At 43.1% G+C, this 71,368-nt stretch overlaps 3 protein-coding genes across 10 annotated transcripts; 1 reads left to right on the forward strand and 2 right to left on the reverse strand.

Moving 5' to 3' along the window:
- Positions 1-3,368: 3,368 nt before the first annotated feature.
- On the reverse strand, positions 3,369-36,343 carry NXPE3 (neurexophilin and PC-esterase domain family member 3). 6 transcript variants are annotated; one of them, XM_073306715.2, is made up of 8 exons: positions 36,228-36,343; positions 32,925-33,125; positions 31,734-31,953; positions 21,671-21,860; positions 21,100-21,229; positions 19,886-19,959; positions 7,854-8,060; positions 3,369-6,322 (listed from the first exon to the last, which is right to left on the reverse strand). In XM_073306715.2, the coding sequence occupies exons 3-8, from the start codon at positions 31,824-31,826 to the stop codon at positions 5,772-5,774; spliced, it is 1,245 nt and encodes a 414-aa protein (XP_073162816.1). In that variant the 5' UTR covers positions 31,827-31,953; positions 32,925-33,125; positions 36,228-36,343; the 3' UTR covers positions 3,369-5,771. The 6 variants fall into 6 exon arrangements, with proteins under 6 accessions (XP_073162816.1, XP_073162788.1, XP_073162778.1 ...); XM_073306687.2 differs by adding an exon at positions 34,323-34,593 and having other exon boundaries at positions 21,100-21,860; positions 32,925-33,059; XM_073306677.2 differs by adding an exon at positions 34,323-34,593 and having other exon boundaries at positions 21,100-21,860.
- A 6,952-nt stretch (positions 36,344-43,295) lies between these two features.
- On the reverse strand, positions 43,296-62,827 carry CEP97 (centrosomal protein 97). 3 transcript variants are annotated; one of them, XM_073306781.2, is made up of 12 exons: positions 62,212-62,827; positions 59,933-60,019; positions 59,238-59,380; positions 56,741-56,899; positions 56,183-56,284; positions 54,970-55,083; positions 53,713-53,879; positions 52,797-52,961; positions 52,386-52,519; positions 51,020-51,797; positions 49,251-49,326; positions 43,296-48,383 (listed from the first exon to the last, which is right to left on the reverse strand). In XM_073306781.2, exons 1-12 carry the CDS (start codon positions 62,261-62,263, stop codon positions 47,658-47,660), a joined length of 2,703 nt encoding a protein of 900 aa, XP_073162882.2. In that variant the 5' UTR covers positions 62,264-62,827; the 3' UTR covers positions 43,296-47,657. The 3 variants fall into 3 exon arrangements, with proteins under 3 accessions (XP_073162882.2, XP_073162861.2, XP_073162872.2); XM_073306760.2 differs by lacking the exon at positions 59,933-60,019 and having other exon boundaries at positions 43,297-48,383; XM_073306771.2 differs by lacking the exons at positions 59,933-60,019; positions 62,212-62,827 and adding an exon at positions 61,681-61,800 and having other exon boundaries at positions 43,297-48,383.
- RPL24 (ribosomal protein L24) lies at positions 62,494-68,855 on the forward strand. Its single transcript, XM_073306793.1, has 6 exons — positions 62,494-62,602; positions 62,731-62,806; positions 64,393-64,503; positions 67,181-67,317; positions 67,947-68,010; positions 68,722-68,855. Exons 1-6 carry the CDS (start codon positions 62,598-62,600, stop codon positions 68,800-68,802), a joined length of 474 nt encoding a protein of 157 aa, XP_073162894.1. The 5' UTR covers positions 62,494-62,597; the 3' UTR covers positions 68,803-68,855.
- Positions 68,856-71,368: the final 2,513 nt, after the last annotated feature.

A 71,368-nucleotide genomic window follows, 5' to 3' on the forward strand; every position in this document is an offset into this window, starting at 1 on the left:
GGGGTTGGATAGAGAGCAGGTGAGTTGGGGGGGGGTGGTCAGAGGGCAGGGAACAGGGGGGATGGATGGGGCAGGGGTCCCGGGGGGGCCAGTCAGGAAGGAGAGGAGGGGTTAGGAAGCAGGGGGCAGTCAGGAAACAGGGGGGGTTGGATAGGGCAGGAGTCCCGGGGCGGGGCCATCAGGGGGTGAAAAACAGGGGGGCAGGGGCTGGGCCACGCCTGGCTGTTTGGGGAGGCACAGCCTCCCCTAACCCTCCATACAATTTACGAAACCCGATGCAGCCCTCAGGCCAATAAGTTTGCCTGCCCCTGGTCTAGAATACTTAGCCCTGCCTTGGTGCAGGAGACTGGATTAGGTAACCTACTGATGTCTCTGAGTCCTACATTTCTGATTCTACTGATGAGGATGTCTTGGAAAGAGCCAAGATCACATGAGAAGCATGGTGTCTTGCTGGTACTGAGGGTGTCTTGGTGGTTGGCTTAGGTACAGAGGGTACTAAAGGAGTTGTAGGTACTGCCCCCTTAGAAGTGGAGTTCTTAGACTCCCTTGCTGCAGTGTTCTGTTTCTGGGGTACAGAGGGCCTTGGTACAGAAGCATGTCTGGTGCCCTTGTTCTTAGAGCAGCTCGGCTCCCTGGGCACCGGGTCAGTACCAATGGAGCCTGGAGCCTCAACTGTACCCATAGCAGGATGTGAGGTCTCCAATGCAGTCTTATTTTGAAGAGATGGAGACTTCTTGGAGGTAGATGGTTTATGAGGAGAACGAGTCCTCTTTCTATGAGTCATCTCTGAGGATCTTTCCCAAGTAGATCCAGGTGAGCATACTGAAGTTGATGGGGCCCTATGCTCCCTCAGAAACCATTGCCCAGGGGTGAGAGAATGGAGAGATGGAGAGAATGCTTCAACCAGATGGAGAGAATGCTTCATCGTTCAAAGACTATGTTGTATTTCTTAATTCTTTCCAGCCCTGCTTTTGAATGCCAAGCAGATGGAACACTTGAAATATATCTCCCCCCGCAACAAGCAGAAGATATCCTGGGAATACCCATCACTGACCAGGATAGCTTTCTGCCAAGAGAGGAAACTTTTGAAGCCTGGAGACCCTGGAACAACGGGGACCTTGAAAGGAAAGTGCTTCCGTAAGGGGAAAAGAGATTGTAAAACAAACTGTTTTATTTATTTTATAGAACAAAGACGAGGATAATTAAACTAAAAGAAAGGCCATAGAGAAGGAACTGAGAGCAGTTTGTCCATGCAGCTCTATACATAGATTCATAGACTTGGAGGTCAGAAGGGACTATCGTGATCATCTAGTCTGACCTCCCGCACCCACTCCTATAATGGACACACACCCCCACCCCCATCTCTGGCTGAGTTACTCAGATTTTCAAATCATGATTTAAAGACTTCAAAGTTACAGAGAATCCACCATTTACACTAGTTTAAACCTGCAAGTGACTCATGTCCCATGTTGCAGAGGAAGGTGAAAAACCTCCAGGGTCTCTGCCAAACTGACCTGGGGGGAAATTCCTTCCCGACCCCAAATATGGCGATCAGTTAGAGCTGAGCATGTGGGCAAATCCCATGAGCCAGACATCTAGAAAATAATTCTCTCTGTAGTAACTCAGAACCCTCTCCATCTAGTGTCCCATCTCCAGCCATTGGAGATACTGGTTGCTAGCAGTCACAGATCAGCTACATGCCACTGTAGGCAGTCTCATCATACCATCCCCTCCATAAATTTATCAAGTTCAGTTTTGCAGGGCACAAGGATGTGTAGGACGTGTGCACAGGTCAAACAGACACTGTTACTAAAAGTCTCCACTCAAAGGTACACAAGGTACAAGCACACCTGAAATGGTGTGCCCATAGGGTCATTACTTGACAAAGAACGAGAAAGTTTTCAGATTTTTCCCTTTTTCTTGGTCAAAAAATTTCAACTAGACTTTTTCACCACAGGTTCCAAAAAACAGCCTCAGCTGAAATAAGTGTGAGGAGACCAGCGTTCTAGAACCATTTGCCACTGACTCACTGTATGACCTTGAGCAGCAGCAAATAACTTAACGCCACTGTGCCTCCATCTCCTTGTCTGGAACTTGGGGGAAATGATTCTTACCCACCTTTTGTAAAGCATTTTGAAATCTTCAGCTGAAGACCACCATGAAAGTGCTAGGTATTTTTCATTAAAAATCCCTGTTATTTTTAGATATTTACAATCGGGATTACGGTTTAGGGTGTGGGAAACGGTATTAAAAAAAAAAACAGTGCCTGCCCCAAAGGGTTTACAATTTAAAGATGTAAATAGGTCAGGGATGAGAATAATACACACAAGCACAAGAATGGTGAAGAATTGTCTCAGCTATGTATTGTATTTTTTGTTCCGGTTATGGGCAGTCACATAGGGGAAGTCACAGCTTCTCACTTGGCTAGCCATTATCAGCAGGCTGGGTTTTGTTGGCATGACAGAGGTGAGTGTTAAGGGGCTGTAAGATAAGATTGTGGCCATTTAAAATTTTATCAGGAAGTTTATATAACCACTTCTCAAGCCTTAAAGCAGTTTATTTAGCTCATAACAACAGAAACCATGAAGTAATTGATTTAAAAATATTTTATTACTTATTGTTGTGATTCTGTAGATCAGGGGTGGCCAAACTACGGCCCGCAAGCCGGATCCGTGGCCAATGGGAGCTGTGGGGGAGGTACCTGGAGATGTGGCAAGGGCAGTGCATGGAGCCCTGTGCCCCCCCCTTCCCCAGGGGCTGTGCAGGGACGTGGGTCTGGCTGCTTCCCAGAGTGGCGCGGCGTGGGGCCAGGGCAGGCAGGGAGCCTGCCCCGGCCCCAGTGCATGCCGCTGCCACCCCGGCACCGCTTTAGGTAAGCAGCACTGCCGGGCTGGAGCCCGAACCCTTCTTGCACCCCACCCCCCAACTCCCTGCCTGCACCTCGCACCCCTCCTGCACCCCAACCCCCTGCCCTGAGCTCCCTGCTGCACTCCCGTACACCCCAACCCCCTGCCCTGAGCCCCCTGCCACACCCCGCACTGCTTCTGCACTCCAACCCCTGCGCCCTGAGCTCCCTCCTGCAGTCCCCACCTCTCCTACACCCCTGCCTTGAGCCCCCTCCTGCACTCCGCACCCCTCCTGCGCCTCAACCCCCTTCCCTGAGTCCCCTTATACCCCTCCTCTGCCCCAATCCCTTGCCCTGAGCCCGTTCCTGCACACTGCACCCCCTCCCACACCCCGCACCCCAACCCCCTGCTCCGGCCCTACATACAATTTCCCCACCCAGATGTGGCCCTCGGCCCAAAAAATTTGCCCACCACTGCTATAGCTACGTCAATATACAACAGGTGAGATCATTGACAACTATAGAGATGAAAACAGCATTGCAATTAAATTTTACTGATTTAGAAGTATAATGTGACCACTGTTAAAAATGTTGAACACTGGAAACTCCAGTTTATTTTTCCTTTCCTGTCAATCCCCATTCCCAAAGTAATGAAATATTGGTCCTTAACTTGAGTAAACTGGCAACTTTCTTATTTTAAAATTCATGACTTAAAAGAAGTTGGTCATAAATGTGATTGAAACCAATTTCAATTAGATTTTTAAAAAGCAAAAATACCCCTTGTGGCAGTCTTTCACCCCCTTTTGAAACTGCTAAAATAGGAACAATTGCATACTGGACCCATAAAGGGATTTAGTTTTTCAATTACTGTTGCTCCCAAACCAAAACTATCTGTGTCACCACAACATCTTGCAAAGGGGCAGATGCTCCTCTTTGCTGGTTTGCACATACTTATGTCTGATACAAGAGAAAAAACCACACCAACAAAGGCTCAAGTTAAGCTGCCATGGCGTAGGTCAGTTATCTGACAATTCAATGGTTATGGTACATATGTATACATTTGTGATAAATGAAGTGTGTGTGTGTGGGGGGGGGGTAGCTCCCTTTGATGGACACCCAGTCAGCCACTTGGCTGTAAAATTCCTCTTGGTAGCTGTTCTCTACTTGCTTAACTTGTAAAAGGTTAAAAAGTCCCCCAGGTAAAGGAAAGGGAGTGGGCACCTGACCAAAAGAGCCAATGGGAAGGCTAGAACTTTTAAAATTGGGGGGAAAAAAACTTAGGACTCTGCTCACACCTGTTGCACAGCGACAGGGGAGCAAGACTGTGGCAGAGAAACAGAAGGGCTACAAAGAGAGAAAGATGGCAATGCTCTGTTCCCACTGAAGTCAATGGTAGAATTTCCATTGGTTTCAATGGGAGCAGCCTTCTGAAGATCTCATTGTTAGTGTTTAATCTGGGAATTGAACTTCATCAAGCCAATAAATCAAAGTGTGACTTACACTGTAACCAGATCCAGTCAAAACAGAAAGTGCAATGTGCAAATCTATTAACCCTTTCTCTAAAAGGGCCACTCAGCAATACATTTTCAGCTTAACATTGGAAATTCAGGTGGGATTTACCAAATACACAGGGCAACACTGAAGGTATTTTGTACCCCATATAGCTGGCAGATTTGGCAGCTATGAAAATGGTGCAAAGAATGCCCAACATAAAAGTGGAAGAACAAAGATCAGTCAGAGCAAGAATTTATAGTGACGCTGTCAAGAGTTGTAGGCTCAAAATTTGACTCTCTCCCCCACCTTAGCCGTTTGTGAAGTCCATGTAATTGTGTGTGTTCCTACCCCTCAAAACAAATATATTCCTTAATATAAACAGAAGCCGGGTCCCATAAGCAGCAGTGAAGTACTAAAACAGAGTGAGCACATGACAGGAGAAAACATTTAGCTCACTGGTTTGAGCATTGGCCTGCTAAACTCAGGGTTGTGAGTTCAATCCTTGAGGGGGCCATTTAGGAATCTGGGGCAAAAATTGTGGATCGGTCCTGCTTTGAGCAGGGGGTTGGACTAGATGACCTCCTGAGGTCCCTTCCAACCCTGATATTCTATGATTCTATGATCTATGAACTGTAAATGTAAGGAAACATTCCAATGAGTTATTGCAAATTTGTTGTTGCTGCTGAAGAAGAAACTACCTACAACTGGTGCTGGCTATTTGTATTATTTAGAAGCCATTCTGTAAACATTGTGGATGATTGATTAACATGCTGGTTGATTAACATCAGTGCCGACACATCCAATAAATATTCTGATAATTCTGCAGGCTTTTTAGGTTGTGCTTCCTGGACTGATCTAGTGGTTTTAAGACATCCCCTTTAGATTCCTGATTAGGACTTTGGAAGAGGTATCCCCAGATTACTTCAATCAAAGAAGCACAATATGAAACGTCTTTGGTTGTTCCAAATACCCAATACAACCTTGGAACAACCAAAGAAAACGCTGTTCCCAAACAATCCTTCCCAGGTTTCACACAGTACTCTGGATAGTAAGAAAGGACTTTGGGAACTGAATCAGTGCTGTATGAATAATCATGCGGTGCAGACAGACAATTAATAAAGCTTATAATTTAAGTACTTCTGTAGTGAGTCTTGTAGTTTTGATTTAAGGAGCACCCTAGTAATCTGAGACAAATTACAAGGTTAAGAGGAACCATCCCTACAGGAAGATATAAAAGTGGTCAGAATTAGTCCATTCCTCCTCACAGTCATCTGTCTTCATGGCCAAGCAACTGAGATCACATATGGGAACAGGAACCATACAGTTTGCATGTAGCTTCATTTTATAGCTCTGACAGAGAATGACTTGGTTATGCTGCAGCAAAACATTATCTATCTATCTATCTCACGGGGCTCCTTCTCCACCAATTGTGCTACGTTTCTGAAGGACAAACGAAAGACAGGAATGCGTCTATCTGATTCTTAACAATGATGTCCTGTGGGTGCAAGTTGTGTGGCAAGTAATGGGCCAGAGACATCTCCCAGGCATCCACAAAGAACACAGCAATCCCTGAGAACATCTTCCTCATGACTGTGTCAAGCTGAAAGGAATACCAGTCACTGTTGAAGAGACTCACTTCTGGGCCAAGCTCCTGAACATTGGCTGTTCTGATGACCACTAGAGTTTTGGGGCTGCGATCGAGCAGCTGAATTATGGACCTGCGAATGTTCCTCAGTCTCCGGATGTACACCTCCACAGGGAAGGTGCTGAAGTGGGACCATACGGTGATGGCTATCACGGTGTTTCTTCCGCCTACAATGCCATTCAGCTCATTGGCAATGTAGCGTAGCTCGCTACTGAAGACAGTGGTAAAGCGAATGGGTGGCCCATGACAGCGGAACTTCAGCAGGACATTGTGCTTCAGGTCCACGGACAGGAAAGGACCTACGTTTTTAGGACTCCCAAGGTTAAATTCCACTAGATCTGAAACACAAGAAGAAGAAAGGTTTCCTCACTTGCCATCTTTTACTATCCATAAATAATTTGGACAGTATGAAAGTTCTGGTGCTAGAAAAGAGTGTTTGAATAGAATACTAAATGCAGTTAAAAAACACAGATGAATAAGCACCTGGTACACTTTCTGAACTCCGATGTTTTGTGACCTGAGCACCGAAACATATACCCACTAAGATTGGCATCTCTCTAAAGCTGAAATGCTATCAATGAAAAGCTATATCTTTGATTGACTTCAGATAAATTGTTTTTCCCCCACCACCTTACAAATAAAGGGATTTTCTGAGCAGATTCTTTCCATCATAAATACCCTGCCGTATAAAGTGCCAGCAGAAAGCCTTCTCTGCCAACTTTTAACCTCCATTTAATTTAATTATCACTTCAGGAGCTACGTCAACTGTATTAAAATGATTTCCACCCTTTATCTAAATAAAATTGATTCCTTTATGCAGTTATAATGGTTAATTCAATTACTGGCTGTTAAATTATGCCATCTAATAAGGAAGGTCAAAATTCTGAGTGAAATGAAAGAAGGAAGAGTCCAACACTGACCCACAATAATTGAAAAAGTTACATTACTGGGACATTGCAATTGCTACCATGTCTTATAGAAGCTACATCATGCCCCCTGGTGGTTGTATATTAACATGCTCGCTTATCTCAAAGTAATAGAAATGGTCTTGATAGATGTAAGCAGAACACACTCCATGGTGCCGGTTTTGAGGGTGTATTGCAGGAGTAGGCAAACTTTTTGGCCCGAGGGCCACATCCCCAAACAGCCTGGCCCCGCCCCTATCTGCCCCCTCCCACTTCCCGCCCCCTGCCTGCCCCGCTCAAAACCCCCGACCCATGCAACCACCCCTGCTCCTTGTCCCTTGACCGCCCCCTCCTGGGACCCCCACCCCTAACCACCCCATCTAACCCTTCCCGCTCCCTGTCCCCTGACTGCCTCCCCCCAGAACCTCTTCCCCATCCAACCACCCCCTGTTCTCCGTCCCCTGACCGCCCCCCCCCCAACCTCCGCCCCATCCAACCACCCCATCCCTTGACTGCCCCCCCGGTACCTCCTGCCCCTTATTCAAACCCCTGGCCCCCTTACCATGCCACTCAAAGCAACATAACTGGCTGTTGCACCGCCCGGCCGGAGCCAGACACGCTGCTGCGCTGCTCTGCATGACAGCGGGGGAGGGGCCGGGGGCTAGCCTCCTGGGCCAGAAGCTCCGGGGCTGGGCAGGCACATCTGGCCCGCAGGTCATAGTTTCTCCACCTCTGGTGTATTGCATATATATTTGTTCACTGGGATTTGGTCCCATATATTTCCAATCTTTACTAAGGAATTTGGATGACTCATCCTGTCAATGACTATTTATTGAAAATCCATTTGCCCTCCATCCCTCTTTATTTCTTCCATTATTTTGATATTAGGATATAAAATCACTATGGAGTGAGAGACGTAAAGACTTTTTGAAAGCAATCGGCACAAATCAAGAAAATAACCAACCTGGAACAAACGTGGTCAGATATTCAAACCACTGTCTTATTGTAGAATCTCCAAACAAGTGGACTACTTTTCCTTGTAAGCATTTGCTTATATCAGCTGTCTTGTTAAAATGACGGATCCAATGTGTTCTTGGCCTCCACTCGTCTTGGTAATAGTAACCCAAAGGGAAAATATCTGGGCCTTGAGATCTGTCCAGATTTGCTGATTCTGGAAGAAGAAAATGATTCCAAATTAATACACAATTATAAAAATAATCTCGATAATTTTCATGGAAGTATATCCAACCAAGCAAAAGCATCAACCCTTATCCTAACGCAAAGCAGCATGACAAAACAAACTGATTAAACACCCCAATCTAACACATTTTTTCCTCCTTCTACAACAAAAGACAGTTACAGACATCTCTACCAGCTTCACCAACAGTTAAGGTTACTTAAGCATACTTCACGTTAAAAGGCCCCATTGTAAATTTCTTGTAACTTTGCCCTCCTTTAATGGTTCAGAGTGAAACGTTCCATGCAAGCTGTTTGCCTGAGGCTGGATTTTTTTTTTTTTAATGTTTCAGCAAAAATGGTTCAGCTATTTCTGAGACCAAGAAGAATAGTTTCCCCCAGGTTTAAAAAAAAAAAAATCTTACAATCATTTAGTTGATAAGCTCTAGAATCTCCACGCCTTAGAGAAAGGAACTGAAATCTGGATGAGGGGAGGTTATCTTTGTCAGGGATGTGCCATGAAAAATCATCAGACCAAAATTGGCCAAGTTATAAGCCTTTGAAAAATCTCAAATTCGCACATGTGCAGTAGAGACTTGTTTGAGTTTGGCAGCTAAATTCTCCCAAGATACCATTCCTCGCTGAGCATGCCCCATCCCGGGGCTCCAGGGATGGAGCTGCAATTGCTCCTCCCAGCTGTTGGGGATTGCTGTGGTACCAAGCATCAGAACCGAGGGCAGGAACCTGTCTCTCCTGTGGTCTCAGAGGTCCACCTGCTGGCTCCCAGTTAGGCTGCTTCCTTCTCCATGCTAACTCAAAAACAAAGATGACGGGGAGACTGGGACAAGGAGCTGCTAGGATGGGCAAGGAGCGACAGATTGGAACTGGCTGGGCAAGGAGCCTGGGACTGGGGCAAGGAGAGACTGAAGGGAACAGGAGCAAACAGGGTCAAGGTTGGAGGGGGGGGAAAACAAGGGCAGAAAGGTCTGTGCCCATTACAGCACACTTCCCTCCAGAGTGGAATAGAACAAAAGATTCCCTTGTCTCACCATTTCTCCGCTGTTAGCAAACACCTGTGAAACCCACTGGGCAAAGTCTCTCTCTCTCATCCCCCTCTAGTGGCTGGCAGGGACACAGCTAAGGAGCAGGCCCAGATTACTGGCCAGCCACACCAAATTTGAGAGTATATGAGGTCTCAGATTGGATCACAAATTCATTCCAATTGCCTTTCACCTCAAAGCACCTTCATGGCTGGCCCATATAAAGGATGACAACCTAATATTGCTGTCAGTTACTCCATTAGCTTAAGTGGCAGAGGTCACTTCTGCAGTGGACAGAAGGTTCCAACCCTTGAGGACCCATGTGGGTGTCAATATTATGCCACATGATAGTACTGTTTTTTCAGTTTGTTTTTTCCAAAAAACTAGGAAGTTACATATAAAAACTGTTAAAACAACATTTAAGTTGCAAAGTCAAGCACTCAAAAGTTAGGAAATACCAAAGGTAAAGTTGCCCATGCGACCTTAAAGTTGCAAGGGCAATGTTAATTCAGCCCTCATGTATGCATGCATTATGTTGCAGTCTTTAATTACATGATCACATAGTATTCTTTCCACAGGACCCCTGCCTCAGTCCGCACACAAGATGAACTATACTTCCAGATGAATCAAGATTGTGTAGTGAAGGAAGATGTTGTCTATAGGATCCATCTCATATCTAGGCCCCTAGGTGTCACTGAATACTGACAAACATATAGGTGGAAACCAATCTGGTTTACCTGTGTGAGAGTGTGGGATGCTGCATGTATTGCAATTAATTGTAATATCTGCATGTTATAAAGTAACATTGAAATGTTGGCTCTAGAACTATAAAAATGTTTGCTAAGGCTTTGTCTACACCGAAACTTAGTCGGCAAAACTTTTGTTGTTCAGGTGTGCTAAAAAACACCCCCCCCCAAACAACAAAAGTGTTACTCATGAAAAGTGCTGGTGTGAACAGCACTTTGTCAGCAAGAGTGCTCTCCTGCCGACAAAGCTGCTGCCGCTTGTTGGGGATGGCATTTTGTCGTCGGCAGGAGAGCTCTCTCCTGCCGACAAATAGTAGCTACATTGCACGTCATTTAGCGGCATGGCTAGCAGCACAGTCCTGTCACTAAAAGCTGCATAGTGTAGACATAGCCTAAGACTGTAAAATTAGTCGGAGGAGGAGCATTACCAAATTTGAAATTCTAGTTCACCACAAGAGGAGTTATCTTCTCCCTGACAAAAGATGGTCTACAGACATCAGCCAAACATTGTGGACAAACGACTTTGCAGCTTGCTTCCCCACACCCCTGAAGAGGGTACATGCAACAAGCCCACATCCCATCACAGCTTGAATGCTAGAGGAAGGAAATAAAAATGCCTATTAAGGAGAAATTGTTATTCCTAAGCTGCTTGAATTCTGAGCGGTGAGGATTTCTAAGCTTAAGCAAGGAGTCCCCAAGTGTTTAGCTTGGGTTAGCCCAAAAGGACACAGAGTTTGCTTATGAGAGAAGTTTCTATTATCTTTTGAAATCTAAGATTAAGTCATTTGTGTGCGTAAATTTATGTGCTTTAATCTTGTAAATAACTCTTATATGCTTTTCCCTAGTAATAAGCCTTTGGTGAGTTTATTACAGGGGTGGCTACAAGTGTTGTCCTTGGCTTACAATCTAAATACAGATGAGCTTGGGTAAACGACTGGTCCTTTGGGACTAGGGGTATGTCTACACTATGGAATAAGGTCGAATTTATAGAAGTCGGTTTTTTAGAAATCGGTTTTATATATTCAAGTGTGTGTGTCCCCACAGAAAATGCTCTAAGTGCATTAAGTGCATTAACTCGGTGGAGTGCTTCCACAGTACCGAGGCTAGAGTCGACTTCCGGAGCGTTGCACTGTGGGTAGCTATCCCACAGTTCCCGCAGTCTCCGCTGCCCATTGGAATTCTGGGTTGAGATCCCAATGCCTGATGGGGCTAAAACATTGTCACGGGTAGTTCTGGGTACATATCGTCAGGCCCCCGTTCCCTCCCTCCCTCCCTCCGTGAAACCAAGGGCAGACAATCGTTTCGCGCCTTTTTTCCTGAGTTACCTGTGCAGACGCCATACCACGGCAAGCATGGAGCCCGCTCAGGTAACCGTCACTGTATGTCTCCTGGGTGCTGGCAGACGCGGTACGGCTTTGCTACACAGTAGCAGCAACCCCTTTCCTTGTGGCAGCAGACGGTACAGTACGACTGGTAGCCGTCATCGTCATGTCCGAGGTGCTCCTGGCCACGTCGGCGGGGAGCGCCTGGACAGACATGGGCGCAGGGACTTAATTTAGAGTGACTTAACCAGGTCATTCTCTTTAGTCCTGCAGTCAGTCCTATTGAACCATCTTATGGTGAGCAGGCAGGCGATACGGATTGCTAGCAGTTGTACTGTACCATCTTCTGCCGGGCAGGCAAGAGATGAGGATGGCTAGCAGTCGTACTGTACCATCTTCTGCCGAGCAGCCATGAGATGTGGATGGCATGCAGTCCTTCTGCACCGTCTGCTGCCAGCCAAAGATGTAAAAGATAGATGGAGTGGATCAAAACAAGAAATAGACCAGATTTGTTTTGTACTCATTTGCCTCCTCCCCTGTCTAGGGGACTCATTCCTCTAGGTCACACTGCAGTCACTCACAGAGAAGGTGCAGCGAGGTAAATCTAGCCATGTATCAATCAGAGGCCAGGCTAACCTCCTTGTTCCAATAAGAACAATAACTTAGGTGCACCATTTCTTATTGGAACCCTCCATGAAGTCCTACCTGAAATACTCCTTGATGTAAAGACACCCCCTTTGTTGATTTTAGCTCCCTGAAGCCAACCCTGTAAGCCATGTCGTCAGTCGCCCCTCCCTTCGTCAGAGCAACGGCAGACAATCGTTCCGCGCCTTTTTTCTGTGCGCCATACCAAGGCAAGCATGGAGGCCGCTCAGCTCACTTGGGCAATTAGGAGCACATTAAACACCACACGCATTATCCAGCAGTATATGCAGCACCAGAACCTGGCAAAGCGATACCGGGCGAGGAGGCGACGTCAGTGCGGTCACGTGAGTGATCAGGACATGGACACAGATTTCTCTGAAAGCATGGGCCCTGCCAATGCATGCATCATGGTGCTAATGGGGCAGGTTCATGCTGTGGAACGCCGATTCTGGGCTCGGGAAACAAGCACAGACTGGTGGGACCGCATAGTGTTGCAGGTCTGGGACGATTCCCAGTGGCTGCGAAACTTTCGCATGCGTAAGGGCACTTTCATGGAACTTTGTGACTTGCTTTCCTCTGCCCTGAGGCGCATGAATACCAAGATGAGAGCAGCCCTCACAGTTGAGAAGCGAGTGGCGATAGCCCTGTGGAAGCTTGCAATGCCAGACAGCTACCGGTCAGTTGGGAATCAATTTGGAGTGGGCAAATGTACTCTGGGGGCTGCTGTGATGCAAGTAGCCCACGCAACCAAAGATCTGCTGATATCAAGGGTAGTGACCCTGGGAAATGTGCAGGTCATAGTGGATGGCTTTGCTGCAATGGGATTCCCTAACTGTGGTGGGGCCATAGACGGAACCCATATCCCTATCTTGGCACCGGAGCACCAAGCCGCCGAGTACATAAACCGCAAGGGGTACTTTTCGATAGTGCTGCAAGCTCTGGTGGATCACAAGGGACGTTTCACCAACATCAACGTGGGATGGCCGGGAAAGGTACATGACGCTCGCATCTTCAGGAACTCTGGTCTGTTTCAAAAGCTGCAGGAAGGGACTTTATTCCCAGACCAGAAAATAACTGTTGGGGATGTTGAAATGCCTATATGTATCCTTGGGGACCCAGCCTACCCCTTAATGCCATGGCTCATGAAGCCGTACACAGGCAGCCTGGACAGTAGTCAGGAGCTGTTCAACTACAGGCTGAGCAAGTGCAGAATGGTGGTAGAATGTGCATTTGGATGTTTAAAGGCGCGCTGGCGCAGTTTACTGACTCGCTTAGACCTCAGCGAAACCAATATTCCCACTGTTATTACTGCTTGCTGTGTGCTCCACAATATCTGTGAGAGTAAGGGGGAAGACGTTTATGGCGGGGTGGGAGGTTGAGGCAAATCGCCTGGCTGCTGGTTACGCACAGCCAGACACCAGGGCGGTTAGAAGAGCACAGGAGGGCACGGTACGCATCAGAGAAGCTTTGAAAACCAGTTTCATGACTGGCCAGGCTACGGTGTGAAAGTTCTCTTTGTTTCTCCTTGATGAAACCCTCCGCCCCTTGGTTCACTCTACTTCCCTGTAAGCTAACCACCCGCCCCTCCTCCCTTCAATCACCGCTTGCAGAGGCAATAAAGTCATTGTTGCTTCACATTCATGCATTCTTTATTCATTCATCACACAAATAGGGGGATGACTACCAAGGTAGCCCAGGAGGGGTGGTGGAGAAGGGAAGGAAAATGCCACACAGCACTTTAAGCACAGCACTTTAAAAGTTTACAACTTCAAAATTTATTTAATTACAGCCTTCTTTTTTTGGGGCAATCCTCTGTGGTGGAGAGGCTGGTTGGCCGGAGGCTCCCCTACCACGTTCTTGGGCGTCTGGGTGTGGAGGCTATGGAACTTGGGGAGGAGGGCGGTAGGTTACAGAGGGGCTGCAGTAGCAGTCTGTGCTCCAGCTGCCTTTGCTGCAGCTCAACCATACACTGGAGCATACTGGTTTGGTCCTCCAGCAGCCTCAGCATTGAATCCTGCCTCCTCTCATCATGCTGCCGCCACATTTGAGCTTCAGCCCTCTCTTCAGCCCGCCACTTACTCTCTTCAGCCCGCCACCTCTCCTCCCGGTCATTTTGTGCTTTCCTGCACTCTGACATTATTTGCCTCCACGCATTCGTCTGTGCTCTGTCAGTGTGGGAGGACAGCATGAGCTTGGAGAACATCTCATCGCGAGTGCGTTTTTTTTTTTCTTTCTAAGCTTCACTAGCCTCTGGGAAGGAGAAGATCCTGTGATCATTGAAACACATGCAGCTGTTGGAGAAAAAAAAGGAACAGCGGTATTTAAAAAGATGCATTTTATAAAATAGTGGCTACAGTCTTTCAGGGTAAACCTTGCTGTTAACATTACATACATAGCACATGTGCTTTCGTTACAAGGTCGCATTTTGCCTCCCCCCACCGCGTGGCTACCCCCTCAACCTTCCCCCGTCCCTGTGGCTAACAGCGGGGAACATTTCTGTTTAGCCACAGGAAAACAGCCCAGCAGGAATGGCCTCCTCTGAGTGTCCCCTGAAGAAAAGCACTCTATTTCAACCAGGTGACCATGAATTATATCTCACTCTCCTGAGGATAACACAGAGAGATAAAGAACAGATGTTGTTTGAATGCCAGCAAACATACACTGTAATGCTTTGTTGTACAATGATTCCCGAGTACGTGTTACTGGCCTGGAGTGGTAAAGTGTCCTACCATGAAGGACGCAATAAGGCTGCCCTCCCCAGAAACCTTTTGCAAAGGCTTTAGGAGTACATCTAGGAGAACCGCGAATGCCAGGGCAAAGTAATCCTTTCACATGCTTGCTTTTAAACCATGTATAGTATTTTAAAAGGTACACTCACCAGAGGTCCCTTCGCCTGCTGGGTCCAGGAGGCAGCCTTGGGTGGGTTCGGGGGGTACTGGCTCCAGGTCCAGGGTGAGAAACAGTTCCTGGCTGTCGGGAAAACCAGTTTCTCCGCCTGCTTGCTGTGAGCTATCTACAACCTCATCATCATCATCATCGTCCCCAAAACCTGCTTCCGTATTGCCTCCATCTCCATTGAAGGAGTCAAACAACACGGCTGGGGTAGTGGTGGCTGAACCCCCTAAAATGGCATGCAGCTCATCATAGAAGTGGCATGTTTGGGGCTATGACCCGGAGCAGCCGTTCGCCTCTCTGGTTTTCTGGTAGGCTTGCCTCAGCTCCTTCAGTTTCACGCAGCACTGCTTCGGGTCCCTGTTATGGCCTCTGTCCTTCATGCCCTGGGAGATTTTGACAAAAGTTTTGGCATTTCGAAAACTGGAACCGAGTTCTGATAGCACGGATTCCTCTCCCCAAACAGTGATCAGATCCCGTACCTCCCGTTCGGTCCATGCTGGAGCTCTTTTGCGATTCTGGGACTCCATCATGGTCACCTGTGCTGATGAGCTCTGCATGGTCACCTGCAGCTTGCCACGCTGGCCAAACAGGAAATGAGATTTAAAAAGTTCGCGGTTCTTTTCCTGTCTACCTGGCCAGTGCATCTGAGTTGAGAGTGCTGTCCAGAGCGGTCAGAATGGAGCACTCTGGGATAGCTCCCGGAGGCCAATACCATCGAATTGTGTCCACAATACCCCAAATTCGAGCCGGCAAGGTCGATTTAAGCGCTAATCCTCTTGTCAGAGGTGGAGTAAGGAAATAGATTTTAAGAGCCCTTTAAGTCGAAATAAAGGGCTTCATTGTGTGGACGGGTGCAGGTTTACATCGATTTAACGCTGCTAAATTCGACCTAAAGTCCTAGTGTAGACCAGGGCTAGGAGTAACCAGATTACTGATTTGATTTTTGGTGTAAGCAACCATCAATCACAAAATTCCAGCTTGCCTGTGTGCCAAGATAGACGGTCTCACCTAAGTGATCGTTCTGGTTACAGTGTGTACGGTAACACGCATTGTTTTATGTTCTCTATGTATATAAATCTCCCCAATGTATTTTCCACTGAATGCATCCGATGAAGTGAGCTGTAGCTCACGAAAACTTATGCTCAAATAAATTGGTTAGTCTCTAAGGTGCCACAAGTACTCCTGTTCTTTTTGCAAATACAGACTAAAACGGCTGCTACTCTGAAACCATGGTAGGACTGTTATACTGCTTTAAGAAAAGGAGTACTTGTGGCACCTTAGAGACTAACCAATTTATTTGAGTATAAGCTTTCGTGAGCTACAGCTCACTTCATCAGATGCATTCAGTGGAAAATACAGTGGGGAGATTTATATACATAGAGAACATGAAACAATGGGTTTTACCATACAGACGGTAACGAGAGTGATCACTTAAGGTGTGAAATTACCAGCAGGAGAGCAGGGAGGGGAGAGGGGGAACCTTTTGTAGTGACAATCAAGGTGGGCCATTTCCAGCAGTTGACAAGAACGTCTGAGGGGTGGAGAGGGGGGGAATAAACATGGGGAAATAGTTTTACTTTGTGTAATGATCCATCCACTCCCAGTCTCTATTCAAGCCTAAGTTAATTGTATCCAGTTTGCAAATTAATTCCAATTCAGCAGACTCTCGTTGGAGTCTGTTTTTGAAGTTTTTTTGTTGAAGAATTGCAACCTTTAGGTCTGTAATCGAGTGACCAAAGAGATTGAAGTGTTCTCCGACTGGTTTTTGAATGTTATAATTCTTGACGTCTGATTTGTGTCCATTCATTCTTTTATATAGAGACTGTCCAGTTTGACCAATGTACATGGCAGAGGGGCATTGCTGGCACATGATGGCCTATATCTCATTGGTAGATGTGCAGGTGAATGAGCCTCTGATAGTGTGGCTGATGTGATTAGGCCCTATGATGGTGTCCCCTGAATAGGTATGTGGGCACAGTTGGCAACGGGCTTTGTTGCAAGGATAGGTTCCTGGGTTAGTGGTTTTGTTTTGTGGTGTGTGGTTGCTGGTGAGTATTTGCTTCAGGTTGGGGGGCTGTCTGTAAGCAAGTACTGGCCTGTCTCCCAAGATCTGTGAGAGTGATGGGTCGTCCTTCAGGATAGGTTGGATGATGCATTGGAGAGGTTTTAGTTGGTGGCTGAACTTTGTGACACTGTCCTCACCCATAACTATTTCACATTTGGGGACAATGTATACCCTCAAATCAGCAGCACTGCTATGGGTATCCGCATGGCCCCACAGTATGCCAACACTTTTATGGCTGACTTAGAACAACGCTTCCTCAGCTCTCGTCCCCTAATGCCCCTACTCTACTTGCGCTACATTGATGACTTCTTCATCATCTGGACCCATGGAAAAGAAGCCCTTGAGGAATTCCATCGTGATTTCAACAATTTCCATCCCACCATCAACCTCAGCCTGGACCAGTCCACACAAGAGATCCACTTCCTGGACACTACCGTGCTAATAAGCGATGGTCACATAAACACCACCCGATACCGGAAACCTACTGACTGCTATTCCTACCTACTTGCCTCCAGCTTTCATCCAGACAACACCACACGATCCATTGTCTACAGCCAAGCTCTATGATACAACCGCATTTGCTTCAACCCCTCAGACAGAGACAAACACCTACAAGATCTCCATCAAGAGTTCTTACAACTACAGTACCCACCTGCTGAAGTGAAGAAACAGATTGACAGAGCCAGAAGAGTACCCAGTAGTCACCTATTACAGGACAGGCCCAACAAAGAATATAACAGAAAGCCACTAGCCGTCACCTTCAGCCCCCAACTAAAACCTCTCCAACGCATCATCAAGGATCTACAACCTATCCTGAAGGACGACCCATCACTCTCACAGATCTTGGGAGACAGGCTAGTCCTTGCGTACAGACAGCCCCCCAACCTGAAGCAAATACTCACCAGCAACCACACACCACACAACAGAACCACTAACCCAGGAACCTATCCTTGCAACAAAGCCCGTTGCCAACTGTGCCCACATATCTATTCAGGGGACACCATCACAGGGCCTAATCACGAGCCACACTATCAGAGGCTCGTTCACCTGCACATCTACCAATGAGATATAGACCATCATGTGCCAGCAATGCCCCTCTGCCATGTACATTGGTCAAACCGGACAGTCTCTACGTAAAAGAATAAATGGACACAAATCAGACGTCAAGAATTATAACATTCAAAAACCAGTCGGAGAACACTTCAATCTCTTTGGTCACTCGATTACAGACCTAAAGGTTGCAATTCTTCAACAAAAAAACTTCAAAAACAGACTCCAACGAGAGTCTGCTGAATTGGAATTAATTTGCAAACTGGATACAATTAACTTAGGCTTGAATAGAGACTGGAAGTGGATGGGTCATTACACAAAGTAAAACTATTTCCCCATGTTTATTCCCCCTCTCTTCACCCCCTACTGTTCCTCTGACATTCTTGTCAACTGCTGGAAATGGCCCACCTTGATTATCTCTACAAAAGGTGTCCCATCCCGTCCCCCCCCCACCCCTCCCCGCTCTCCTGCTGGTAATGTCTCACCTTAAGTGATCACTCTCTTGTTACAGTGTGTATGGTAACACCCATTGTTTCATGTTCTCTATGTATATAAATCTCCCCACTGTATTTTCCACTGAATGCATCCGATGAAGTGAGCTGTAGCTCACAAAAGGTTATGCTCAAATAAATTTGTTGGTCTCTAAGGTGCCACAAGTACTCCTTTTCTTTTTGCGAATACAGACTAAAACGGCTGCTACTCTGAAACCTGTTGTTATACTGCTTGAGGAGTTCATACTTGTTAATGGGTTGGAGACATCTAATTATAGAACATACAACCAGACTGGGGGTTTTGCCCTGCTTCTTGACAGTCTGCCCTGAGGTTGGCACTCACAGTCGTGAGCCACTGTGGACAGCGTGACAATTCCTTCATTCATTGCAGAAGTTGGAAGATGCATAGCGAATGAAGCAAGGAATTGCAGGAAGAGAAGGATGGTCTCATGATTGAGTCAGTTTTATACTGCCCTGGAGGCTTCTAACCCTGCCTTTGCCACAGAGGTCCAATTTGATGCTCATCATATCACCTAAACCAAATTTTTCACAAGTGGTCACTAACTGTGTGTTCCTCATTTTCTAATGCCCAGCTTGAGACCCTGAGTCTGAGTATTTGCAACTGAAGTTAATGGGAGCTGTGCAGTGAACATATAACAGGGGTGGCCAAACCGCGGCTTGTGAGCCACATGCAGCTCTTTTACAGTTAGAGTGCAGCTCTCAGAGCCCTCCGCCCCCCCTTCCCCATTCTCTGCCCACCAGCCTGTTTGGAGGAGCTTCTGCCTGCAGGAAGGGAGATCTTGGGGCTTCCGCCCCACAGGAGGTGCCCCAGTCTGTCCTCCCCCACTAGACCTTATGAGCCCGTCTGTGACCCCCAGCAGCTCCACGCTGTCTGTCTCCATATCCCCTATCTCCTGACCTGGCCTGACAGGTGCTGTGAAGAAGGCACTGCAGGCTCTCTCTTTTCCCTAGCTGGCAGGACAGTGGATACTCTGTTCTCGTGCCATAGCACCCTCTGGTGGGCAAAAGGTGGAACTGCAGCAACTTTCTGGCAGAAGCTATTGGTGGGGGGGAGGAGGAGGAATGGATGGGGATTAAAATATGCGCAGCGCATTAAATATGCACATGCGCAGTGGTGCAGAATTCCCCCAGGAGTAACAAATCCTAATAAGAGAGAGTTTGTGACACGAAAGCTTATGCTCAAATAAATTTGTTAGTCTGTAAGGTGCCACAAGTACTCCTTTTCTTTTTGTGACAGAAGAGTGTACGATCAACTGATGACTCCATTCCTAGACGACGCCTCGTTAAACAAAAGCTCACAGTTGTAAGTTGTTTAGTTTCTATTTACATGGCAAGGATTTGTAAACCTGTTAATACTTCCTAAATAAATAGTTTTTTTAAAAAGAGCTTTACCATCTAATTGTATTCAATGCATAAATTTAAAAAAATATTTTTGCCAAATAGCTGGGAAAACAAAGTCTCCAGTATTATTTAATCATGCCTGTTTCCCTTTCTATTGATTTCACTATGATTTACAAAACAACGATATTTAAAAACACACTTTACCTGTAAATCCTAAGGGTTCCACAGTCACTGAATCAGGGCCACTGGGAAGTACTGGCACTTTGATATTCACATCACTTGAAGAACAGTAAGAAAAATATAAATGTAATAAAGCAATGCTGGATATTTCAAGTTCATTTTTAGCATCAGTTTCTCCTTACTTGTGTGTACACACTGCATGTGGGATACATTTTTTATTTCTAAGACGCAGCCTACTTTCTAAAGCTCCAATCAGTACGTATTAATCTCCTTGAGACAACTCTCTTAATCCCACTTAGCCAAAGATTTAACATTTTGGTAGTCCTAGGATATTAGATTTTACTTTATAAACCCATTTTTACTTGCACAAAGCCAGCAGGGTACATTACTTCTAGCAATCAGAAGTCTGTACAAGTCACTAGGGGAGCTACCTCATAGATTCCATGGAGTCCTTAAGCCATGATGGGCTTTTCCTGGCTGAGACCCACACATTCTTGTATTGGGAAGGCAGAGCCATAGATGCTACACAGTAACCTCCAGTTCTACTATAGGAATAATTCATAATTGAAGGCTATCATGCACCCATTTTCTGTCATTTCAGGCCATGGTGATTGAGAAGGAGTGAAGAGCACAGTAGGCAATCAATTTAGCAACAACATGCTGATTTTCTAAGAAAAAATTACTGTGACTGAAATCACCCTTGCATTCACACACTACTGAAATATTTTTTGTACAAAATATGCCTTGTGAGGTATATGAACACTAACAACACTGATCATCAATATTCTTATGTAATGTATGTACCAAATGCATATTAAGAGTTATGAACATAAACTGAAATTATGACTGAAATAAATGGACCAACAACAAAACAAAACAAAAAACAAACCCAACCACCATCACAGTGGCAGTAACACTCATCAGTGTCAGCAGACAAGCCTAGTACTGACTTCAGGGCACGGAGACTCCACTACCTCTCTCCTAGTTTCTTCAGTTTAAGACTGAAGCATGCAGGCTGAGCAGCATGAGGAAAACTTTCGCTGCTACTACTTAAGCAGTATCTGTTTCTGCAAATAAAGAGAAGATTTTGATCTCCAGAAATGTCAGTCCAGCACCTTTCATCAACATTACAACTAACTAGTTGCTTGATCTTGTCAACATAAAGACACAGATATAACTTAAGGGCCATTAAAAAAAAAAAAGTGTGTGGTTATGCATATATTTAGGAACATACATACGTTTGGAAAAAGAGACTCTCAGAAGGTGTCAGAAGGCCCTTTTGATATCCTCCCTTGGCATGGTTGATTCTGCTGGCACAGGACAGTTTTCTTGGCTTGTAGCAGAACCATGGCTCACCAGTGAAGAGGTCTGTGAAGTTACAGACAGGAAGCTCTCCAGGCAAACACACATTGCATACAGTGGTTTCTGAAGTACTACCAGACCTGAATAAGCTTTTAAAGAAGACTCTGTCTGGCCTTTCTTCCCGTAAGCGCTGCAGGACTTGTATCCCTTCACTGGGGTGGACCAGAGACACAGAGACTCTGACATCCCCTGGCCAAAGTAGAGTGAAAAAGACTTTGTAAAACCCATTCTGATCATCTACAACCCTTCCCGTTGCTCCAGCTTTCAGTAGCGGAGAGTGAATTCTTGCCTGTATGTAGTCTCCACCATACTGTTTTGGTTTGCCTTGAAAATCCTTCATGTGGACAAGCACCTCTAACTGATCTCCCACCTTGAAACGCACATGGGAATTCAAAATCACAAAACTGCTGTGGGCAGGATCAGTGCTTCTTATAAATGGGATTTTACCTAAAGGGGGGTTTGGCCACTGTATAGCAGCAAATAAGGATTCCTCCTCAGCTTGTTCTCTTTTTGACAAAGTTTGATGTTCATAATCACAGTAGTGCCTTCGGGTAGTTTTAGTTGTTGGCGATGAAGACTGCTGGTCACTGGTCTCTATTATCCAATTTAACCCCGAGACCGTGTTGTGATCCAAGTGCTGCAAAGGAAGAGGACTATTAGAAAATAGGCTATTAACATTACAAGTGTTTTGTCAGGATATAAAACCATAAAAACTGTGCTTTGTTTTGGATCGTGTAGGTGGTGATTAAATATCTTAGTTTCACAGGAACACAGAAGATGATTATATTCACCTTAGGATTTCTGAGAAACTAGGTGCCTGATTTTTCATTTGCACAAAGGCTCTGAAAATTAGGCCCAAAGATTTTATGGTTACATTTTGAACATCCATGCAGCAAAGTATCAGTAAGGTAATCATTATAAGGCTTCCTTTGCCTAAGAAATAAAGGTTATCTAACGTTTTATTTTAAAACTAAGGCACAACAGGCCAAATTTATCACCAACATGAAGCAAGGGAAGTTGGTTACATTACTCCAGAGACAAAACTGATCCTGCACATTGCATGCTTTTTAGACTGCCCACTGCCTTTGGCGATCATGCTGTATTTGTCTAGTCACCCCACATTACTTTTCATCATCCTTGTGTAAACATGCATCTCCTTGTTTAAAGTCAAGAATTAAAAGAAGTTACAGAAATTCAAAAAATGATTGAAAGACATGACTGAACACATGAACTGGTTAGTGGTTACACAAATAGAATAGTGAGTGACAAGCCCCAGAAAGCATTGATCAGGACAGACTATGATTTCACATGCTGCTAAAGCTCTAAATCAGTAAACACAACATTGTAGGGGAGAAAGTAGCAGAGATCAAGTGTTCCATCAGCAGGTAGTGATCCATCTATTGGGGATCGATTTATCGTGTCTCATCTAGATGCGATAAATCAATTCCCGAACACGCTCCCCATTGACTCCGGAACTCCAGCTTGTGAGAGGCGGAAGCGGAGTCGATGGGGGAGCGGTAGTGGTGGACTTGCTGCCATCCTCACGGCCAGGTAAGTCGACCTAAGATACTCCGACTTCAGCTACGCCAGTGTAGACCAGGGCCAAGGAAGTTGCTGGAATTTCAGCAAACTGAAAGTATTCCCAAAAATAAGTTTTAGGAAAAACAGTAAGACACCAGAGAATTCATGATGGCTTCTACTTGCCAAGTACACCCTCCAGCTTCAGACCTCAGTTCAAACATGCATCAAGTCAGGGTTGAGATATTTTCCTGTATGTGACAGAACCTCGCTAATTGATACACAAAATAGGGAAACCCTTCTTACTTCTTGGTGAAGGCTTAATGTGAGAGCTCTTTACCTTACTTACTAATGCCTCATCATCTTTACCAAGTATCTGAAGAAGTGGATTTTTTACCCACAAAAGCTTATGCCCAAATAAATCTGTTAGTCTTTAAAGTGCCACCAGACTCCTCGTTGTTTTTGTGGATACAGACTAACACGGCTACCCTTCTGATACTTTATAAAGTTTCAAAAAAATAGATCTACAGTATCCAAAAAGAGATAAGATACAATAGAAAGGCTTTTTTATTAAAACAAACCAAAGATTTTTGTTTGCTTGCCCAATAATTCACAAGATTCAGAAATACAGTGGATTTCCCAGTAATTGATGAGAATTAGTGAAGTTCTAATGTAACTCAATCCTCTACATGACATGGTAGCACAGGACATTATTTTGTATCTTTATTCATCCATTCCCAATATGTCTCCCCACACTATCATCATTTAAATTTTCAACTATTCCCAAGCAGGGATTGTGTCTTTATGCTCTTAGAGGTGCTTATGTGCTTCTGGGTACTAGATATTTTTAAGAATAAGAATGCATGGAATACACTTTAAGTCTATAGCAGAGGGTTTTTTTTTAGTCTCAATGTAGTGCTGGCGGTGTGCAGCCCTGGGAAGTCCTATACTTATCCACACAACAGGCATTATACAGGCATTGCAAGCTTCCTCACACTGCCCCACTAGCATGCCACAGTACTATCTTGGAGGGTACACTTTTCAAAGTCAGAAGACACCATGCCCTTTCAGTGTCTGGTCTCTGCCATGTTTACCAATAAATGTACCAAGCAGCGCAAAGCGAGTTAGTGTCAGATGGGACATCTTTTGTGATGTGGCCACTTTCCACTAACAGTTGGACTGAGATCAATTTTCACCCACACAATCAGAAAGCCATCGGATAGCAATGGCTTTTGGCTTCCACTGACCAAAGATGGATTCAAACAGGAAACACAGAGGTGAAATGTTCTATGTCCTATTGTCAGTGGTCTGGGAGACAGTTTTAAAAAGTTAATGACTTTCTGGATTGCCCTCATGTTTAATTTCAGGTGCTAAACTCTCCAAAAACTGGCCAACAATGACAGCACTGTGAAGGCAACAAAGTTGCTTCGCAGTTTCCATGAATAAATGACCCAAAGCTGCATCAAAAGCTGAGACATATGCTACTTGGAGGACGGATTAGCTGACCTCCTGTGGAGCCTCTGAGGAAGGGTTGGTGGGGAGGAATTACAGTGTGGGAGTAACCCTCTCATGTACAAATGAAAACCTGTAGTTGACTATCCAGGTAAGCACCCAATACAGGGCGGAATAGAAAAGTTTGAAAAAGATCCTTTTAAAATTTCAGTATGCTTCCAAGCAGATGAAACTTCAGCTCTGTTCTAATGCCCATAATCCTGTTTCAGTTATAATTCTTAGCACGTCTTAACATATCTGGATGTCTCATTGTTGCAAACCAGCATTCGTCACAACAACATTAAAAGCAACAAATCGCAATGGGGGGGGGAAAAGGTGTCCAAATGGTAGAGACCAATTCTGAACAAGTGTGGAGAAGAGTAAACTCCTTCCTTCAAGAGATTTTTATCCCCATAAAAATATAGAAGATACTATATGGAACAAAGCATGCCCAACCCAATAGCTTAGTCATCTTATTTTTATAGTATCATATCCTTTGTAGCTTGTGCTTACTCACTGCCGGCTTAGACAGGAACAAGTCATTTCTGACATCACAGCACATGGCTGATGCTATGTAAATAAGTTTTTCTAAATGTTGAAGACAATACTAAAAAGCTAACACCCTATAGAAAAAACAAACTTTCTAGAGCTGGTTGGCTGTCTTGGATGTTTGGGAACCGTCGGCTTGACCTAAGAACACACGAATGGCCCACTGGGTCAAACCAATGGTCTATGTAGCCCAGTATCCGGTCTTTTGACAGTGGCCAATGCCAGATGCTTCAGAACAGGGCAATATTGAGTGATCCATCCCGTTGTCTAGTCCCAGCTTCTGGCAGTCAGAGGTTTAGGGACACCTGGAGCATGGGGTTGCATCCCTGACTATTCGGGCTAATAACCAATGATAGACTTATCCTCCATGAACGTATCTAATATTTTTCTTAACCCAGTTATACTATTGACCTTCACAACATCACAAAGACTTGCCTAATTTGTAATGACAGATAAGGCAACTTCCTGGACTAACCTCACTGAATTAGGTTTAAGTCTCTTAGGAGTTCATTGTTTGAAGGACTGATCCTGCACTACAGCTCTTATTGAAGTTGGGAGTGATCTCCGGTAAGCTTATTAGCATGAAGGTAGGTTCTTCCATTGTTTTAATAGGTTTTCTCTGTAGCGCTTTTACCTTAATATAAATTTGCTTGCTTAGAAAGAGCTGTGTGGTAACATAACTGTGAGCAATAACTGTCTCTGAGAAGAAGGCAGAGCAGGACTGCTGAGGCAGTCTCACTTGCTGGGTAATTCACAGTGTAGGCAAGGAATAGCGTAGCCTGGAAAAATCCAGGTCTCGAAGGGGAAGAGACATTTCTCTGCCCAAGAGAGGTGATGGATGGGGTGTAGAAGCCTGGGAGCGGGTGCCTTTGCTGAAGCAGAAAGGGGGAATATGGACACAGCTGCCCTGAACAGTGATAAATGTTAAAAGCTAGGAGCAGGAAAATAAGTAGCAGCACTGTTTAAGACTCTGCACTGCAATATTATAGACCCAGACAACAGAATCTTTGTACTTTATTCTCATCCTTTCAGTAATTGTTATGTTTAATCATGCTTTATGTTTCACTTGGCACATCCAGGGCAGGGATTTGCACATACCTAAAGCAGCTACCACATTATTAGGTGTTACATAAAGAAATACTTGCTTCACTACGTTAGTCCTATTGGATGATTATTTCCCTATGCACAAACAAAACCAAAAAGTCTGCACAAGAAATTGTTGCCAAAGGATATGCGCACTTATTGAAAAGTAAAACACTTTTGGACAGAATCATATTAATAGCTTGGTGCAATATTTAACCCAAATGGTACAATGGCCCCAGCAGTATGGTAAAGATTCTGGCTTTGATTCTCCAGATCACTGGAAGTAGTTAGGTCAAGTACACATTTATCTCCAAATGGGCAAGACAAAACTCTGTTTTAATATCTCTCTCCATGAAATAGAAAACCTGATTCCACACCAAACATTCTGCTTATAGGGCTGAGGAAGCTATTTTGGATTTTTCAAAGGGATTTCAGCTCTGAATCACTGGAATGACAGCAGAACTCCTTAAGCTTAGGTATGGCCTCATTGCACAGTGTCATTTTAGCATCCCTAGAGAGAAATCCCAACCAGAAACACTGTGACCTGATCTACACATGGGGCTTTCAGCCCTGCCTACACTCTTGCTTATCTGCTAAGGTGGCTGTGTGACTATTCAGGTGACATTTCTATTGTAACAAAGAAGAGCTGCAGCACACAAGCACCGTCTGTACAGCCAACTGAGCCTCCTGTATGCCAACAATACTACATAAGGTATTTGTTAAGTTTTGCAGACACATGCTGGCATTAGTCAGCCTGAGGTAACAATCAGTGCACTATGCTTTAAAGCTGAGAATTCTGAACACAGAAGAAAGGCATGTTATCCTTGTTCACCAAGGACCACCATAAGCCTCTAGTGTGCAGTGTCCTGGATGCCTTACCTCACGGGTTTTAAGTCACTACTTTTAGACTTCAGGTTTGTTGGACACTTCTTTCAAAGAAACTCCAGTCTGACTCAAGAGTATATCAGTATCCCCAGGGAAAATTTTCCTCCTCTGCTGCAAAAGCTCTTCAAAGGCAGGCAACCTGAACTGACCACACTGAAGACTCAAATGCTTATTTTTTCCTCTCCTCACCACACCACAAAGTAGCAGCATTAGATGTCCCTAAAACAACCATTAGCTGAGTGGGGATAGCCATTCTCTTTCCCTGGCATTTGCACCAGCTATGAAAAAGGAATGTTAATGTAGTTATCTTGTTATGTTTTCAGCTCTGTCTCACTCCACATACCAATGAATCAGGTTTACCAAAAGGAATCAGTCGTCTCTCATCCCTGCAGAAGCATTCTGCCCCCCACTCCCTATTCTCCATAAAAATCTTTTTCAACAAGCTTAGGAAGGTTTGTTTCTAATTTATATAGAATGCCCAGGTGAACTTGACTTAATCGAGAACATATTGCAGAATCCCTGTGTCAAAACTTTCACAATCTAATTCATACAGATACAACACCTGGTCTAACAGATCAAATGACGGAGAAGCACAGATGGTCATTGAGGAAAGCAATATATAACAGGAAGGCATTACAAAAGGTGTTCTCATAAAACAGGGGTGGGCAAACTTTTTGGCTCGAGGGCCACATCAGGGTTGCAAAACGGTATGGAGGGCTGGGTAGGGAAAGCTGTGCCTCCCAAAACAGCCTGGCTCCAGCCCCCTATCCATCCCCTCCCACTTCCCGCCCCCCCTCCACCCCAACTGCCCCCCTCAGAACCCCTGACCCATCCAACCCGCCCTGCTCCTTGTCCCCTCACCGCCCTCTCCTGGGACCCCCCGATGCCCTCCCCAAATCTCTGCCCCATCCAACCGCTCCCTGTCCCCTGACTGCCCCCTGAAAGCCTGGGAGGTGGGTGGGTGCAAGGTGTGCTGCCCGCGCAGCAAGCTGAGACTGCGGTGGAGGGGCCGGGAGTTCAGGGGCCAGGCAGGACAGTCCCACAGGCTTTACCCACCTCTGTCATACACACACAGAAAATTGGGAGATATCCACACATAGTGGGGCACCCAAGGACATTCCTAACCAATCCTGAAGTGGCTCTGTTGGTCCACGTAACATTTGGTATGAAAATATTTGTTTGCTTTCTATAAACAAGTCACCTCTTTGATGCAACAACCTAATGCTCCACAGAAGACAGTTAAGAATATTCTTTCATTCTGTTTTATCTTCAAGAACCACACCACATCTGTTACTATAATGCAGCACTTAACCAATATGGATCTCAATATGGGAGCAGCTCAGCCTTAGTCTATCAAAACACTTAATGGGCAGCTCGAGGTCTTAACTGAAGCTAAAAAGCTAGCTGAAAGAGTTCAAAGAGAAGTGACATTTCTTAGCACTAGACTATTAAACAATAAGTGGTTTGCATCTGCATCCACATTTTAAACAGTAATCAGTAGGAAAGGAGACTTCCAGAATAAACTGCATTCTGACTACCTCTGATTCTCTAAAAGCTCTCTCAAACCAGATCTTTTCTGAGAGCATTATTCATTTGAAGAATATCAACATATAAACCTGTGCTAAACTGACTGTAGGGCTATGCCCCCCAAAAAGAAACAATGTTGCAGCAGATGCATTTAGAGAAGTCAAGGACAATAACAGAATCAGAACCTTTTGAATGTATCTGACATTGGAGTGATTTAATAGCAACATATAACTTGGCTGGGGAATGTGGGATTTATACAATGTGGTATATATATGAGAACATACCTCCCCCCAAAATGTATTTGTGAATTTGAATCCCCAAAAATAAGAGTCAGAGCATATATTTCTAGGACAAGTAATAAAAAATTAAATGTGTTGCCAGAGACAAGAATAGCCCAATATCCTACTGTAAATGAAAAATCGGTAAGAGATAGCAACAGGAAACGAAAAGAAGGAACAAAGACGGATCACCAGTTTTCACTACGAGCAAATGCCATAGGAAAGGTACTTGACGCTCCCGAGACAGTCTGCCTAACCCACTATGTTGTAAAAATCAGTTATGATGTCAAATTCCTATTTGGTAGATAACAGAACTAGTTGCGAAGATCAGCAAAGGAAACCTATGGTGTCCTACTCAATGTCAGACTGGGTACTAACTGTCCATTTAAAGATAATACTTGAATTAGATGTATTCAGCATTTAGAAACAGCTGTTAGTGTATCTCCCCAACAAGATTTGGCTTTAGCACAATCAACTGAAACTGTGTTAATTTCTAAGAGCCCTTCTTAAAGGTGTGTCACTGCACACAAATATGCAGTGCTTAGTAGAAGACAATGGAATCCACAGAATGAAAGCCGAAAGGCTTGCTCTTGATTTTTGCAGCCGTTTGTGGGGAAGTTGCCAAATGCAATCATCCAAATATCTATGAAAACAGGAAGACATCTGCCTTCTTGAGAGTCAAGATTAGGCTGCACAGTATCTAACTATGAAAGGCAGTGCAGCCTCCATGGCCAGAAACTTTAAATGTGTCTGCTCAGAGACAGCCTTAATATGTGCTGACTTTCAAAGCTGGAATATTTTAAAAACTTTTTATGATGCTGTTTTTATTCCCCATATGTAACAAAATGTGTCCCAATATTTGATGCTCAAAAGCATTCACCAAGCTGGCAAGCAACAAAATGTTTGCAACACAAAAATTCTGATGTAAAACAAAATGAACATATAACTTCAGAAATATAGCAAACATTTATTGCAAGATGCTGTTCAGTCTTCTTGAGAAGAGTACTACATATTCAACAGATTGAATAAAAGTTGAATAAGCATTTCCAATTATACCTGGCTAACAGTTATTTAATATAAAAATTTCATTTCTCTTAGGCGCCAGAATCCTAAATTTCAAATTGCTGGGAGATTAATATTTTCTATCCCTCACACACACACACAAACCCCTTTGTTGTAGCAGTTCTATTCTGTGAAATTAATATATCTAGATAGCTGTGTATGGAACAATGGAGGATGGGAGAAAGAGGGGATGAGATGGACTGAACTTGCTGGATATAACTGATAAACATTATTATGAAGCAATTCTGGATGAAAGGAGATTAGGATGTAAACAGAAGAGTAGACCAACCACTGTCCCATTGACCTCTAAGAGCTACCTTAAACAAGAACAAAGCAAAACACAAACTTTCACTGGTAATATGATTTTAGTATGAGCTACACAAGGACTTTTTGGGGCATCGGTCACACACACACACACACACAAAGACGTGGACAACACTCTGATAAGAGAGCGTTAGCACATGTAAAGCCAGAGAAAATGTATGTACAAGACCTATATATAACACATGAAGAATGAGCAGTGCAACAGGAAATGGACACATTATCGTTTAGTGGGGACCAATTTACACAGAAGGTCAAAGCGGAAGTACGGATACTACAGGAAGAGCTTAGTGGCAAAGTGATAAACAATAAGAGCTGGCAGATAGGAAAGCACCACAGCAGGAAGTTGATACATAAAGGTAATTCAGGTAGTATTGTAAACTAAACGAAATAATGTTAATTAAACCAGTTATTTAAAGTGTTATAGGTTAATGTGGTTTGAAAGTATAATTTGCCTCTTTTATTTAGTCCAAACACAGATTTGGGGAAGAGAAATTGTATATCAACTACAGTTAAGCCATAGTCAAAACATATTACTACTCCTCAGGGAATTCTGCACCAAAAATTTAAAAATACTGTGCCAAAAAAATAAAAATTATGCGCACAATATGTTAAAATTCTACAAATTTTATTGGTCAATAAATAAATGTGGCTCCAGCATAGCAGTGGGGAGCACAAGCCACCGGTTGCACTGAAGTGGGAGATCACCCTAAACCCCCACCTCCCCTGGTACAGGGACTCGACAGCGAGGCTGCAGCCAACCCTGACACAGTGCAAGGGCTGGGTCTCACCCAGAAACACCCCAGGATCCTGACCCTCTGCACCAGGCACACCAGGTGTTGGTGGGCAGGCTCAGCCCAGCAGGATCCAAGTGTGGAGGGGCTTAGTGTGGGGCAATCTGGGTGCAGGCAGCTCAGTGGGGGATCTGGATGCACAGGGGCTCATTGGGAGTTCCGGGTGCAGGGGCAATGGGACTCTTAAGGGGATCCAGGTGTAGGTGGCTGGGGCTCAGCGGGGCGGGGGGGTGTCTGGGTGTGAGGAGATGGGGTTCAGCGGGGGGGTTGGGTGCCGGGGGCTCAGTGGGGAGGTCTGGGTGCTGGGTGAGTGCGCTTGATGGGGTGGGGGTCCAGGTGCAGCTGGTTGGGCCTCAGTGGGGTGGGGGTCTGGGTGAAGGGGGGCTGATCGGGGGTCCAGATGTAGGCAGATAGGGCTTGTCAGGGTGAGGGTTTGATGCGTTAATGGGGAAACCCCAGCTCCTGCCAAGGGGACACCACATGCCGGGCTCCTGCTTCACCCCACGATTCCCCTATCCCGTTTTCTTCCCCATCTCATCGCTCTCCCGCACTGCCCCATGCTCCTCCTTTCACTCCCACATTCCCCTCCCCTATTCCACCCCCCCTTCCTTCCCCACTGCCTCATTTCCCCCACCCCCACAGCCAGCACTCACTGTTTAACAGAAAACAGGAAGGCTCCCAGCACACAAAACGGGAGCTCGACTGGCACTAGGACCCAGGAGGCGGCATTCAGCTGCAAAGTCAGTGGAGCGGAGATATGGCTCGCTTCTGTTTAGGGGGGCAATCCCTACCAAAAAACTGCACCCGTGATCTTTTCCCGTTCCCCACACAGTTTCCCTTTGCTTACCTGCTGTTTTCTGCAGGGAAGCACAGGAATTCTGCAGGGAGAAGTGGCGTTTTTTGCAGCATGCAGTCCCACAGAATTCTCCCCGGGCGGCATAAGCTAAACAGGAAGACTGTTACTCAACCTCTTCCACTGTTAAAGAAAACTGCTTGACTCACCTCAAACTGATGGAAGTTGTGTACCAACACCAGAACAGCCAGCACTGCTAGGCTCATGCAGAAAACCTGTAGTCTACAGAAACTGGGCCACATTGTCCACTCATGTCTTTCTCAACCATGTTAGTTGCTGTCATGATTTCCATATCCCACAGGCACCAATGTCATCGTGTTTCAGTATTACACAAGAGATTCAGTTGACTTCTACTTCATTAGTCTCTTCCTGTGAATGCATTTACAAGGATTTTACTAAGTCCCTAGACGTATTCGAGAGTGTTGGGTTTAACATTGAATTAGGAATGTCTAAACGCTGAACCAAGGAGAAAGGGAAAAATAGACTAGATAATATATTTTTATGGCACTATTATTTTACCTAGACAATACTCACAGTTACATTACTAAGTTACGCCCTTCAGTGTTTAGACTCACCATCTTACCATAAAATCAAACATGGCCACCTATACTTAATAGCATCACCCATGGAAGAGCGTTGCACGATCTCTTGCCTGTAACTAACAATAGAAATTGTACTCATAATGTAGGTTGACTCCACAGCCACAATCGATCCCAAAGGGGCCAAAATTTCAGCAGTGACTGGTGACTTAGGTTATCTCCATTTCTAGATGTCAAATCTGAGACACCTTCATAGGACCTGATTTGCACAGGGCAGGTGTTCAGCACTTTCTGAAAATCAGGCTCCTTTAAAGGTATCTCAGATTGGGGCACCAAATGATTACTAGTCTTCTTCAAATCCGGGACAGACTGACCAAGACAGACTGCTGCTCCAATCTTTCATCTATTTTCAAACAAAATTCCCCCCAACTCTGCCAGAGTCCAGGATCGGAACCTACATATTTCCCCATACAAACTATGCAAGTTAGTTTTTCCCCAAACATAAAGGCAACTATAAAAGCTGATAATTAGACAAGTGTCATCTGTATTAATCACAACTTCTTGTCTTAGCATTAACTGAAAATTTATGAAACAAAGTACACCATTTTTTTTTATGTTAAGCTGCACCATCTTTTAAGTTTCTATATGAGAGAGACAGTCTCCATTCACAGGGACATGAAAAAAGATAGAAAGATGTTTAAGGGGTGCACTGAAGATCAGGGAGGATTATTTTTATAACCAATTACTATGAATATTTCTTTTATAATAGTTCTTTTAAGGTTAAACAACATAGACACTTACCTTTTATGAAATGTAAAGAGCTTCCTCAATGTTGTTAGATTTTTTCAAAAATGTTATAGGGGCAGGGATTTATCCACAATTGTTGACAAAATGCTCACAGCCTGACGCATCCTCAGTTTTACATCATTCTTCCTCCTTTGGGGTTAATTTTGGGAGTCATTTTTGCATACAAGTTCACCATTCCTGTAGTGCAACTTGACACTTGAAAACAGAGAGTAGTCATTAAAAAAAGAGGAGTCAAAAGACATTAGCTTCTTAAAATAAAATATTCTCAGTGCAATTTGACTAGTATAAACAACCACAAAGTATCTCAATAGAGTTATATGATTAGATCAACTTTGATTGAGAAGTCAGACTATTTGTTAAAAATTTAAGTGAAGGATGCTTAAATTGAAGATTGCATGCTAAACTGGATAACAGCTGTACAGTTACGGTTTTTAAATAAGTCACTACATGCACACAGAATAAAAGATTCCTGATTATATCGGTAATATTCTGTAATAATAAAATAGAATGCACATGGAATTGCTTTACAAGCACTCCTATCCAGATTATACTTCAACTGCTTTCCAAAGAGATTACAGAGATCACACTATATTTTTGATTGATGAACTATGACTGCCAGGGCAAAGTATCCATTTAAAAAAAAGGATTTAATAAAGTTTTAATGACTGAACATACAAAAAGCTGCAGCTTTGTTAGAACTATCTTTACAGTAATCTGAAAAACCAGAGCTCAAGAGTCAACTGCAGTACAATACAATAATTGCACTGTTTTTACAGCAACAAGAAAATCTGGTTTGCATATTTAAATCAAATTACAGCACCTGCTCTCTGCACTCTGACATGCTTTCAGTGCAGTAACAAAAAGCAATTTAAATGGACATGGGCAAAAAAGACTCCAAGCTACACCCCATAATTTGTTTAAAAGTAAATATTGTGCAACATTCCTGAAGGATGCTTTCTATATATTTTCTAAACAAAACAAAGAGACACTTGATTGCTTTGATCCTGAAATCTTTTTTAAAAATACAAAGGTATAATACACATACTAGTATAATTGAAATGGCAGGCAAACACAAATGACAGTCATACAATAAATTGATAAGAGATTTATGATTCAATGTATTTATCATGCACCTTTGAGTGTATTCTTCCATCCCAACCATCTGAGAAACTTTAATGGACTGCTTTTAAAAAAAAAGAGTCTCCTAGAGAAATGTCCTCCCAACAAATTCTGACTAGACTCTTCTCCCCCCGACCCAAGTTATCGCCATTTGAGGTCCAATACAGTTAACGTTCAACCCTGGGCCAATGATGGCTTTTCTATGCATAAAGACATGCTTAAGGTCCCATGTCTTTTGCCATTAGAGGGATAGAAACAAATGCATTATTATACCATGGAAAAGAGGATATTTCCAACATTCTGATGGATGAAGAAGTACCCACTTCCAGTCGTTAAAGAGCCCACATTTTGGTTCCTTGCAATGAGCTTTTTTTCAGGGAAGCATGACAGCTTTCACAAATATGACTCAGCTAGTGTCTAATCTCATTTTATAAGGACACGGTCCATATGTGCAGTGGGTGTGAACTGGAAGAAGGAGCCACTGCTGCTACCAATTTAATTAGGGCTTCAAGATTTATCTTCTTTTTTATCCCACTCATCATTCCTGGAGCAAGCATATAAATTCATTGCTATAAGGATACACAGGCGGATTTGCGTACATCTTGTGTGCTGATAGGTTTCCTCATTTGCACACAGAATAAAACCCTTCAAGAGGCTGCAAGTAAATTTCAACATCTGCAGTAGCTGGAAGCACCTTGCAGAGGAAACTGGGATGAAACTGACAGGCACTCAAGTGCACCTGCTAAAACGCATAGGCTTATAAATGGCAAGTCTGAGCTGAGCAAGAGCTGAACTGCAGAAGTGGATACAGACCCAGACCCTAGACACACACTCCAACCTCACAGACCCAGTGCCAGGTTTACAATGGCATCAGTGGCTCTTTGGAGCCGGGCCCAGGCTCAGAAGGGGCCCCAGCCTACTCCACTTGCACTGTACCCCGAGACCCCGATCCTTCCCCTGCCTACCACTTGCTCCTCTCGGCCTGCCTGCTGGCAGAGGGCTCCTCTACTCCCCTGGCCCACCCCCATGCTCCTCACTGCCCCCTGGCAGGATCCCAGTGCACCTCTGGCTCCAGACCTGTGGGGCCCCACCTGTCTCCTCGGAGATGAACTGCCTGGGACTGGTGCAGAAGCCTGGCCAATCTCAGCCTGGGGAAGCTGGGGGGGGGGGGGGGGGGCTTGGCTGGGCTGGGCCCCTCCAGGCAAGTGCATCTTGAGGGAGCCCGGCCAGGGCAGGCCTTGGCCGGCTGATCACACCACTCCTGAAGGGACGGAGCAATTCCTGGCCCTGGGACCAGCCCTGGCTGCGCTGCCTGCTCAGCCCAGCAGACACAGTCACCTCCCAGTGGGGAAGGGGAATGCAGCCAGGAGGCAGGGCATGGGGTCTCGGGAGTGGGGGGGGGGGGGGTGCTGGGCTGTGAGGGGGCAAGGAAGATGTGTGTATTGGGGCAATATAGGGGTTCTGTGCTGGGCAGTTGTGGTGGGGCTGTAGGCAGGGGAGGTGTTGTGCAGGGTGCTGTACATTTCTGGGGGAGCACTGGACATAGTGGGTCCAGGGGGGCTCTAGTCATAGGAAGTCCAGGGGTGTTGGGCAGGGGGTCTGTGGCATGGGCCTGTCCCCCCGAGGGGAAGGGGCATGCTGGCATCACAGGGCCACTGTGCATCTGGCAACTGCCAGTTGGAAATAGTGCCCTCACACTGGGCTGGGCAGAGCGGGGCCGCCCTTGCCATGCCCCTTTGCCTTTGGCTGGCCCCTCGGTCTGGGGGCTGACCTCCCCGCACCATGCTCCACTGCCTCAATGGGGGCCCACAAATATGTTTGGCGCCAGGCCCACAAAAGGTTAATCTGGCCCTGCACAAACCCCACTCTCTCCAGCACCCTGGTACCTCATCATGCACCCTACCAGCTCACCCACTGTCACCCCTTGTCTCCCCACCTCTCCTAAACCCCACTCCAGCCCCCGCCAGCCCAGCGCTAGTCTCCCCAGTACCAGGCAGTCTCCCCCACGACGGCCCGCCAGGCCCAACACCAGCCCCCCTGAACCCCACTAGCCCAGTCCGCCGAAGCCCTGAAGCCACCTCTACATCCCCCCTCCCAGCACGCCCGGGGGGGGGGGGGACTTCCTAGAGCCTCCGCCGCAAGGGGAGGCTGCGCTGGACCCGTGCTCCGCTCGCTCACCGGCTCCAGGGGTCCCAGCCAGCGCCGTCCCCGCCCGACTCCCAGCGCTCCACGGCCCGCGCCCGGCCCCCGCGCGGCGGAACAAACACTGGCTGGCGCCGGCCGGAGGCGGGAACTGGGCGGGACTGACCCTGGGAAGGAGGCGGCTGCGGAAAGCGCGTCAGCAGCCCTGCCCCCACCTATCCCCTATTACACCGCACCACGCAGCCCCCCTGCAGCTTGGGCAGAGCCCGGCGCGCCCCTCCTGCACAGCAGCGGCCTCCCACCCGCCCGCCTCGCTCCGCCTCCCCCGCGCACGGCGCCGACAGCTCCTGCGCGTTGCACGGGCCTGGCTGTAGTCGTTTTCCAGGGAGGCGTGCGCACGCTGCCTCTGGGCTCGCTATGGCTGCCTCTACCCTGGCATCGTCTCCCCTCGGCTTCGTGCACCTGTCCCCCTCCACTTGCGTCCTGCACGGGACGTCCCCTTTCCGCTACATTGCATTCTTCATAGCCCCTGGCTTCTAGTGCTGGCTGCGGCTGCCCTTCCTTCAAGGGGTCTCCAACAGCCACACCAAGCGCTTTTCAGGGGCCCTGGGAAGCGGTTTCTGTCACAAGAGCGTAGGCTGGCCCAGAGATCCAACACTGACCTCTGCCGCTACGTGCAGCCCTCTAGTCCCTTCGGATTTCTTTCAATCTCAACTAGGAATAAAAACAAGCCCATTTCTGGACCCTGCAGAGCTGCTTCGTGTATTTCTTTCCCATAAGTTTCTGTGCTGTGAATTCAACTACAGTGAAATACGCAGATGCAACAGAAACTGGGTATCCTTATGACGTTTAGCTAACATACATCCTCACTTGTAGTTCCAAATTTTCAAAGTGACCTCGAGAGAGGGGAGGGGGCTGTAACTCAGGCAGGAAGATTTGGTAAATAGGAATTCCTACATGCTAGAATAGAAAATAAGGGACCCAGATATATAACAGGAGAGGAATGTAAGTAAACAGCTAAAACCATCCTCTTAAGGCAAGTTAATTTTAACTTTTCTATCTCCCTTGTAGTCTCATTCAATTATTTTTTCATTTAATAACCAAGCAGGAGCTGAAGTCTCTGGGTCAGATTTTCGAAAGAGCTCAAAGCCACAGTTTCAGGTTCTCAGCATTCACAATTTAGGCCAGATTCTCCAAAACTGTTCAGCATTCAGTAGCTGCCATTCTGACACTTGAAAACTTGGCCATAAGAATCAATGTGAGGAATTATTTTAAAAACAGCCATTTATTTAGGTGCCTAAATGAGAGCTAAACTCTTCTGAAAATCTGACTGCAACTGAGAATGCTGAACACTTTTTGAAAATTTGGCCTTGTGAGAGAATTACAAAAGAGAACCACAATATGAGAACATTTGAGAGCCACCAACCCGTTGTGGCAAAGAGTCCGGTGGCACCTTATAGACTAACATACGTATTGGAGCATAAGCTTTCGTGGGTGAATACCCACTTCGTCAGATGCATGTAGTAGAAATTTCCAGAGGCAAGTATAAATATGCAAGCAAGAATCAGGCTAGGGATAACAAGGTTAGTTCAATCAGGGAGGATGAGCCCCTCTTCTAGCAGTTGAGGTGTGAACACCGAGGGAGGAGAAACTGCTTTTGTAGTTGGCCAGCCATTCACAGTCTTTGTTTAATCCTGAGCTGATGGTGTCAAATTTGCAAATGAACTGAAGCTCAGCAAAAAGAAAAGGAGTACTTGTGGCACCTTAGAGACTAACCAATTTATTTGAGCATAAGCTTTTGTGAGGTACAGCTCACTTCATCGGATGCATCAGTTTCTCTTTGAAGTCTGGTCCTGATGTTTTTTTGCTGCAGGATGCTGCTACCTTTAAATCTGCTATTGTGTGTCCAGGGAGGTTGAACGGTTCTCCTACAGGTTTTTGTATATTGCCATTCCTAATATTTGATTTGTGTCTATTTATCCTTTTACATAGGGACTGTCTAGTTTGGCCAATGTACATAGCAGAGGGGCATGGCTGGCACATGATGCCATATATTACATTGGAGGACATGCAGGTGACCCCGTTCTGCTGTCCTCAGCATCCATTTCCTGTTGATGTGGCAATTTAAACAAACACTTCTTTCTCCACCCAAGAAAGCATTTTTATTATTAATTTCCACACATCCTGTTTTTTTTCCTATAATGAGCATGTTCCTATAATGAGCATGTTCAGCTTACAATATGAAACCACACCAGAATAAACTGAGGGAAGCAACGCTCGCAGTAAAGTTAAACCATAAAAAACAAGGTAGAGACAACAGAGAATGGAGATTCAATTTTGAAAGGGAGAGTTGGCAAGATGTAGCAATACCAGAAGGCTGATGCAGATAAGAAAGATCTCACACCAAAAATGATGAAATGTGGAATGGGGTGTAGAACAGGAGATACATGTTGATTTAATCTGAAAAGAGGTCTATTTTTGTTCTCTATCTTAGGATCTAATTATTATTATATAGCAATGGAGTTGTACACAGGGCTGCCCGGAAGTCGGGGGGCAAACGGGGCAATTTGCCCCAGGCCCCACAGGGGCCCCCAGGAGCATTTTCAGGGGCCCCCACGAGACCCCGCTGCTGAAGACCCCAGGCCCCCGAATCCTCTGGGAAGCCCTGCTTGTACATAGAACTTTACACAAAATTAGAGATCCTTATTGTTATGGTTAAATCTTGTTAGATTCTCTATAGGTTTGGTGTTAGAGATTTAGCTAAGAGAATTTACGGGAAGATTTGACATGGATTTCACAGCAGATGAGGTCAAGAAGTATAAATCAGGGATGGGGCTAATGTGATGATTCATCACGGAGAGACACAAAAGATCAATATTAAGCATCTTTCAAGCCATGTTGCTTTTGTAAAGTTGTTCTACCGATTCAGCCTTTGGATACTAGATTGCCACTGTCAGAAGCCTGGATACTGAGCTAGATAGACATCTTGTCTGACCCATTATGGCCACTCTTATGACTTATTAAAGTCTATTATATCACGAAAGCACAATGCTTGCTGTCACTATGACATCTCACTACCCAGTGATCATTCATGTAGCATTTATCAATTTATTCTGAACTGTCTAAAATATTAGATTTATAGGAATGTATTATGTGTTTTTCTCCAAAAAAAAAAGGACATATAAAGAGGCTGTCTCGTGCCTAGTGAGGACGTAAAGGTTAGAGAGCACAAACCTGCAACTATTATTCATGTGACTAGTCACTAGATCGTGAACATGTTAGGACAAGGCCTGTATTTTATGTATTTGTACAGATATGCTCAACAGGGCCTTGATCCTAATTAGGGCTTTTTGATGCTATCTCAGTACAAATACATAAGTGATTGGGGCAACTCATGTATGTAAGGATGCATGTTAACAACTTCCCCACCTCACACACATGTACACACTCTCCTATCTTTCCTTGCACAGATCCTGGTTTTGTGCAGGGCACCAATGGAAGTACTCCCTCTCCCTGCATGCTTTTTCATGGACAGAGGTTGATCCCTGTAAAGGGGGCATATGATAGCAGGCTGGGCTTACCGCTGGTGTCCGTTCCAGGGTGCAGTTATGATTTTTTTTTAAGAACAGGTTTTTCTGCTCCTGCCAGCTTGCCCCCACACCTCCTGGCATGACCTTACATGTATGGGGCACATAGAGTCCTGTTTAACCATTTTTCTCTACAAAGCGTTATCCCCCATACAGCATGACCTGACACACAGTGTACTTGTGAGGTCATGCCATGTGAATGATGCCTTTTTGTTTCTGTATAGTGCTGAAATGGCAGTCCACCACATTCAGGCCCCACTTTACCTGGTGCCTTTCTTCAGCATCTTCTCTGATAACATGACAGCCAGCCTTTAGGTGGATGACGAATCAGCCCTCAGGCCAGGTTACCAATTTGGTTCACCCCCTTCCAGCCTAATGAAGTCCAAACTGATACAAAGAATCCCACATCCTCATAATAGGAAGGGTCTACAGCCCACCTCTGGACCCTGATGGGTGGCTTGCCCTCAGCTTGGGGCTCTGGATGTCTCTATTCTTTCCTCATTCCTGAGAGAACGGGTCAAAAAGACAGACATTGTTCAAGAGCTTTGGGGAGAAGTCTATCCTCCTACCCTGCCTGCACCCTTTTGAGTTATCTGGCTCCCACTTAAGCTCCTTCCTCCACCTGGAGCATGGCGGAGGCGGGGGGGGGGGGCTGGGTGTGACAGCCTTTATCCTTTCCTCCCCCTTCGGCCTTTCGCCCCACCCCCAGGCCAGATTGGGCTACAGCAGGACAGAGCAGCTGTGCAGACAGGCAGCCAATCAGCCCATCAGAGAGGGCCTGTGGGGAGCCAATCATGGCTGAGCAAGAGGCAACCAATCAGGGCCAGGCTAGGCCCTATATAAAGGCATCTGCCAGGCCTTTGGAGGGTGAAAGTCTGTCTTCTGTGTGAGGAGACTAGCACTAGGAACAATACAGTACTGGTTAGGTCAGGGAAGCAGAAGGGAACTCCAGCCTGGTACCTGCTAGGCTGCAAGGAAAGGGCCTAGCTGGTGCAAAGGGGAAATAGCCCAAGGAGAGAGATGGACAAAGGGAGAGAAGGAGGGCAGACAGGAAGGCTGCTGCCAAAGGGTCCCCGGGTTGGGACCCAGAATAGAGGGTGGGTCTGGGTCTCCCCCCCCAGCTTGCACTTACACCTGGCTGTTAGGAGTAGCTATCATGGACTGCACCAGACCCCTGCCAAAAGGGGTTAGACTTTGGGGGGTGTGGTTGGCTGCTGGGGCAAAGTCAAAGGACTGCTGTTAACACCCCTGCCCCTCTGGAAGGGGGTGAGCATGGACTAGGGGGCACTGCTGGAGAGCAGTGTCCTGAAGAATAGGCTGTGAGAGAAGGAAGCAATGTGGGTCCAGATGCCAACGGAGGGCAAAAGATGGATGGGATACCACCCATGTAGTGCGCTCCATGTGGACTGAGCTAATTCCTGGATGTACCAGCAGGAGGTGCTGCAGTGGTGAGTCCCAACCCTGTCACACTGCCTGTGAAGAAACCTTTTATTCTGCATTCATACTTTTAACCCTTCCTGAAATTATTAATTCTTTCCAATACATACAACAGCATCAGCAATATATGAAGCTGGTGTTTACCCATGGAACCCACTGGGGGGGAGGCCATCTTGTAACATAGGGGTGGAGTCACATGGTTTCACAACTGTTCCTTAACCCCTTCATACACTACATCACAGGATTCTTTACAGAATGCAGAGGTAGGAAGTAAGGAATGGAAAGAGAAGGATTAAATCAGTTTATCAGAAGTAGCAAAACAGAGATGTGCACTGTTCTAGCTACATAGCAGTACTTACATCTGTGTATTGCACCACTGTGAGCTTCCCTATAGAGGAAGGCCTATGAGAAGGAAATTTGCAACCTAGCTCAGGTTTCTGTTTATTTACCAGATACTTTTCTGCTTTCTAAATGAGACTTTGAAAAAGAAATCCACTGCTGTCAGCAAGTTTGAACAGATTGCTATCCACAAAGATTACACCAGCGATTTTCTGCATGCGGGTAGTCATAGAATTGTTTCTGAGATAGTAATACCTATGTTTTCCTCCTGTGTCTGAAGATTAAAAGGTCATTCACCTCTATAAACATGGAAGTCAAAACATGGACATGACTGATATTGGAACTAAGCATTTGTAGTATTAAAGCCACATTACTTAAAGGTGGCATTCAAACTCACCCCATACTTATTCTAAGAACCCAACAGGGGCCCCCAAAGGCTTTAGCAATACTCATTTTTTCAGTATCAGGATTGACAAAAGGGCTGGGTCTTTAACTGGTGTAAATTTAGCAAAGCAATTCTATATGGCTCTGCACAGTCCTGAGCTGCTAGAATATTTTGAAGGAGGTGGGTTGGCTGGTTTGGTAAAATCCAAATGACCTTTAGAATTTTTTTTTTAATTGTGTGGCAGCCACCTGGCAGTTCTATAGTACCAGGAGGGGGATTAATTTACCCTGTAATTCTGTATCTCTATTTCCTGGCAGGATTCTTATTCCTGGACCTTGTGCTCCCTAGCTCAAGGAGGACTGAAATCCCCATCTCTGAAGGTTCTTGGTCACTAAAGGCTGCAGTAGTGAATCAAGAGACACTTCTCTGCTAATGCTCATGTGCCACCCAAAGTATAGCGCTCTTAAAGCTTAGAAATGGTTCCTTAACTGCACTAAGTGAAAACTCCACACTGGAACTATAATTTTTCAACTGCCAGTCTGGCTCTTCAACCTAGTCAGAGCTGATCTTGCTCTTTTTCATTAAAAATATTTCTAGAACTGTGGTACGATGTACTTCAAATAAATCTTGGCTGTGTGCCCCAGGATTTTGATTGGGCACTAACCATCCCACTGCCCTTTCCCCCTGTGCAATTGCCTTTTCACACCTTATATTCACTTTGAAAAAAGCAAAGTCTCATGTTGCTTTGACTCTTTAGCTCTCTGCACTTCTAAATTAATTCAGCTTAACAGCTACTTGCTTCAACTGTTTAAGCTCTGCTTTTTTCCCCCCCCAGGATGTCATCCATTGCCTTAGTCCTTTGTGAGGAAAGAAGATTGTGCAGGGACAACCAACAATGTGAGGCAAAAGATCTAAAAATGGAGGAGCAAATTTGTTGTATCCTCTGCCCAGAAATCATGGTTTTGTGCAAAACACCTCCAAGCCCTCCTAATCTGATCAGAAGACAACCTGAAAAACAGAGTTTGAAGCAGGGGACTGGGAGTCAGGACCCCAAAAATCATGACTGTCAATTTGATTCATAACTTTAGGCAAGTCACTTAAGACCCAGTCCTGCTCCAATTTTCATCAGTGGTAAGGTGGGCCCTTAACCTCTTTACCTCTCTGCATTCAAGCATAAAATACCTACCTTACTGACTACTATGATTTATTGATTTTCATATTTGTAAATCACTTAGAGCTTCAGATTAAAGGCACTACAGAAAACGTGACTGACATTTGTATAAACTTAACACCAAGCTCAAACATCCAATCAGTGTACAAATTTATTTAAAAATCAAAACTGAGGTACAAACTAAATATCAGAACCAATAAATTCATACATGTAAACAATCATAGAAAATATACAAATCGTACCAGTTTAACCACTCAACATTCTTCACAGAAAATAGTGAGAAGTATAAAGACAAATCAAGGCCTAATTGTTGTTTTTTTTTTAAGACTAGGTTAGAGGTAGAATACTACTGTGAAAGATTCAAACTTAAAATTAATTTCAGAGAAATTACACTAAGGGTGAATTTGGCCCACTGAATTTATATGTAACAAAGGCATAAAGTAGTCTCCTATATCACTATTTACACTTATTAGTTCTGTAAGTTAAGATTTGGTATGGCACTTATTCACGGTTAAAGCACCTCTTATTGTAATACTATTAAATAGTTTATAAGAGTTAAGTGTCTTAAGTCCTTTACTTTTTGCTGAAGTGATGTGAACATTTAAGATAGCATAAGTCTTGGCCACCAAGACAAACCATGGGACCAAAAAATGTTGTGTGAAAAACTTCAGAGAAAGTTATAGTAGGAAAATGGTCTATAAAATACTTTTTTGAAAAGGCTTCACTATAAGTTTACTTAATTGAGTAGCACAATCCTCAAGGAAAAAATAAATAGAAGTGTCTCCTTTCCACTAGTTAAAGCAGAGGAACTGACCGGCTTTATACAGCATTTTCATTCAAGTCATCTCCATTTCAAATTAGACATTTTCAACTCAAATAAAATGAACTAAAGTAGACTCAGAGGAACACATCTTCCATTTCTTGAGTTTGTTTGGGGAACTGGCCAATCTGCCACAAGTGGCAATAAGGCTTGGAGTTCTATAGACATTGTGTACAAAAAGGTCAAAAGTCAATATACCTAAAATAATATAATTATGAACAACTTGCAAGCTCAATGGCATTTTATGTTATTCAGAAAAATGAGCTTATTTGCATACATACACACAGATTGGCTGATAAGTACATTTTCTTATTAGATGTAGCATGCATGTTATGGGGTCTCCTAGAAATAAATCTAAAAAAGTTGTTACACTTGCACCATTTAACTTATCAAGGGCTTCCACAGCTATTTGTCCAGCGATACTTATGTTTTAGAATGATCAAACCAAACTTGTGATCTTAATGTTTTCCCTGCACTCTGAGAAAAGCATTTCTGTAACGACGATAAACTTCTAGGGTGGGATTTGCAAGAGCACTCAGTGTAAGCCTAACTCTGCTTCCTTTGAAGTGAATGAGAGCGGTGTTAGACCACTGCTTCAAGATTTTGGAAAGCTCTCCCTTAGAGTGCTCATTCATTTTGTTTACCAAACAGCATAAAGGGTGGGGAGATGTAGAGGACAGATTAGTCACCACTCAAGTATCTACAGCAACAGATTCTAAATTCATTATATACTCAGAACTCCATTGATTTCACTATTTCATCATGCTGTTTGCTATTTTTCAGCTTTATCTTTCATTATCTCTTTTCCTTTCCATATTTAAGGTATTATTTAGCCTTTTATTTCATGCTGCTCAACACAATACTTTTGCTTATGTACAACTAATTACTTCTAATCCTGCAAAAGTTATTAATCCAAATCTTTCTCTGACATTTAAATATGCTAAATTTAGGCAATTTATTTTCTACACATGCAAGATATCGAACAACAGAAGAGATTTTGTGCTTCAAAGCTTTTGAAAAAGTAACAAGATACAGCTGAATATTATAAGTTGGTATATATTTTGCTAAATCTTCACAAAATGAAAGATTTTTGGATGTTATATAGAGAGTTGGATGTACAGGTTACAAGTAACAGTTGATATAGATATCAGGTAAAATAAAAGTCTTCGTGCATTTGTGTTTGCAAGTCCTACGACTACAGGGAATACTATGAACTTCTATGGCTTCCATGGAAAATTAGTTTTATGAAGGTATTGCCTTTTGGCACTTACACAACATATGTTGACTCTTCTCAGCTTAGTTCCTGGCAGCAAATGAGGCACTTTTATATAAAATAGCAAAATTAAAGTCTTCAGTAATTGATACTGTTCTTATCCAAAGAAATTAAATTTTCAACATGAGATCTATTACACTCTCATTCTGTCACTAGAGTGAGAACTTAGTGATTCCTTTCAACATTTGGCAACTGTTTTGTGTACCGCAGAGAAATCCTCTCACACTTAATGGAATGCTTCAAGTCCCTTTAAAGAGATACCTGACAGTTCCACACCAGATTGATACAAAATCACCAACCCCCCTAGAGGCCCCATTCTGAAAGAGGCAGAGATCCCCAACAGCCATTGATTTCAATGGAAGTAGAGAACTCACATCTCCTTAGATCATCTAAATGCCAACTCAATTACACTACAGATATGTTTTAACTAGCATTAGGTGGCAAGATGTATATTTAATATATTTCAACCTCAATTATCTAAATATTCTCATTATTCAGAACAGAGTCAAGGGCCCTAGCTTCTTAATTACAACAAGAATTCCCAGATTACCCAATAGGTATATAACATCCCCATGACTTCTAGAAAAAAAGAAGGTTGTACTATATATAAAGATAAGCTTTATTCTTTCAAGGTGAAGTTCACGCCTGTGCACTGGGCTGGTAAAAGGCCCATACACTACTTGAGTTCCATTTCAGCTCTATTTTGGGGACTTAAGTGGTTCAGTGGCTTTCTGCCAACTGTCTGCACAGGGATGAATTCCATCCTTAGGACCTAATAGGGACTGGGAATCAAGACTTTTAAAAAATAATAATCTCCAGAATTTAATAGGGTGACATGTTTGGAAAAATCACTTTATATTTGAAGAAGCAATAGCTGACCTTGTGAAAATTATCTTTGTTCATGTGATTAGTTGCACTGACCTCAGAGAAATTCACACACATAATTCAAAGAGCATTGATCTCTCATGTTGCAAAATGCAAGACTAGTGATCTGGAGGTTCAGCCTCACAGTGCATTTGCTGATTTTTTTATTTTACTGATGACCTTTCCAAATTACATGGCACAATAATTTTCTATTGCTACTTTTGTGCCATACTGAAGATTATTTTATTTCCCTGAACAAGGTATAACAGGATAAAGTGGGGTTTTCATTATGCCTAACTGCCATTTATACTTTATCTGCTGTCACCGCTTCCCCAGAGTTTAAAAGGAAGGTGAAGCAAAACTAAATAAGCACATTGAGACACACATGTTTACAATTAATTAAAACCAATTAGTGTCAAATGTTTAATGCTCCTTTACATGGGAAAAAACCAACTAAGGGGCAGGAAACAGTTTCAACTCATGGAATTTCCTTCTAATATTTACACCTGAGATACCAGCAGATAACAGGGCCATCTTCGTGGAGGTTCAATACTTCTAATTAGGTAATCAGGCCTCCATTTTAACCACAGCAGTATGGCTCCCTCCAAAACTATGTTTTCATCTTGTTCCTACCACACATGGCTGCGGTTCACTTTGGCAGAGAGGGACACTGCATATGCTTATGTTACTAGGTCCTTTTGGAGCCCTAACTCACGAAATACTGCCATTGACCCTACCATGAGTCTTACCTGAGAAAGGACAGTACGATTGGGCCGAACGGGAGACAAGGGTTAAGACTTGTTTTAAAGATGCATCCCTAAAGTTTGACTCTCCTAAGTCCATATTTAGGCTTCTAAATAAATGGCCTATTTTCAAAGGTTCAGAGCACCCAGGAGCTTCAATTGTCTTAAAAAAAAAAAAGACCTAAAAGAATCTTGTTTTTCTGCGGATGCAGCTGTCTGTGGCCTACTGCCCCATCACTTGCAACTTGTCCTGTCAGTGACTTGGGATTCAAGTTTTAGAGCACTTATTTTTGAAAATCTTGACAGATACCTAAGTTCGGGTCCACAGAAGCTCTATTAAGTGATTTCTGTTGTCCTGTTTCCTGTCAGTTTATACCAATACAGGCAGAGATAGTCTTCATTCTTCCTCTATTCCTGTCTTTTCCCATGCTGTTTCCTTATTTGCACAGAACATGAACTTAAGCTCTGACTTTTAGGAAAAATAAAAACTTACTAAAGCTTATCTACTTTAGCTGAATTGAGCCAATAGGAAAAAATCATAATCCTTTGAATTATACTTTATGAAAACCAGTTATTAAGCTACAAGAGTCATTCAGAAATAAAGTGCATTACGTCCACCACAGAGAACTTTGCTCATTTCAGTTTAGCATAGTTAACATCAACATTCAATAAATATTCATTTTAGCATAGTTAGCATCAACATTCAAGATGCTATTAAAAGTTAAGCCTTTCCGGTAAAATGGGTTTGGGAATCCAGAATAGAATATATGAAAAGAATACAAATTCTGTATAAATGGCAAAAAAAAAAGTTAACTGTATTCCCTAATTTTCCATGGAGCTAAGCCCACTACACAGCTATGCCAACATGCAGCTCCTGAAATGAAGCATCACATTCTGTTTGCTTCCCTTCCACTACTCCTGAATTCAATTTGTAACTTTCTGGTGTCTGATTAATTTCATTTTGTGCAGGTGAAGGTACATCTTGAGAGACATTTACAGAAACAGAGTCTGACAAAGAATCCTGTTTTTCTGCTGATGCAGCTGTCTGTGGCCTACTCCTTTCTGTCCCATCACTGCAATTTGTCCTGTCATCAGCCTCTTCAAGCTGCTGAACTGACTTCAAGTATTGTTGGAGAAGACTACTGTCCTGCTCGCTATTTGAGCTCTCTTGACTCCATTCCTCATGGTCTGCCTGGACACCCTCTGTATCTGAAATACATTCTGAGACAGGATCTCCACACGGTTTGCCTGTTTCTATAGAATTCCCAATCAGAGAGCTCTCATTTCCTTCTGTGGAACCCTTTTCAGAGCCATGAGAGTCATTAACATGAGTTTGATCAGTTATAGAGGAGTGAAAGCCAGAATCTGGGAACTCAGGTAAAGTTTTCTCATGAAGAGCTTCAGTAGCTGAAACCAACCAGGTAGAACTACCAACAGGAGAGTTTTCTTGATTGAGCCCAGATGACTGGACAGATAGTTTGGATGGACACAAAGTACTTGATGCAGAAGCACCAAGCTGCCAAGTGCTAAGGTTTTGGTTCACTGAAAGTTGCCACTGCTGAAGGGATCTAACCTGTAAACCATAGGGAAAAAAAGATTTCATGATGGAATAACTTACTTTGCTTCTTAGGAATGTTTTGTAAATTGGCAGTCAATCTAATATTCAATGTAAGATATAAGGACTAAATAAAAAGTAAGTGCACTTTGCCTCAAAGAAGGGAAAGATGAACTTCCCACTGTTGAACAGAAGAGGGGAGGGGACGGGATGAAAGGGAAAAGAAGCAAAACCATTGAGGAAGATTTTAAGAAAGGACAAGACATGTTTAAAAGAATATAAAGGTTTCACTGTCCTGGTACTACAACTACAGAAGTACCCAACTCTTTGAAAGAGGTCCACCTATAAGATGTAGCATCAACCTTTCAGAGTTAGAATTTAGTTAAAGAACAATTAGTATGGCTTCATAGTCTTAAGTCACTCAGAGAATAATCTGGCAATAGCCAGTTATTCTTTCACTAAGCCCAATGTGGATTTCTACACACATTTTCAAACTGCTAGTGGCAGACAATATAGCTATTAACAGAACTTTCTAGGAAGGGATCCACCATGCCAAGTCAGTTTTGCTTCCCGTTTTCGCCCAGTTGACTCATTTACCTTCTTCTGTATTTTCTCCTTACTTCTATTCTAAACTGATTTTTAGTTATTAGAACATAGTTAAGTTTCTAATGTTGCAGACAGTTCTGCATACTTTTTCTAGAGTTCTAATGGCAGGCAATATAGCCAATTAGCAGATAACCTTCTAGTAATGCATCTAGCATGCAAGGTCAGTTTTGCAAGGATGAGCTATACTTTTCATACTTAAAAAGAATATGTATTTAGAAGCATGCTTTTTAGTTAATCTTTAAATAGGAAAAAGAGGGAGAGAGAAAGAAAGAGGCTTACCTGGTTCCAAAGGTATCTGACAGCCTCCTCTTGTACAAGTTTTTGAATCCTCTCTTCTTCTCTTTCTTTTCTTAATCTACACACACACCCAAGATATTTCACTTTAAATACTGAAATAAAGCAGTGGGGTTTTTTTGGTTGAAAATACCAGTACATTTGTATAAATGTATAATTTTATATGAGGCTATTCTTGAAAGATACTACAGGGCAAACATTTAAATATTGCAACTTGACTTATCAGCATCTTTTAGCTGCTGAACAGACTTCAAATACTGTTGGAGAAAACTACTATCCTGCTCACCATTAAAGCTTTTTGTACTCCATTCTCCATGGTCTACTGAACATCCTTTGTATCTGAAGGACACAGGGTCCTCATACTGTTTAACTGTTTCTATAGAACTCCCTATCAGAGAGCTCTCACTTCCTTCTGTGAAACTCTTTTCACAGCTTTCAGAGTAGCAGCCGTGTTAGTCTGTATCCGCAAAAAGAAAAGGAGGACTTGTGGCACCTTAGAGACTAACAAATTTATTTGAGCAAATAAATTTGTTAGTCTCTAAGGTACCACAAGTCCTCCTCTTCTTTACACAGACACATCCATCATTTTGGTCAGTCATGGAAAAAAGTGAAACCCACTGTGGGTTTCTACACACATTTTTCAAACTGCTAGTGACAAACAATACAGCTATTAGCAGACAACTTTCTAGTAAGGGATCCACCAGGCCAGGCCAGGTCAATTTTGCTTCCCATCAGCTTTAAGACATGGGTAATTACAAACAAACGACTGTGAAGTGTTTCTCTTCTGTAAAGTACCACTGAAAGTGGCATTATGAGGTCGTATTTTATTGTGTCTCACTGGTTTTGTATAAAGTTTGCTCACTTTATCCAATGCTTTTCTAACTTCTAGCTCCATAACTCAAACTGAGCTCCAAGAGCCAAGTTGAGATATTTCCCTTTTCATGCATCAACATCAGTAATAAAGGTTTTGCATGAACCTCTTCAAACCCAACCATAGGTTAATGGATTGCACCTATATAACCATAGGCATCATCTGAAAGCAATGGGATTTCACAGGTGTCACTGAGGGCCTAATTTGACTCACAGAATCTTTATTACTTGTAATGAGATAGAATGATCCTAGATCTTCACTCAGATCCCAGGTTGAGTCTGCAGGGCTGACAAAATAATCTTGTAAACTGAGCAACTTTGAGATGAAATCATACAAACGTTGGACTCCTATGATGCCTTGTTACATAGCCACTTTTCAGAGAAGAACCTCATATTAAAAACGAATACCCCAAACACTGATTTACTGTGATCTCAGCATGGATCCTGGACGACCATCTTTCACATTCAGAACCACTCATACTCTTGCTGAACTTTAAGAGAATGTCAAAGTATAGTTGCTTTATGCTCCCTTATTTTGCCTTAATATTAGAGTCTATTGTCCTGAGTGTGGGAGGATGAAGAAGAGAGAAAATTTCCCTTTAACCAAACGCGTGTAGATAGAGCTATAGAGTGAGGAGAGGGGAGTTACATACATGCTGATAAGGGAGATGGAAGAGAAAGCTGACTCCTGCTGTGATCGTAGTAGTTCTGTGTTAGCATACAAAAGAGCTACTGTGCATAGAGTCACAGCCATAGAAATAGTTCCATAAGCCAAGATAAGTTTATACTCATTCTGAAATGCATTAGAACAAGTTATTTTTTCTGTTCTAATTACATTAATTCAGTTTTGAGAATAAGAACATAAAATAAGACTTCTGACTTACTTTCTTACTTCATCAGTTAAGAAAACAATATGCTCTTGCATTCTGCTTAGCCGAATTTCGTAACGCACTTCCTTGGCTCTGGGATGGTAGTTTCTTGTGTGGAATCCCCTCCAACAGGCTTGAAGCTTGGTGGCCGCTTTGTTCATTCTTTGAAGTTCAGCATCTTGGTCAACAGCAGCTGATGCATCAGTAGAATTTCTCTCTATAGTTTGCTCAGTATAAAGATTTTTAATTAATGGTTCATCATCAGTTAATGGGGGCTTGAAGTGGCTGCACAGAACTTGGTCAACAGATGATGCGAAACAGTCATTAATACTCGCAGTTGGGTTAGCAGTGACTGTTGCTGGACTAGGGGAAGGCAATATTCCATCCTCATTATCTTCCTCTTGAGTTTCCACAATTTCTGCTGTTTTGATGGAACACTCATTTGTAACCCAAGAAGTCTTTTCCTGCTTATCATCCTCATCTTTATTGACCTCCTTCACAAATACAATCACTGTATTATCATCTTCTTCTAGGTTCAAATTGATTCCATGTAGCCTTAATTCTGTAGTGGGAGATACTGGAGACAGTCCTGAAGCTACTGGCATAAAAGTAGACTCTGAGGACAGAAGGCTGCAGTTCAGTTTGTCCTCATCAGTCTGTATGTCCTCCAGATACAGCTCATTGTGACAGCTTCTTTCAGCTTGCACTGAAGCCGGAAAGACATTCTTAACTGCATAGGAATGGTCATCACTGGAGCCTGGCCCAACCCAAGAATTCCTTTGGATAACAGGTTCTAGATGATCAGAAAGCCAAATTTAGACTACACAGTATTTAAATATATAATTTGTTTATTTAAATCAATAGGTATTTATTTATTTAAATCAACCCAAGTACTTACTGAATAATAATAGTATCTGAAGTGCTAACAATGGCAATCATATGATTATTTAACATAGATATTGCAGTAGCATTTGGGAACTCCATTATATGCCAGGGTGCTGTATACTATACAAAAACAGTAAGAAATTGTCCCTCCGAAGAAGAAATGTCTAACTAGACAGAACAGTCAAAAAGTAGTAGGTACATAACGGAAGTAATGAGCTAATAGAAGGTATTATTATTAGTTACTTATTAATCTCATTAGTGACTGTTTTCAAAATCTGAATAAGTGATGAAAGTGGTACTAGACAACAAAGTATATCAATACCTGTATTACTTAAGTTAAAAACAATCCAAACAAATACAAGAAAGATCTGAAGGATCTGTTCCAGAGTAGGACTACATTGCCAATTTTCCCTTCACAAAGTTATTTGTGTGCAAACAGCTATTTTGTTCATTTCCACAGTGAACAGTAGCTCACAGTAGCAGATTTGGATCTTACCACTTTCAGGAATTATCTGGGGCCTTTGGGTTGGACTGTTGTGTTCATACATAGCAGGCACCGCTTTGCTGGGAATAGAGGATGTAGGCAGCCCTTCATTTTGGCTTTGGTACATCAACTGCTTCTGGTGGAGCCTAAACAGAAACAAAATCCAAGTAATTTTAAAATCTCTCTCTAATGGTGCAGAAGGGAACTACCAGCTATTCTGTGGAAAAAAAAATGGTTAAACCATTCTAAAACAAGGGGCTGACTGTACAAATCCTTACACATACAAGCCACCTTACAACAGTTAGGGCTCACAAGACCTGGTCCTAAACTGTCAAAATTAATTAGATTATCCTTAAAACCCCTCAGTTGAATAGAACAGTACTTTCTAAGTGCCATCAATAGTTCAAGCTAAAATGTCCTTACCTCTGCTTACTCAGTATTTTTTCCAGTTTGGCATCCTCTTCAGTCTGGAGACCAAATGTAGCGGTAAGAGGACAAACAGTGGCCAGATACTGGACTAACTGAACATGCTGGCCAGGTCGATATGATCGTCCTTTACCTTGACTGTAAAGCCATTCTGCTTTCAAACTGGGGGGAGAAAACGCACAGTCATTGTCTTGGCATAAAATCATAGTTGTATACAAGTCATTTTCTTATTGCTAAGCTCTCTTTGTAACTTTTCTTTTACTGTATGCCTTTGCCATATAAATGCAAAGCATGTTCTCCTGCACAAAGGCCAAAGAAACTGGGATCTTCAGAGGAGCTGATGGATAAGAATCCCTCACCAAAAAAAAAAAAAAGGCTGTGAAGTAGAAGATCTATTCTGCAACTGATATTCTAGTCTGCGGGCTGGCAATGCTCTTCACCTATCCATTCTCTGTTCAATTTTTTAAATTTATTCACTTCACCTGTGTTTATGGCCCTTTTTGTAGTCTATAAACATATGGATGAATGAGTTTATTAGCAGGAATGTTCACTGAAAAACTTTATAAGCATATACTGCAGAATATTCACAGAAAGTACACAGTGAATTTTAAATTGTGAGTATTCACACTGTAAACCTTATAAGAGTTATGCTCATCCAGTCAGGGAGCAGTAATATACCGACAGATACATACCATGTCCAGAATATCTATTCACAATTAAATGAATCATGACAAAGCAGAGACTGAGTATTTTTTCCTCTAAACTCGAAACATATAGTAGCAAACAAAGACAGAATGGATAAGTACAGTTGATCCGGAGATACATTTCCACTCACACAAAAAATAATATACTACTTCACTTTATCCAGACATATGAACCAATTTAAAAAGAGCAATTAAAAAAATTATTTCACCTCTCTTTCTGAGAAATCACATATCCATCCAGAACTTTAAGATTCAGACACCAGCTGACAATATATGGCCGATAGTCAAATCCAGGAATAGAAGGTGTGGCCATCACACAAGGGTTGTTCATAATTGACAACTGCTCCAACTCAGGAAAGGAAGCCAAGAAAGAAATCTGTAACAAATGATGTCTTTGTTGAAAGAAGAGAACTACTCCATGTTTATAAAACGTAATGCATTTCCATTGGTTAGACATCTTGGGCAGAGTACCAGCATTATAGATGCGGTAACTTTTACTTGCAACACATACACTACTTCAAAAAAAGAAAGAAATACTAACAATACGGTGAACACCACTGTCATGTAACCATCCACTTTCCTGTAACACAGCAACCCCCATGGCCTTTGGAAAGAATCACCTCCTTTCAGTGCCCGGATAGGTATAGTATGATTAAATATTTGTGTTATTCTGCATCAGCACAGGAGAGAAGAATGTTTTACGATGGTCAGGCCAATCAGTAGAAAAGATGGACTGTGACCATGTGATCCTAAGGAAAAGGACGGAGGAACGTAAATCCGACCAAATTAAGGGGTCCCTCCAACACGAAGGCTATGCTGACAATTTAGCAGGAGCAACTACTTATTTATATAATTTTTAAAATAAAACAACCAACAACAACAAACAACTATAGCCAGACTATTTGCCATCTGCTTCATGGTAAAAGAACAGAACAGAGATGGGCCCAAACCAAAACTATGAATACAAAATTTAGGAAAAGTTTGGGTCCAGGCTGTGCACTTCAGACCTATCCTTTTGAGAACAGAAATTGTTTGTTGGATTTCTCAGCTGTGAAAGCCAGCAGCTGGTCAGATTTGTTCTCACTCTGTAGATACAGGAAGAAAAGCCAGGAGAAGTTATTTTATCAATTTGTAGGCAACATCTCGCCCTTGGACTGGACTTTTGGGATCTTTGAGCAATTAAACAAGGAAGGGGAAAAATGACAGCTGAAAGTTAAAACTTCCATCCCACATTTCTTTTTGGTTTTAAGGAAAACATCCAAACCAGAGGATCAGCTGGTTCGTGCAGTAGTTCACTGCATGAATCTTTACTACAGAAACAAATGAGTACAAATAAACTCCAGTAGTCTAGCATATTTGGAGAAAGCAAAGCCAATTTTACATACATTCTTGATACTTTGCTCTCAAAAGAACTATCCTTTTTTATTGTAAGTAAAAATTTGAGGATAAATATTCCACATTCTTACCTCGTTCAAGTCTCTGATTTCATTTTCTGCTAAAGAGAGAATAATCAGACTTTGAGGTAGGCAAACAGGTGCCATACGAAGTGAGGTTATAATATTTCCATGCAGCAGCAGAGTCTATGAAACAAAAAATATTGTAATGAAATGTATGCTTTTTTTTGTCAAAACATGAACGTTGTGAACAGTGATAGCTGCAGAACACACACACACAGTGAAATGACAATGTAAAGATTTGCCAGTGTTTGCAAAGAGATTATTGGTTGTTATAGTCAGGAAAATAGCAATACCTTGAAAAAACCTCACATTTAAAAGCAAAATTTCCCTTTATAAAATGTACGGTTTTAAAGTTTCTAACTACCGATATTTTTAAAAGTACATTTGGAAACGTATCTTTCTCCTATGCAGATAGTTCAGTGCAAAAGAGGTAGCAGAACTTGCTTTGTTCCGATCCCGTACTTAAGAGGATGAGGAGTAGTTTATTCTGAGGGCAGGTCTATACTACCGTGGGGATTGACGCTCTGAGATCAATCCACCAGCGATCGGTTTAGCGAGTCTAGTAAAGACCCACCAAATTGACTGCAGATCGCTCTCCAGTCGATCCCGGTACTCTACCCATGACAAGAAAAGTAAGGTAAGTCGACGGGAGATTTTCTTCCGTCGACCCCTCACGGTGTAGACCCCACAGTAACTCGACCTAAGGTACGTCGACGCCAGCTACGTTGGGGGAGGAGGGATTTGAGCATTGACCTGCTAAACCCAGGATTGTGAGTTCAATCCTTGAGGGGGCCATTAAGGGATCTGGGACAAAAATTGGGGATTGGTCCTGCTTTGAGCAGGAGGTTGGACTTGATGATCTCCTGAGGTCCCTTTCAACCCTGATATTCTAGGAGTTACTGCAGTAGTGTAGACATAGCCTGAGAAGAAAACTGGGAGCCAGGAACTTAAGTTCTCACCACTACTCTCATACCAATTCACTATGTGGCCTGGGACAAAAATTAAAGATTGATCACAAGTGAATCACAAATGCTCTGCCTCAATCTCTTTAAAATGGGGATAATAAATTTTTACATACCTCTGTAGTACAGCAATTATGGTGATTAATTAAAATGCTTTTAAAAGTGAATGGATAATGAAAAATGCTATCTGCTTAGAGTTACTGTCACAACTGTTTTTTGCAAAGAATAGTCCAAAGACAGAAAGGTAAGGAAGCATTTACCTTTAGAGACAAAAGCTTGAAGAGATCTCCTATTTGAGGTATATTGTTGTCTGACAAATCAAGATGTTGAAGAGATGTGCAGCTATTGATCTGATCTATGGTCTACAACAAGAGAAATAATCATATTAGTTACTCTAAGACTTTCTTTTTCTATTAAATAAAAGTTGATATCAACATTCTGCAATCTTTTCTGAAGCCAATTAGACTGGACAAACTGTACCATTTCAAAACTACATTATTAATATAACTATATTAAAAATGAGATTATTAAGTTTAGTATCTGACCTGCATGTCAAAAGATTACCCAAATCCCTTTATATTTTGGGATTCAGTTATTTAGGTCAGTTTTCCTAGGAGATCCCTTACACAAATACTACCTTTCTCCCCTTCAGAGACTGGAGAGACACAAATGATCCCATTAAAGTGAATGGGAATTTAGTGGGCACAAAAATGGAACAGAATCAGGCTACGCTGGGATGTTTTTTCAGTATTTTCCAATTTACCCACTACCGTCAGAAATACAGATTTCAGAAAACGTACAAAGAATAAATATTTCACCTTAAGGTTATTTCCTGCCAGGTTTAGCCACTCCAAGTGCACCAGATCCTTCAGCCCTTCCACATAACCAATACTGTTGTGAGGCAAGTTTAATACCCGGAGCTGCGTCAGTTTTGCCACACCCATCATCCTTACAAGTCGATTGTTGGCTACAGACAGCTGTAGATTGAATATAAGAAATGTTTTATATTTACTATCAAAGCGTATGAACAACACAGCCTATCAGAGATCTTGCTCTGATTTAACAGCTAAATATCCAATCCAGCAAAAATACTATGAATCTAGATTTTCCATTTTCACACAGAAGGATAAGGTGGACAAGACAAATTGCAGAACTATACAGACTCTTTCTTCATCAAACTCTTAAAATCTCATACAACAAACTGGGACAAATTCACCTGGGCTTTTACCTGCTGAAACCAAAGAAACTGAAACCTAGAATGAATTTAGTAACTGGTAATCAGTATTTTAAATCAGCTTTGCAAACTCACCATGAAAATGTACTATTCCAGGATCAAAATCTACTTGCTTATCCTCACCATAGTGGAGAATAAAAAAATAAAATATTTTACACAACTGTTAAAAAATAGTTTTTATCCCCAGAAAAAGAGTAATTTTTAATTATGTTTTAAATACAGACCACGTATAATGGCCACTTTCTACTCTAAGAATTTGTCAGCAAGGATTAAGACCCAGGCAAATGTTAATTCTACAGTCAAGAAGAACTCTCAGAAAACTTGAATCCATATTGAAAACACACTTACTGCCCGCCCTTTAACCATGGTGAAGCTACCATGCACTGATACCAATATATGCTTTAATATGAAAGCGTCATGAAAAACTGACCTCGTACATATTTTTGATACGTCAACACCAAGTAGTAAAACCGATAATTTCTTCGTTATAGTTACTCTGATACAATAGAACCTGTGGTTCAGCTGTGAAAAGGATTAACTACTCTGTTTTTCTACTGTAATTTTAGCCGGAATTGAAATTTACTTGTGTGAACTCCCAGTGCATTTGTAGCTCCAAGCAGGTATAATAAATCTAAATCCTAGTCCATCCCAAATGTAATGTATGGGCTTTAGGAATGATGAATTCCTACATGAACAGTCAAAGCACAAATTAAAACAACATTCTCCTAAGCCAATATTGTGAGCACTGGGCTTGAAAGACTCCTTTCATGTATTAGTTTAGATTCTCCTCTGGAAGCTAATAAGGGAACTCAAAAAGACTGTTATTCATGTCTGGCTGGAAGTACGTTGAATGATAGTTAATGATGGACTTGGACTTGTTAGAGATGTCCTGTGGAGACCAGTGCCCTGATCTTACAAACACGTATGCATGTGTTTAACTTTACTACTGTGAATAGCCCTATTCATTTCAACAGACTACTCCTGGGACTAAAGTTAAGCATGGACATTAGTATTTGCAGAATCAAGGCCTAAGTGGCTCAGGGCATTAATGTCAGAATGTAAAACCATTTAATTTTACAGTTAGCACTTTTGCTTCTTGTATTTTATCCTGTTTTACATTTATTTTTTCTTCACCTCTACTTGTGTTAATAAATTTTTATACCATATTTCAATTTACCAGTCAATTCATTTTAGCAGTTGTATATTGTGTAACTTGGAAGTTTACATACGTTAGCACAAGACTCACTTATAACTATGGTCTTACATTTTATGTTGCAAAGGTCTGGCTATTAGACGGATTGCCCTAAAAGTGATATTGGAATTTGTGATAGCAGTAGTTATAAAGGCATGAAAATAAACTTAGTATTTTTCTTTTTAAGCACCAATAAAAAGTTTTTTGACAAAACGGAACAAAGATGAACTATAGGTTAAACTGAAAAGAGTCCTGTTGAAGAGAGTGCAAATGAAAGGAGGACTGCATGGTCTGGTGACAGGGCATAGCACTAACAGTCATGAGATAGGCATCTACATCTAGCTGTGCCAGTGTGTGTGACCTTTTGAGTCACTATACCTCCTAGCACCTCAGCTACACAACATGTAAAATAAGGATAATGATGCACTCTCTTTGTAAACTGCTCTGAAATCCAAGGATGGAAAGTACTATATACATACATATTTATTACACATGGAAAATTTATGTTAAAAGAACATTATTATGGTTGAGTCAAGCATTAAGCATTAAGATTACTTTTGACTTCACTAGGAACTGAGTTCACTCAATATCCGAGTACCAGGCACCAGCATTTTTTTAAGACAATGAAATAATTTCTCTCTGAATTATATAGGTAACCAGGGAGACAATTTGTGCTACTATCAGCTGCAGACCTGTACTGGACTGAAAAAAAGTCTCTAATTTTTAGCTATCACCTCGTCCATTCAGAAATATAGGAAGTTGCGTAGTTAGTTTACTATGAAAAAGGAATTTTTTGAGCTCAATTCATTCATTCTTGTGACAGAATTATTTTAACAAGCACAGTGTGGTTAAGTTATTTCATGGCCAACTCGAACCATATAATACTGACCTGCATTAAGTTCCTGCATTTCTCCAGGTGTTCCAGTTTAATTATTTGGTTTTTATCCAGAATTAGAGTATGAACGTCAGCATCACAGGGTAATGTTGGATCCAACTTTTGCAACCCCTGACCTGACCAATTAACTACCGAACCTTGGAGAAAGGTGGGGAAAAAGAAGTAAATTATGAGCACGTGTGCGGCCAATTCGCAAGCAATATAAACAGACTTGTATTCATGACTAGAGAGAAATAACTGAATTCTATCATTTGCATCTCTGAGACTTTGTCAAATGAATATTTCAGACTGAATAAATGAGAAGAAGGGTGACCCAGCGATTAGGACACTACCTTGAGACTTGGGAGTCCATATTCCACCACAGACTTTCCTGTGTGATCTTTGGCAAGTCACTTAGGTTCTGTGTGTCTCAGTTCCCCTTCTAAAGCAGCAATAATTCTCTACCTCACAGATATGTAGGGGTATGTAAAACATTCAAGACTGTGATAATAAAGTAATAGGTGCCATATAAGTATCTCAGACTGACAGGTAGCTATAATGGCTCTACAAACAATATTATAATGCTTCAGCCTTGAAAAAATGCTGTGAAAATTTTCCATCCCAGTCACCAAATCTACTCACCATCTTTTACCATGATTCTGATAATGAAAAATTTAATATAACCCTTGCCTTTCAAAAAATCCGATCACCTTTGTTGTAGTAGTCATAAGAGAAGGTGCCACAAGTACTCCTTTTCTTTTTGCGAGTACAGACTAACACGGCTGCTACTCTGAAAACTGCAAAAAAGGGATCACTATATTTAGTGGAAATAGGAGCTAACAAAGACTTGTAATTCTTTCCCAGCGAGCAATCCCATTAATAGGAAGTCGAGGAGATTCATGACACTACTCTGAATAGCAACAACAAAACAGAGCAGAGTCTTATTAATTTCATTCTGTGGCTTCTTGGGAAAGCTACGAGCAGCAGAAGTGCTGGGGCAGTCTGCACATTCAGGAAAATGACTGCATTGTCTTTTTATCTGGAAGGTTGTCTATTTACACCAACTTAAGGGGAAGGAGTTTTTTCTTTTAAGTGGCTTAAGTCCCAACACAGAGAAATCTTCCCTTGTGTTGCTGGAAAGGTTTTCCCCACTCCCCACCCGCTAAACTGGGAGCATGTATACTAGACTGGTTGGAATTTTTTTGACAAAATTTTTTTTATTGTTGTTTTTGAAAAATGCTGTTTCATCAAAGCTTTAATGTTTTGAGGAGACACAGATTTCAACAAAGTTTCTGATGGGAAGATTTCTGATCTTCGAGTGGACTTTCTGGGTGGAAACTTGACACAATTCTGTTTCACAAAAAATGTCCAAAAGGTTTTGTTTTCATTCCAATGTGAAACAAAACATTTCAAAACCTTAAAAGTTGTCACAAAACAGAATAGTTGTTCTCTGGCCAGCTGTAATGCATATTACAACTCTACACAGCATCAAACTAACTTTCCCATAAGGTCCAGAAATTGGGAAATGCTAACTGATGGGCTAACTGTTCCAGATTCCAGCACTGCCTCTAGTGGAAAGCCTGAGCAAACAGTACACAGTAAAAGTATGCAGTGCTTGAGTCCAGATATATTTTGGGCAAGACAAAATTCTAAAAAGTTGAGACCCACCACTTAACTCTGGGGACAGAGTTAAAACATTCCAGATGAAAGCACTTGTCGTAACAGAGCTGAGAAGGAGGGGCAGTCTCCAAAATAAGTGAAACTTAGACCACTAAAGCTTCAGGATCTACAGCTTCCAATTATCTCTTTCAGATATTAGCCCAGCTTAGGAGGAGGTACTGACTGTATCCTATTTACAGCACATGTAAACCACTCTCCCATTCCTACCCACTGCTGGTTCCCCTCCCCCCATCAGCTCAGTAGCAGACCACGACCCTCCAGTGTCAAACTCTGTGGTAGTAGGAAACAATCAGTTCTGACAATCAATATAGGTTCTATATGACTACATTCTTATACTCCTGCTGGAAGCATGCTATGGCTAAAAAGAGACTGTTGGTGAAGAACAGTCTTCAAGCACTGAACTGATAGGCTAAATACAAAATTAACAGTTATGTCTGCTGGTCGCTTTCCCAAACAGAATCAGAGTTAACCGCACATTACTTTTGTCAAGTTCACACTTGTCCACAGAATTCTGAATAGCAGCAGTGGCAATGCTACCTACAAAAGCTATAATAGCAATAGAAACATAAAAGCTGTCTGGAAATTCAGGGAAACATGGTATATTTCTTATTTATAAGGTTATCTTTGCAATAAGGCCTACATTTTTAAACAGATAAAACAACTTCTGTTTTAGCTCTCTCACTCATGAAGGAAAGCCCCCCGAACAGTGAACAGGATATTTTAGGAACTGTTTGTTGTTATTTACATACACCTGTGGGACTGGATGTCAGCTGCTTACTTGCAACAGAGCCTCCCCCACACCCGAAACCCAGCCACATCTCGTGGGGTGATTTCAGCACCACTCCAGCAACGGGAAGGTGGGTGGCAACCAGTGCTATTGTCTCATGGTCTCTCTCAGCTCACTGTTTTGTGGGGGAAGGGAGAAAAGGACAGGTAACTCCCCCCCCCCCACTTTCTGACATGACCTGAATGGGGAAGGGACGGACTCGCCTAACCTCCCCTCCCCCAGATGCACCCCCATTAATGGGCTCCGCGAGCGACCACAGCCCCCCCTTTAGTTGATCCCTCTGCGCTCCATGCACCAGCACTGTTGTGGGGGGGAGCGCAAAGCCCTCTGGAATTTGTAGTCCACTCCCTGAGCTAACACCCATGCTGTGCCAAGGAAAAAACTACAAATCCCATAATGCAACGCGCGACCAACCTACTAAAAGGGTAGGAGAAAAGACACTAAGTAAACCGCTGAGCCCGGCTACCAAGAGTCCCCAGGATCCCTGTAACCCACCCGGCCGGTCCCCAGTGCCCCCGATACCTTCCCTGGCTCCCAGAGCCGACGTAGCCGCCTCGCTCCTTGCCGCCGCCATACTTCCCGCTTGCTAACGACACCAGGCAACCGGGCGCCGCGCGCGCTGATTGGCTGCTTTAAGCCGCGAGGAAAAAAATAATTTCTGGGTATTTTAGCTGCGAACCCCCTGGACGAGAAGCCCCGCGTCGCCGCCAACGGCCATTTTTAAAGGAGTTGGGAGGGGGGCGGGGGGGAGAGAAACTCCCTCTCGGACTGAAGCCGGGCCGCTGCCTCCCGTGATGCACCGCGCGGCAGGCGTTTCCCAGCGTGCTCTGCGCCGGGTATAGAAGGCAGTTTCCCATGATCCTCTCTTTCTTTTGGCCGCTGGAGTCGTTGGGGCTGGCGGCGCCATCATGAAGTAAGTGCCGCCGCCGGCGAACGGCGAGACCATCCGGCCCCATCCTCCGGGCCGAGCCCCCGCCACGGGGCCGGGCTCCTGCGCGGCGCTAACCCGCTCTGCTTTCTCTCCCCTCCCCTCCCCCGCAGGGTCGAGCTGTGCAGCTTCAGCGGCTACAAGATCTACCCGGGTCACGGCCGCCGCTACGCCCGCACGGACGGCAAGGTGAGGGGCCGGGCTCGGAGCGGGGCCCAGGGCCGGGGGGGTGGGGCCAAGCGCTGCCCTGCGCGGGGTCGTGGCACCGGCTCGAATCCCGCCTGGCTGCTGGATGGAAGCGGCCGGCGGCCCGAGGCCACTGGGTGAACGGCCCGGCCCCGGCTGCCCGAGCGTGTGTGGGGGGGGCTGCGCGCTGGGGCCTCGTGCCCTGGCCGCCCTGGCGAGGGGTCTGTGGTGCGCCTGGGTCTGGCAGGCAGCGTCCATGCTGTGGCCTGAGTAGTTCACTCGGGGCTGGGAAAGGGGTGGCTTTACGCATCAGGTCTGAAAATCACTAGGCCCTGCCGAAAGTTTTGAATCCCAAGTAGGTTGATTCACCCGTTTGTGCTGCCACGGCCAATACGCTGAGTGGAAAGGAGTTCACTGTGTCTGGCTCGCTAAGATTAAACTTAGAATCATAGAATATCAGGGTTGGAAGGGACCTCAGGAGGTCATCTAGTTCAACCCCCTGCTCAAAGCAGGACCAATTCCCAATTTTGGCCCAGATCCCGAAATGGCCCCCTCAAGGATTGAACTCACAGCCCTGAGTTTAGCAGGCCAATGCTCAAACCACTGAGCTATCCCTCCCCCAAACTTCAGACAGATGATCATTTTTTGGAGACTGAAGGTCTTTTGTTTCCCTGTAACCAGTAGGGTTTACCCCACCTCGAGAAGTACAGTAGTGAATCTCACTGCAAACACTGGCCTAAATGTACTGACATTTTTTATCTTGGCGTTATCTCTTTTTCCCTTCTCGTCCCCCCCCCCCCCCCCCCCCCCCCCCCCGGTGGGGATGACTTTTTTTTAAAGCATAGATTGTACTACACAGTTGGTACCACATCGGCCTGCTTACTCTTGAGAGCATAGCTTGACATGGTGAACATTATGAGAGGGGGGATTTTGGTGAAATTTTGATGTTAGGCATTCACTATCATGTGATCAAGGATCAGTATTAAAGCATTAATCGTTAGTTTTATCAAAGAACTGCCTGCTTCCAGCTCCTGTGTACTGGGAAGTTGTTTGTACTTAGTGGAGGAGTCAGACATTTAGCTTGACACGCAGTATAACCATCAACTCAAGTCTTGAAATTTGTGTTTAATGTTTATGCTTTTATTGGTCACCCAGTTGCTTAAATGGAAAGCAGGGATATAAGTTGGAGTTTGAATTTCTTTACTTTCAAATATCGTATAGCATTTCCGTGTTATTTCTGCCATGAAAAGACTAGCATGCACATTATCAAACATAAGCCTAGAAAATAGTCTTAATTTGCACTCGGATGCTATGTTCCACAGAAGAATGTTTCTGTACTATAACAGACCATTTTTCTTATTAACAATGTAGAGTTTATTTTAATCTCAAAAGATTTTTAAATATGATGTCATGTACACGTATTTGAATTTTGCTTTAGAAGAGGCCATATTTTAATTTAAAAAAAAAAGAGTTAAAGACTTTAATGCATCAGTGAGGTGGAAAGGATACCTAACATAAAGCGTCATTTGTGGTTGTTGGTATTTTACTAGAAACAAAGTTGCCTTAAAAATATTTGTTCGACTTTCCAGGTTTTCCAGTTTTTGAATGCAAAATGCGAGTCTGCCTTTCTTTCCAAGAGGAACCCTCGTCAGATCAACTGGACTGTTCTGTACAGGCGCAAACACAAGAAAGGGCAGTCTGTAAGTATACTTCATGTATTGTGACTAATACTACTTTAAACTTTCAAGAATGGTTTCCTGGGTGTCCTGGAAAAATCGATCTAGCTGCCACCAAGAGGTGAAAGTAAACCGGTACGGTGTACTGGGGTGGATCGGCTTCCCCAGGTGCAATTTAAAGGGCCTGCGGCTTCCAGCAGCAGCTGGAGCCCCCGACCCTTTAAACCGCTGCCAGAGCCGCCAGCTGCCACTGTTACCCTGGGGAGGGGGAAGAAGGCACTTGTTGGTACAGGGTGGGCTGGGGCTGGCTCTGACCCTCCCCAGCCCTTCCTCTTCCGCCTGAGGCCCTCTTTTGGGGGCCAGAGCCAGCCCCAGACCAGCCCCTTACTGGTAAGTCCCTAGACTTACTTTCACCCCTGGCTGCCACTGACAAGCAGGTAAGTGAAAAGTTTCTCTGGACGCCATAGGGAGTCTAAACCATTGAGTTCTGTAAACCTTCATGTTTGTAAAGAGGTTTTTCAAGCCCTCATGACTGTGAAGACATTCCCACACAAACACTATTTCCATGTAGTTCCAATACTTAGACTCGTGGCTTTGCTATTGACAAGCACGTTGAAATAAAGACTGATAATCTGATGCCATGCCTGCAGTCTTGGGCAGATATTATTATGTTGGTTCACATTTGAAAGGTGGATATTTGTTGAGCACAAAGTACAAATGTATGTTTCAGTAGTACCTTCAGGCCTCAGTCAGGGCCATGCTGGGCTAGGCACTGACAAACTGATTAACAGTTCATGACTTAAAAGTTGATCGACATACAGTGGGGTTCTAGTTAATCCATTGGTGGTAACTTTGATTATTTTGTTTTTGTTTTTCTAAAAGTGAAATTTTATAAATGCACTGCTTGTGGTGGTATGGTAAACTGGTTTTAGAATGTTATCTTTGCAAACAGCTGGTATCAAAAATGCTCCCGTCTGAAAATTTTGGCTGTGAAGTTGAAATCTTTGGAGATACAAAAGTATTTTCATCAGGGCTACAGTATGGCATTTCTTCTGTATATATTTCCAGTGGCCTTATTTATGTTCCAGGGGCCTGGGTTTTTAAAGATTGTAATCAGTGTTCTGTAAAATCATAGTAAGTTAGGAGGCTTTTTAGCATTTGGCTTGATTGGAACAGAGAAGTATGGCTGGGATATGTCTACAACCAGGGGCTATCAACCTCTTCCTTTCTGAGGCCTCCCCAATATGCTCAAAAAAACTCCACGGCCCATCTGCTACAACTGTTTTTCTGCATATAAAAGCCAGGGCCACTGTTAAGGGGTAGCAAGCAGGGCAATTGCCTGGGGCCCATTCCACAGGGGGCCCTGCAAAGCTAAGGTGCTCAGGCTTTGGCTTCAGTCCCAGGTGGTGGGTCTTGGGGCCCTGGGCTTCAGCCCCTTGTGGTAGGGCTTCAGCTTTCTGCCCTGGTCCTCAGCAAGTCTAATGCAGGCCCTGCTTGCGGCCCCCCAGAAGGCCGCAGACCCCTGGTTGAGAACCACTGGTCTACACTGCTTTTTCTTTTTTTTTCTTTTTAAACCCTTGGGTTAATTCCCCAGGCAGTTGTTCCAGGCAACCCCAGAACAAGAGCAAACCTTTGCATCATGGAACAAATGCATTGGGAGTGTCCACACTAACCTTTTCTCAGGGGTTGAGTATCTAAGTTAATGGGCAATCATAAAAGTCTAGTGAAATAAGCCCTTAGCCAGAAACCTCCTAAACTCTCTCTTCACAACTCCAGCAAAAGTCACTGGGGATATGGAGCTAAAGTTATATGCAAGTTTTTAAAATTGAGGCGTGGACATTAAAAGCACAAAAGGTAACAAATGTGCATTTTTGGTATAAGAATTGCAAAACGTTCACTAGCACAGTGAGTTATCAAATGAATGCTATTTAGATAAATGGTACTCCTGAGGATTACAGTTAACCTGTTACCAAAACAACACTGTAACAAGACACGCTTTTGATTTCAATTTTTTACACTTAACAGTTTTATTGTTCTTCCTTGCCTGACATAATGTTATGGTTTTTGTACAGCTGTTCTTCACTGTGATCCCTGAGTATCTGCCACTTAAAATAGGGTGGCAGTGTTGAAGTCCCTTGCAGTGTCCAAGCAGCCTCTCTTGATTCTTCTTCCTTTTGGGGTTATAGAAAGCTGTTCTTGAATGTAGGACTTTGGGAAGAGGTCTGGAGAGCAGTGTAGCTGATATTCTGGTATGGAGGGAAAGGTTTTGCCAAAGGGGAAGGTTTTGTAGTATTTCCGAAAGATTCATCTTATGTTTGGAAGTTCATTCCATGACCATTAGAACGAATAAGCTTGATACAGCTAATTGGCATTCTGTTTCTAGTCAGTCACAGGGAATTTCTGATTAAAAAGTTTAATTTTTAGCTAGCTATTTTCTATACGTTGTAATGGTCTGTGAATTCAGTGACTATTATACTGTTGGATTCTGCACATAAAGTGGAGATAGTGGTTGCCATTAGTCAATATTTGCCAAGACAGTAATTTCCTGTTTGAAGTATCTGAGATACCACAGTAATTCGATAGTTGCAGATAAATTTGGACATCACAACAACCACTTTGCTAATTGCCCCTTGTGGGGGTTTTTTGTTTGTATTTTTGTTTGTTTTTGTAGCACTAATTATTTTAAACCTTTCCATTTTAGGAAGAAATACAAAAGAAGCGCACACGCCGTGCAGTCAAGTTCCAGAGGGCTATCACTGGTGCATCTTTGGCTGAAATAATGGCCAAGAGAAATCAGAAGCCTGAAGTGCGAAAGGCCCAGCGGGAACAAGCCATTAGGTGAGAATCTTTAGTCAGTTGCAGCAATCTCCTTAGTATTTCCAAAATTATGGATTATGATTTCCTTTACAAATCCCTAAACTGTGGAAGAGCTCTGTGCTTTGCATGCTGCAGGCTGTTGAAAACAAACTTAGAGAGATTAACTACTAATTGTTGGGACTGTAAAATACTAAATCACATAAAATTTGTTAATATTGCTTGAGCTTTTAAAAATTTAGCATTATTTCAATACTTGGGTATGAGGTCAGGGTTTCTTAACGGGACTTGCCATTTTACTAATATTTAATTAAAATTTGTGAGGAAATATAGAGACACAAGATGGATGAGGTGGTAATTTCTGAAATGCTGAGAAGAGTTCAGGACATGGGAAATGTAGTTTGTCATGATACTCAAGTATCTTGTTATATAACTAATCTAAGGGCCTTGATGAACCTTTTGGGATGCTTCATGTGGCTGAAGATAGGAGAGCCAACATATCTTAATTTTAAGTTTTAGTCTCATGGGAACTTTTTAATTACTTTATTTAAATAGAACTTGGCTTCACTTTTGAAAGGGAGCGATAAGGGTGAGTGGGAAAAATATATAGCTGTGAATTTGTTCATAGTTCTTGCTATAAATATAATTAACAGGGCTGCCAAAGAAGCCAAGAAGGCTAAGCAGGCAACCAAGAAGTCTACACCCTCTACAACAAAGGTAACATCCATTAGGCAATGAATAGGTGCTGTTTGAGTGCTCAAATAAATTTGTTAGCCTCTAAGGTGCCACAAGTACTCCTTTTCTTTTTGCGAATACAAACTAACACGGCTGCTACTCTGAAACAGTAGTATATGGTAGTGCAAAACGTTTTAACTGGAAACTTGGGGTTTCCTTTACCAGAATTCTGAGCTTCAGCATTCTGATATCAAAACCACATTGCCCAGTCTATGTTAAAGCTCAACACAGGTTATTCAGGATGAACAATATCTGGAAGAATAATCTTATGCTTAAAATACTGCTATCTTGTGATCTGTCTCTGAGAGAAGACTTTTTGGCTAAATAATTAGTCCAATATCCCTATAAGTGACTGTGTATTAATGTGTTGATGTATGCCTATTTTGGGAAGCAACAGATCTACTTTGTCCTCCATGTAATTAGTAGCATTATGCTCTCTTTGCATTACATGAATACTTGAGCTTAAACTGTGATAAGGGCATGCTGAAGTGAGTAATGGTAATGCAGCATATATCTATAGTGTTGACAATACTATGCTGTGTCAGTCAGTTCTTTGGTGTCTTACCTGGAGTAGGCTTGACATAAATGTCCTAATTAAATGATTTAGCAAAGCTTTTCAGAGCTAAAAATGGAAATATTTGTTTGGAGAACTAAATTTCATCCCCCGCAATCATATTTAATGTCTCTTTACAGGCTCCCACAAAGGCTGCACCTAAACAAAAGATTATGAAGCCAGTGAAAGTTTCTGCTCCTCGTGTTGGTGGAAAGCGCTAACTTGTCAAACAGTAGTTGGTTACATTAAATAAACATCTGACTGACTTTCATAACTTGTGCAGTGTTTTATTTGTTTTAAATATATGGGCTCATTTAAAGAATGATAGTCTGCTTTGGCTGACTAGGTAATGAAAATATACCCACTTCCTGTACAAAAATTTACCTTTACTATTGGAAGGCAACAAAATCAAATGTAACCACAATTACATACAGTAGTAACTGGCTTAGTTCAACTGTTAAACATACCAGATTCCAATAAGGCACTCTTAGGGTGTGTCGCCCACAGCAACTTGTCACCCACAGCTGACCCGTGTCAACTGACTAGAGTTGCACAGCTGTTTCATTGCTATGTAGACATCTGGGCTCAGGCTGGAGCCCATGCAATAGGACCCTGCGTGGCAGGAGGGTCCCAGAGCTTGGGCTCTCAATCTGGGTCCAGAAGTCTACACAGCAATGAAACAACCTCCCAGCTGGAGCCTCCTGAGCCTGAGAGAGCTGGCACGGGCCAGCCCTGGGTTTTTCTTTGCTGTGTAGACGTACCCTTAGAAATTACACTTTGCTTTCTGTGTTGCTGGTAATTGCACTTGCTGGAGGGATCTGCCCTACGGTACAAGCAGGGTCCTCTAGGCTTTGAAATAGGATGCTAGGTCCGCACTGTGCAGTGGTATGAGTAAAGCTGATTTCTTTCAGGAGACTGCTGGAGGGTCAGAATACCACCACACTAAGTATAAAACCCACTCAAATGGTGTGAGGTGAGTGGCATAAAGGAGACTTTTAAGAAGGGTCAAGGGTTTAAAATAGGGCTGTCAAGTGATTAAAAAAATTTATTGCGATTAATCACACTGTTAATAATGAATACCATTTATTTAAATATTTTTGGATGCTTTCTACATTTTCAAATATATTGAGTTCAATTACAACACAGAATACAATGTGTACAGTGCTCACTTATATTTACTTTTTATTACAAAAATTTGCACTGTAAAAAACAAATAGTGCAACCTCTGTATAATGAAAGTTGAACTTACAAATGTAGAATTATGTACAAAAAATAACTGCATTAAAAAATAAAACAATGTAAAACTTTAAAACCTACCAATCCACTCAGTCCTACTTCAGCCAATCGCTCAGACAAACAAGTTTGGTCACAATTTGCAGGAGATCATGCTGTCCGCGTCTTGTTTACACTGTCGCCTAAAAGTGAGAACAGGCGTTCGCATGGCACTGTTGTAGCCGGCATTGGAAGATATTTACATGTCAGATGTGCTAAAGATTCATGTCCCTTCATGCTTCACCCACCATTCCAGAATACATACGTCCATGATGATGACGGGTTCTGCTCAATAACGATCCAAAGCGGAGTGGACCGACGCATGTTCATTTTCATCATGAGTCAGATGCCACCAGCAGAAGGTTGATTTTTCTTTTTTTGTGGTTCGGGTTCTGTAATTTCCACATTGGAGCGTTGCTCTTTTAAGACATCTGAAAGCATTCTCCACACCTCGTACCTCTCCAATTTTGGAAGGAACTCCAGATTCTTAAACTTTGGGTCGAGTGCTGTAGTTATGCTTAGAAATCTCACGTTGGTACCACCTTTGCATTTTGGCAAACCTGCTGTGAAAGTGTTCTTAAAACGAACACGTGCTGGGTCATCATTCGAGATTGCTATAACATGAAATATATGGCAGAATGTGGGTAAAACAGAACAGAACATGCAATTCTTCCCCAAGGAGTTCAGTCACAAATTTAATTAACTCATTTTTTTAACGAGCATTGGAAGCATGTCCTCTGGAATGGTGGCCAAAGCATGAAGGGGCATACAAATGTTTAGCATATCTGGCTGCAACGGTGGCTACAAAAGTGCCATGCGAACGCCTGTTCTCACTTTCAGATTGTAAATAAGCAGTCAGCAGTATCTCCCGTAAATGTAAACAAACCTGTTTGTTTTAGCAATTGGCTTAACAAGAAGTAGGACTGAGTAGGCTTGTAAGCTCTTAAAGTTTTACATAACTGTACTCAAACAAAACAAAGTAACAAAAAATGCTACATTTGCAAGTTACTTTCACGATAAAGAGATTGCACTACCGTACTTATGAGGTGAATTGAAAAATACTATTTTTACAGTGCAAATATTTGTAATCAAGAATAATATAAAGCAAGTATTGTACACTTTGTATTCTGTTGTAATAGAAGTCAATATTTTTGAAAATGTAAAAAACATCCAAAATTTTAAATAAATTTCAATTGTATTGTTAACAGTGTGATTAATCACTTTTTTTAATATGAGTTAATTTTTGAGTTAATCACATGAATTAACTGTGGTTAATTGATAGCCCTAGTTTAAAACTTAAGACCTTCAGTCTTTCTATCAATTAAAAGATCAAAACACATATGCTATTGGGTTGAGTACTTAAAATTTAGTTGGCAACTTCAGTTGATAACTATTCCCAAACCAAAAGTCATATTAAGCTGTTTTTAAGGCTATGAATTCTCATTAGAATGTTGCTGTATTAAAAATACAAAAGCCAGAAGTTATTTGTACTTAAAATGGAGAGTTTGGAAATGC

The sequence above is a fragment of the Lepidochelys kempii genome, chromosome 1, assembly GCF_965140285.1.
Source record: "Lepidochelys kempii isolate rLepKem1 chromosome 1, rLepKem1.hap1, whole genome shotgun sequence".
Classification (NCBI taxonomy): Eukaryota; Metazoa; Chordata; order Testudines; family Cheloniidae; genus Lepidochelys; species Lepidochelys kempii.

Excerpts from the sequence above, each read along its gene's own strand:
- NXPE3 (XM_073306698.2), bottom strand. The coding sequence starts at position 31,826 with ATGTGGCCCAGTTTCTGTAGACTACAGGTTTTCTGCATGAGCCTAGCA. Across the intron at positions 21,861-31,733 it reads ACAACTTCCATCAGTTTGAG|CACTTGGATCACAACACGGT; the intron begins GTGAGTCAAGCA and ends CTTCCTTTGCAG. Across the intron at positions 8,061-19,885 it reads GGAACCCTTAGGATTTACAG|AATCAGCAAATCTGGACAGA; the intron begins GTAAAGTGTGTT and ends TTCTTCTTCCAG.
- CEP97 (XM_073306781.2), bottom strand. The coding sequence starts at position 62,263 with ATGGCGGCGGCAAGGAGCGAGGCGGCTACGTCGGCTCTGGGAGCCAGG. Across the intron at positions 56,285-56,740 it reads TGGCAGGAAATAACCTTAAG|ACCATAGATCAGATCAATAG; the intron begins GTGAAATATTTA and ends CTCTTGTTGTAG. Across the intron at positions 53,880-54,969 it reads AAATCAGAGACTTGAACGAG|ATTTCTTTCTTGGCTTCCTT; the intron begins GTAAGAATGTGG and ends CATTTGTTACAG.
- RPL24 (XM_073306793.1), top strand. Across the intron at positions 64,504-67,180 it reads AACACAAGAAAGGGCAGTCT|GAAGAAATACAAAAGAAGCG; the intron begins GTAAGTATACTT and ends TTTCCATTTTAG. Across the intron at positions 67,318-67,946 it reads CAGCGGGAACAAGCCATTAG|GGCTGCCAAAGAAGCCAAGA; the intron begins GTGAGAATCTTT and ends TATAATTAACAG.